This window comes from Prenolepis imparis, unplaced genomic scaffold (assembly GCF_030444845.1).
Source record: "Prenolepis imparis isolate NDT839.2.m4 unplaced genomic scaffold, iyPreImpa1.0 SCAF_13, whole genome shotgun sequence".
NCBI lineage: Eukaryota > Metazoa > Arthropoda > Insecta > Hymenoptera > Formicidae > Prenolepis > Prenolepis imparis.
In genome coordinates this window covers 284,541-348,235 of record NW_028141171.1, presented here as the reverse complement: position 1 = coordinate 348,235, position 63,695 = coordinate 284,541, and the positions used below count along the sequence as shown (strand labels likewise).

Below are 63,695 nucleotides of genomic sequence, written 5' to 3'. Positions count from 1 at the left end.
AAGCAGTGGTATCAACGCAGAGTACTTACCCATTATCACGTAACACCCCAATGACCAATTCGAGGTTCTTTTGGTGATATCTTGGGTGTGATAACTAGAAAGCCCTATCTATTAGGCCAAATATTGTGCCTCTCTTGTGGCAGAGAGGGTGACAGGAGTAATAATTCAGATATCTTCCCGAAAATGTTGGTTTATGTTACCAATCGAATTCAACATATCTCCGGTTTAGAATGAATGTAACATCCAAAAAATCGAGTCTATTGCCCCCCCTTTCCAAAGTAAACTGCAATCTATTATGACACGCGTTAAACTGTCTTAGTATCTCCTGGTTCGTCCCGGGAGGGACGGCCAACGCAATATCATCAACATAGCGTACGTAGATCGGGAGTATCCGCGTGCATAAAGACACACTGCAGAAAGACGTTGTATACAAAATAACGTTGTATACAAAATTGTAATGCCTCTTATGTCGGTCAGACCAGCAGACAGTTGAGAACACGCATTAGGGAGCACAGAAATCACATAAAAAGAAACACCGCGCAAAAATCCGTGATCACGGACCACAGGCTGAATAACCACGAATTTGATTGGGATAACGTTAAGATCTTGGATGAGGAACCGTTTCTAAGAAAGAGACTTGTATCAGAGATGCTGTTTATCAGGCGCCAGATAAATGGCCTAAACCGACAAGAAGACACAGAGTGTCTAAGTCAAGTATATATATGTGTTGTGACAAATATGCCTCAAATTTCCTGAAAGACGGTCTTCGTTTAGTTGTTATCGAATTCCTTTATAGAGCCATAAATTATTTGTAACATGAAATTCCATACATTGTATGTTTGAGAGAGGGAGATAGAGAAGGGGGTGAAACGAGAGGAAAGGGGGACATGGATAGAGGGAGAGAGATGGAGGGGGGAGGGAGAGAGAGAGAGCGGAGAGGGAGAGGGATAGGGAGAGGGAGTGAGAGAGAGGGAGATAAATAAATTCCACACATTGGGTTTGACATTGACTTCGATAACAGGCTATGAGCCATTGTATGGCGCCTTATAAATAGCATCAAACCGAATATCTTCTTCACTCGTGCGTCGGACGCGTCCGCGTACGGTCGTGTGAATGTGCGATGGATGAGTGGGTGAGTAAGAGTGAGCCCCCTTTCGGAAATTCCTCACTATACTCTTCATTAGAGTCCACTTTTGAGTACCTCATGACATATTATTTCACTTTGTCTATTTAGTGGGGTATCGATCGGGGGGCTCACGGCTTTTGCGCTGCGTGCGGCAGTATGTAGATTCCCCATTATAATTTATTGTATTAAATTTACTGAAGAAGGTCCAAAGAAAGGACCGAAACATTTAGATTTAATAAATTTGTTATTCCAACAAGTTTGTTTTTAGTATTTGCGTACCTACACCCTACGCATGGCTCCATATAGCCTCCTTCTGAATTTGTAATTTATCAATGCAGGGAGCCTACATTGTTGACTTAATATAATTAAAGTAGGGTGTATAGTTAATATAATTAAAATAGAGTTATTTTTTATAATTAACTAAGCACAATTGTAATATACACACATCATTATCATATAATATATCTTTGCAATATATTTTATTATAAAAAATTATATAAAATAATGTAAAATAAACAATCATATGTATATATTCCAATAATTATATATATTTTGAAATGTTTAATAAAAAAAAGATAATATAAAACAAAATTACAAATTAACACCAAAATTCAAAATTCAAAATTTATACAAAAAATTAATAATTAAAAACTTATGCGAAAATTAAAAATTAATACAAAATAAAAAAAAATAAAAAAATTTTAGTTAAAAAAACTTAGCGCTGCTAAATTGAACAATATGCTAATAATATAGCGCCAAGTTTTTTTACTAAAAATTTTTTATTTTGTATTAATTTTTAATTTTCGCATAAGTTTTTAATTTTTAATTGTGTGTGTGTGTGTGTGTGTGTGTGTGTGTGTGTGTGTGTGTGTGTGTGTGTGTGTGTGTGTGTGTGTGTGTGTGTGTGATATACTATATTTCTTTGTTAATACAACCACATTTCTTCAAAGTATGTAATTATTGATATAAAATAAGGAATAATAAAAGCTATATGTAATAAATAACGTAAAGAAAAATCATAAGAAATATGCATTTTTGATAACTCAGAGCACTCATAATAGTGTGTTATAGCCCGAACTATAACCAGTAGTTATTAGAAATTAGAATTTACTGAATATCTTTATAGGATACTGTAAAACATTTTTGCTTATAAAAGAGCGCTCTCGACAAACGCTCGTCGCGTGAAAACGCTAACGCAGCGGGACACGCGCGAAGCACCGGAAACCGCGAGAGGCAAGCGAAGACCTGCGACTTCAACCTCCTTCGCTTGCAGTTAGAACAAAAACGCGTGAATATTACTAACCAATCAGAGACCTGTTTCCAAGGGCCTCTCCCGAAAGAAATCCAAGAAACAAAGAATATAAAAGACCGAGAGTCAGCCCGCGAGGCAGTCGTAAATTAAGATCTAAATCAGAAGTAACGAAATCGCTAATAAAAGATCGAATCATTAAACAGAGTTAATACGAAACGGTTAATAACTAACAACCGACTACTGTAAGAATACCTCTAAATCGAGAGAAGGGCGAGAATAAAATGAAAATTCTATTTAATGGAAATAAAAAGTGTATATTTCTAATTATACACATCCCTGGCTCCTACGACATCCTGTGCGACCCGAGGATTCTCATCCTTTTCACTCGGCGCAACCCCAATGCCGTACGGCGGCACAACAAGTGCTATGATGAGTTATCAAATTTTTATGATTTTTTTCTTTATATTATTTATCATTATTAGCTTTTATTCACTTTCTTATTTTATCAACAATTATAAATATACTTATGAAAGAAATAATAGTAGGATGGTGGAGCAATAAGAAAGTAATTATTATGAAAGAAAAATATGGTAGCGTAGAAATAAAATGCAATAAGAAAGTAATTATTATGAAAGAAATATGGTAACGTAGAATAGTGCAATAAGAAAGTAATTATTATGAAAGATTTATGGTATCTAAAATGCAATAGCACATATGTATATGTGATATATAAACTTTCACGATTTTTTAATTTCACTACCATTCTACTATTTTTTCATATGTAATTGTTGGTATAAAATAAAGAATATAAGGGCATGTTTCGATATACACTGCCAGTACTGAAAAGCTATAGTTTACGTTACGTATATTATATATTTTCAGCACTGGCAGTAATATCGGAACATGGGGTATATATGTGTTTAAAAAAAGTAAATAAAAGCTAAAAATAATAAATAACGTAAAGAGAAAAATCATAAAATAAATGTACATTTTTAATAGCTTGTAGCATTCATAATAGTGCTATGAATTATCAAATTTTTATGACTTTTTCTTTACATTATTTACTATTATTGACTTTTAATCACTTCCTTATTTTATATGAACAATTTTCATACAATTAAAATGAATTTTTTATTTATTCTTTTATTATTAATAAATCATCATCATCCTATGCATGTGACTGACTTACGCGCATCTCATCAAAACTGACAGATAACCTATAATCAATTGTTTATAAACTTAAGTTTTTATAATTTTAAAATCAAATATAAATGAATATACGAAAATTAATATATTGTAAAAGATATCAAAAATATGTTTTGAGAATATACAAGAAATACTAGAAATGTTATAGGGATGTTATCAGTATATATTATGTACTATGAATATTATACGTTACGTATATTTACAGTATGAGTATAGAACAGGCATGTCAAACACGCGGCCCGCCGAAACTTCTTGAAAATCTTTTCAAAAAAATTGTTTTGTGAAAAACGATGTCAAATATCTTCTAAAAAATAATATTAAATTGTGATTTTGTTTATTTTTCATTATAGTTTCTATTTTTGTTTTTCATAAAAAAAAGTAAAATATTTTTTATTATAGTTTCTATTTTTGTTTTTTTATTTAAAAAATCGTAAAATATTTTTATTTTAAAAAGTAACATAAGATATAAATATAAAGCGACTATGTATAATATACATTGAATATACTAAATATAATAATTTAAAAAATTGTATTTTATTTATTCTAGGAACATTGAAAACATGCGGCCCTCAGCTTAATACAAAATAGATCATGTGGCCCGTAATGCAAAACGAGTTTGACATGCCTGGTATAGAACATTCAATATTATGTGTTGTTGGGAAAGGTTGCTCCCATACAGCACCGAAAGATTGCAGAAACATTGCATAAACATTACACTGAAACACTGTAATATTGCATGGAAGTTGCGAAATATCTCTGCAATGTTGTTGCAAGATTGCGGCAACGTTGAAATGTCCGCCCTGGGAAATATTTGCAAGAAACATTGCAGCAATATAGAAATGTGTGCTCTCAGAAACATTGCAATAAAACATTGCAGCAACATTAAAATGTGTGCCCTCAGAAAGATTACAATAAAATATTAACGTTGAAATATTAACAGTGAAAGATAATAATTTCACACTTTGCCATCGACGTGTCATAAGTAGATACTTTAAATTTCAATGTGTAAATAATATTGTGAATACAAATAGACATCATACAGATAGAAAGTTACTATAATAATGTAATTCATTTTATTAATAGTTACTTTGTTTATCTGTGATGCCTAGTATATATCTGTAATATTTACTCATTAAAATTTAAAATACCCGTACGCTATATATGACATGTGTGTTTGGCAACATGTAAAATTACTATCTTTCACTGTAAGTATATATATTTTTTAAATAAAAAAAATTTAATAAGAAATATAAATTATTTCTAACAAATATTTATTCTACATTAAATTGATAAACATATATATTTTAATATTTTTCTTATTTAATACGCAATGTTACATATATTTAATTGCACTTAATAAATTTTATTTTTGTTTTATTTTGTTATATTGTCCTATATACATATATCATCTATTGTACTATACAGGGTGTCCCAGAACTGGCGAAGAAGCTTTTAATGACAAATTCTTCATGAAATTCTAAGTCGAAAAGTTCTTTACAAAAATGTGATCCAATGAATAGAATTTGAATGGTGAGGCACAGTGATGCAAGATTTCACGCGCGACAGCCACTTCGCGACAGCTATCTTGCAGTGGAGGGGTAGGTCGGCAGCGCAGAGCGCACCGAAAAGATGAGAACCCTTGTCCTTCGAACATATGTAGAAGAGGACAGGTATATATCTTTTGTCCTTTATTTTCTTTTGATAGAATAGAGCTACGAATTTCGAGCGAATCCGGAATACTGGCGATAGCGAGTAGGCGATGCGACCCAATATGCAAAAAGAAAATATAAAATATAAAAAATATATTTAATATTATAAAATAATATTAATAAAATTAATATATTTTAAACATAAATTAAGTAACATATATTTAAAATTTTAATTAAAAATAATTATTAATTAATAATAATTATAATTAATAATTATAAGTATATTTTATATATAAAAATCCACTCTTGGCCAATATATACGCCTTTCTATTAAAAAAGATTTTTTATCTTTAAAGAAATAATTGTAATAAAATAATATTTTAATTTATAAATATTGTTTAAAATTTTATTCTTTTTATTCCCTATTTATTTTGTACTAATGTACGACGTACATATCATTGCTCAACGGAAACCGCGAGAAGGTGGTGGTTTCTTCCGTCAAAAAATTTAAAATGTATATTGGGAAATGTCATTATTAAAAAAATATTAAAATTATAAAATAATAAAAATAAATAAATAAGTATTTAAAATAAAAAAAAATTAATAAAAAAATTAATAAAATAAATAAAAAAGAAATAAAAAGTCAATTATATATAATTAATTAATAAAAAGTGAATTACATCCCAATATACTTCGCCATATAAATATATTATGTGTATGTGTGTGTGTGTATATATATTTATATACACAATTTTCTTACATGCTTTTAAGCATGACGTCTTTTAAATAAAATGTATTATTAATAAGACGAGGGACCAGGTATGTCGGCAACATCAGCGTCTGCAGCATGTAGCTTTAAAATATTTTTATTTTTTTTACAGCAGTAGCATATAATTTGTCTGCCGACATAAGAAACAAATGTTTTTCATTAACTTGCATGTTTATAGCTGTTTCTCCCATCGCCTTTAATGCAGATTTAAATACACAAATAGCATTAACAGAAGCCGACGAAAATTTATTACGTTTTTTTGTTTTTACATTATTTAAAAGAGAAAACATTCTCTCCGGATCGGCATTAGAATTTGGAAGCGATCTAATAGTATTTATAACATTTATTAAATTAGGATATTTAGCATTATTATTGGTGTCTCGACGTTGTAAAATTTCTTTCTAAGCATTATCAAAATTTAATTTAGTGAGGCTTTGTTTTTCTTCCATTGTAAAATCTGATGCTAATGCAATCCATTCTTTTTTTAAAGCATCTTCATCAAAACCGCTAATAGTTTTAATGACGAAAGAAACGTTATTGAATGATGTTTCTCTATTATAAAATAAGCTTACAAATGGTTGAAAAACTATTAATTGTGATAAAAATGTGTCATTTATTGGTAATCTTTTACGAATTTCTTCTGCAGCAGTCACATAAAATGTTAAACAATTTTCTCGAATAATTTTAACAATGTCTACGTGACCTTCCAGTAGTAATTCGTTAAGATATTCCTCACATTCTGAACCCAAAGTAACTTCATTAAGATCTTTTTGGTTCTCCTTTATAGAGAATGCAATATTTTCAGAAAATGGTTCTAAATGCTCTTCTTTCAAAAAATTTTTGCAGATTTGGAAAAGAAATTTTTTGGATTTTGGTTGTAATAAATGAATTCTGGTTTCTAATGCTTGAAAAAATGCATTAAATGCATTAAAGAAATTTAAAGTATATTTTAAAAAAAGAAAATAAGCTTTTAGTTCAACGTTGTTCATCATAGACAGTAGATATTCTCCAGAATTTTTTTTTTTCCTTACAACCATTTCGGTAAGAAAATATTTAATTGTATCTCAAGATTCAAGAAGTCGTTCGACACATAAATAATGAGACAGCCAGCGTGTATCACATAATTTTAATATTTTGCGATTTGTTTCTTGGAAACATTCACAAAATTCTTTGAAAATTGCTGTACGTTTTGGGCTGCTGTTCAAATAATTAGAAATTTTTTTAATAAATTCATTGCAATACGCAGGTATTTTATTACATGCAGTATGCGCTGCTAATGCAGCGGAGTGGCAAGGGCATGTTAAAGTTAGTAAACGTGGACATAGTTCTTCCAACTTTTTTTTGAACGATAAATATTTCCCTGTCATCACAGATGCGTTATCGCACGATAAGGCGACAATATTTGGAAATGGTATCTGCAGTTTCCACATTTCACATTTAAATGCCTGAAACAACTTTTCTGCGCTTGAATCTTTGGCATCAATATCGATTAATTTGACTAATTGCGAGCGAACATCTAATGTCTCCGAATCAACGTATCGGACAAAAAAGTCATCCATTTATTATTAGATATGTCTGATGTTTCGTCAATAAAAACCGAAAACTTTGTATTTTGAATTTTATTGACGACACGATCCGTCTCAATCGGACACAAAACGTTTGTAATAATGCCTTTACATTTCGTTCGACTCATGCTCATGCTTTTCAATACGTCAGGATCTTCTCCTATTTGTTGAAAAAATGTAAGAATCTCTGTTGCATTTTGATGAGAAATGTTTTTATCAGCAATTAATGCTGCATATCTGATTTCCGCGGATTTTTTACGCTCATTAAATGGCAAAAGAGATTTATTTTGCATATTTAAATCTTCTAAATTTGATTGATTTTTTTCTAGATATTTTTTATATATATTTATGTGTGTTTTGGATTCTGCATGACGATGATGGATTTGCGATAAACTACTAGCGATAGATTTATCGCAAATCAAACAAAAAAATAAACTTTCGTCATGTGGCACTTCACGCAACCAAAGTTTAAATTCTTCAATATCTAACCATTCTTTTTTAAATATTGATTTACGCGATTTTTTATTGGTATCTCAACATTATCATTACTATTATTATCAGATGATAATGTATTCTTTTTAATATTATTTTGATGATACGCGAAGTCAGCATGTCTTAATATGTATGTTGAATTGCACGAAAAAGTTTTATTGCATATACTGCAATAATAAAGACTACTATCAGATGATACTTTACATATCCAAGATTTGTATCGGTCGTCTGTAAGCCAAGATTTTCTGCAAAACTTCGCTTACGAGCTTTTCGGGGTTTCGTCAATTCAGCACACATTTTTCGTTACTTTATACTATTTGTTAAAGCGAAATATATATACTGATCAAGAGCTAATTGCTCGAAAACGAGAGATGTTTATAGTAAAACGGTCTACAGCTGACTCGACGAATTTCGAAGACATAAATGTCAAAAACCTGTCGCTAGATTGTTATTATGTCAAACAGCTGATTCGAGAGCTGCTTGACAAGACGAGACGCGCAGTAAAACGATCAACACGCGCAAAAAAGGTAAACACGGCTCGTCGGGAAGCTGAATATAATGATTGAAATACATTTTCCAATATACAATATTTTAAATTTTTTGATGGAAGAAACCACCACCTTCTCGCGATTTCCGTTGAGCAACAATATGTACGTCGTACATTAGTACAAAATAAATAGGGAATAAAAAGAATACAATTTTAAACAATATTTATAAATTAAAATATTATTTTATTACAATTATTTCTTTAAAGATAAAAAATCTTTTTTAATAGAAAGGCATATATATTGGCCAAGAGTGGATTTTTATATATAAAATATACTTATAATTATTAATTATAATTATTATTAATTAATAATTATTTTTAATTAAAATTTTAAATATAAGTTACCTAATTTATGTTTAAAATATATTAATTTTATTAATATTATTTTATAATATTAAATATATTTTTTATATTTTATATTTTCTTTTTGCATATTGGGTCGCATCGCCTACTCGCTATCGCCAGTATTCCGCATTCGCTCGAAATTCGTAGCTCTATTCTATCAAAAGAAAATAAAGGACAAAAGATATATACCTGTCCTCTTCTACATATGTTCGAAGGACAAGGGTTCTCATCTTTTCGGTGCGCTCTGCGCTGCCGATCTACCCCCTCCACTGCAAGATGGCTGTCGCGAAGTGGCTGTCGCGCGTGAAATCTTGCATCACTGGTGAGGCATTGAAGTTGACGTATGGGAGCGCATGAAATTCGCGCGGTCAGGAGCGTAGCGGCCAAGCTGGGCACGGGTACAACTTATAACTCGTGTATCGCGCCGATGCATGTTTATCGTTACTCTATAATATTCTCTTATTAATAATATGAATTAATTATTCTCATTAATAATAATATTTATCTTTATCAATTAATAATTTTGTGTACTTGACCTACTGGTTGAATATCCTTAAACTATTTGAAATTTTTTATATTCTTCTCTGAAACTTTATTTCAATATTATACTATTATTTAATTATTCATTAACTATTTATTTATTTTTTTCTATTTTTCAATATTTATTATTTACTCATTATTTATTAATTTCAGTTATTTGAGTAATTAATTAATTAATTGATAAAATTATGATTAATTTATTTATTAATTTATTTTTAATTTGTCATTTGTTAAGTTAGTCTAATCAATATCTCGCATATCCCATAGTTTAAGGATATTCAACCAGTAGGTCAAGTACACAAAATTATTAATTGATAAAGATAAATATTATTATTAATGAGAATAATTAATTCATATTATGAATAACAGAATATTGGGACTTCCGTTTCCGGTTGCGTGATAGAAGGTTGGAGTGCTGTCAGAGAGTGTGTTTTGAGTGGTTATTAGAGGTAGGAGGAGGAGAAGAGGTGAGAGAGAGTGAGTCAGTGAGAGTCTGGAGTGAGTGCATGCCGGGGGATTGCAGGCGAGTTGGTAGAGAAGGGAAAAGAGCGGTGAGAAGAGAGTAAAGTGGTGCAGGTGGAGTGAGTCAGCAATTAGGGAGATAGGTGAGAACAGGTGTAGAGAGATCGGAGCAGGTGTAGTAGGTATAGGGAAAGAGAAAAAGGTAGGTGGCGCGAGAAAAGTCACTAGACATAGAGTAAGAGAAGTATAGAAGGGAAATGGATGAGGTGCAAAGAATAAAGAATGTTGAGAAGAGGGAGAGAAGGGGTAGCACGGGGACGCCGGAAGAGGTTTTGAAAAGGAAAAGGGATGAATTAGAGGATATAGGATTGAGAAAAGAGATGGAGGAGAAAGGGGACATACAGTGGTTATTTAGGAAAAGTAAAAAGGTGATAAGATCGCCAGAGACAGAAAGGAGAGAGGAGGCAGGAGGGATGGGGGAGAGCATAAGAGAGATGGGGAGGGAATGGAAGGAGGAAATAATCAGAGAGATGAGAGAGATAAGAAGAGAAATTAAAGAGGAGATTAAGGAGGGAATAAGAGGACAGGAAGAAATAAGAGAGGAGATAAGGGAGCTGAAGAAAGAAATGGAGGAGAAGGAAAGAAGGTGGGGGAGGGAGAAGGAGGGGTTGGAGGGGAGGATTTTAGAATTAGGGATGAAAGTGGAAGAATTGGAGCTGAGGAAGAGGGGGGTGAGGAGGGGGGAGGGAAAGGGAGAGGAGATGGGTGAGATGAAAGGTAGGATTAATATGATGGAATGGAGGTGGGAGAGGAAGGAAAGGGAGGAAAGGAGAGGGAACATTATAGTAAAAGGTATAAATGGTGGGGAAGGAGGAGTAAAAGGGGAAGTGGTGAGAATATTAAAAGAGATAGGGGTAGAGGGGCCGGTGGGGGAGGTGAGGAAAATAGGGGAGGGAAGGAGAGATGGGACTAGTATGGCGTTGGTAAGGGTAGGAAATATGGAGGTTAAGAGGGAAATAATGGAGAAGAAAAGAAGATTGAGGGGGAGAGAGGAGAGGATTGAGGAAGATCTTACGTGGAAAGAAAGAAGGATGATGTGGAGATTAGGAGAGATCGCTAGGGGGGAAGAAAGAGAGGGAGGGAGGGCGTGGGTACGATATGGAAGAATATGGATGAGGGGTAAGTGGTGGAGGTGGGATGAGGTGAGAGAGGAGCTGAAGGAGGAAGGGGGAGAAGAAGGGAAGGGGGTAAAAAGGAGGGGAGGGGACGAGGGGGAAAGGGAGGTTGAAATAGTGCAGGAGGCAAAAAAGGAAGGGAAAGAATGAGTAGGAGAAGGAAGGTGGAAAAGGGAAAAGGTAGAGAGAGAGGGGTAGGGAGAGATGGAGAGGTGGGGAGAGTAGGGGAAGAAAGTAAGAGCGAAGAAGAGGAAAGGGAGGAAGGATGGAAAATGGCATTCTGGAATGTAGCGGGGCTAAAGAATAAAGAATTCTGGGAAGCGATAAGGGAATGGGACGTAATGTTCTTGTTAGAAACATGGGTAGATGAAAAAGGGTGGGAGAAGATAAGAGGGAGGTTACCTGTGGGATTTAAGTGGGAGGTGCAATATGCGAGGAAGAAAAATAGGAAAGGAAGGGAAATGGGGGGAATAGTAGTAGGGGTAAGAAAAGGGTTAGGAATAGAAGAAAAGGGTGGGGCGGATAAGGAAGGAATGATGGAGGTGATGATAAGGAAAAAGGGGGAGAGATGGAGATTGGTGGGTGTGTACGTAAATGGGGATTTAGAAGAGAAATTAGGAGAGATGAGGGAGTGGACGGAGGAGGAGGGAGGTGGGATTAGAACGATAATAGGGGGGGATTTTAATGCTAGAACAGGAGAATTGGGGGGAAGGGTAAGGATAGGGGAGGAGGGAGAAGAGGAGGGAAAGGAAAGAAGGTCGAAGGATGCAAAGGTGAATGGGGAAGGGAAATTGTTAGTAAGAAGATTAGAGGAGATAGGGTGGGCAATTGTGAATGGAGGGGTAGCAGGAGATGAGGAGGGGAGCTGGACGTACATGGGGCCGAATGGGAGATCAGTCATTGATTATGTGATTGTGAAGGAGGAGGTGAGGGAGGAAATTATGAGGGTAGAGATAGGAGATAGGATTGACTCGGACCACATGCCGTAGTGGTAAGGATCAGAGGGGAAAGAGGAGGATTGGAGAAGAAGGTAAAAAAGAGGGAAAAGAGGTGGAACTGGTCGGGAGAGGGGAAGAAGGAATTCAGGGAGAGGTTAGGAGTGATAGGGGAGAGGCAGGGAGATGAACAAGAAGAGAGAGGGGTAGAGGTGGAGTGGGGGAGGATGGAAAGAAAAATACAGGAAGTGCTAAGTAAGGGAAATGGGGGGGAAAGTAGGGAGGAGAGAAGAAAAAGGGGAGGGTGGTTTGATGAGGAGTGCAGAAAAGATAAGGGGGAGGTGGCAAAGGAGTTGAAAAGATGGAAGAGAAAAGGGGGGGAGGGAAAGGAATATAAGAGAAGAAAGAAGGAGTACAAGGGATTATGTAGGAAGAAGAAAGAGGAGGAGAATGAAGAATGGACTAGGAGGGCAGTGGAAGCGAGGACGGAGGGGCAGGTATGGGAGGTAATTAGGAAAGAGTGGAGAAGGGGGAAAGGAGGGGGGAGAAGGGATTGAGATGGAAGAATGGAACAGTTATTTTAGGGATTTATTAGGGGGGGTGGAGTCAAGAGTGGTGTTGGGAGGAAGCAGGAGGATAAGGGAGAAGGTGGAAGATCAGGAAGACCAGATAGAAAGGGGAGAAATTAGGAGGGCGATAGGAAGGATAAAAGATAGGAAGGCGGTGGGGGTGGATGGAATACCAGGAGAAGTGTGGAAATATGGCGGAGAGGGGCTAGAAGAGTGGGTGTGGGAATTATGTAATAGGATATGGAAGGGGGAAGGGTGGATTAGAGAATGGTGTGAGGGGTTGGAGATACCAATTTTGAAAAGAGGAGAGGGAAGGGAGGTCTCAGATTACAGGGGAGTAACGCTGGCGCCGTCGTTATACAAAGTGTATGCGACGGTATTAGCAGAGAGGCTGAGGGGCGAAGTGGAGGAAGGAGGGATGGTGCCACCGAATCAAACGGGGTTCAGGAGAGGGATGGGGACAGTAGATAATATTTACGTTTTAAACTATTTGATAAATAGACAGATAAGCAGGAAAGGAAGACAAATGGTACTATTTTTTGTGGACCTGAGGGCGGCGTTTGATTCGGTGGACAGGGTGAAATTAATAGCGGCGTTGAGAGGGAGGGGGGTGAAGGAAGGGATGGTAAGGAGATGTGAGGAGTTAGTAGGGGAGATAGGATTCAGGGTTAGAATAGGGGAAGAGAGGGGAGAAAAGTTCTGGACAGGGAGGGGAGTGAGGCAGGGGTGTCCTCTGAGTCCGCTGCTTTTTAATATGATGATGGCGGACTTGGAGGAGGAGATGAGGAAAGGGAGATGGGGAGGAGTGAGGTTGGGAGAGGATAGGATATACACGCTAGCGTACGCGGATGATGTGGTGATGATGGCAGAGGATGAGGGGGGAATGAGGTGTATGATGGAAAGATTAGGTAGATATTTGGAGGGGAAGGGATTGGAGTTGAATGAGAGCAAGTCGAAGGTGATGAGGTGCAGGAAGGGGGGAGGGAGGCTGAAGAAAGCTAGTTGGTATTGGAAGAGAAAGAAGTTGGAGGAGGTAAAGGAGTACAAGTTTTTAGGCTATGTAGTACAAAGGAATGGGGGGCAGGATGGACAGGTGAGGGAGAGGATGAGGAGGGGGGCAGCAGTATTGGGGCAAGTATGGGGGATAGGAAAGAGGAGATTTGGAGGTAATTGGGGGAGGAGATTATGGCTTTTCGATGCGTTAGTGTGGACGGTTTTAGGGTATGGGGTTGAGATATGGGGGTGGAAGGAGAGAGAGGGATTGGAAAGGGTGCAGGAAAGATATATGAGATGGTTGTTAGGAGCGGATTGGGGAACGCCGGGGTATATGATAAGGGAGGAGCTCCAAAGGGAAAAGTTAAGATCAAGGATGGGAAGAAGAGCGTGGGGATATGAGAAGAGGTTGGAGGAAGGTAAGGGGGGGTTGGCGAGAGTATGTTTAGAGGAAATTAAGGAGAGGGCTAAAAAGGGAGGGGAAATATCAGAGTGGGAGAAAGAAAGAAAAAAGTTTTTTGAGGGTAAAGGGATGAATTTAAGGGAGGTGGAGGAAAGAAGGGAAAGAGGGGAATTTAGGTGGGAGGAGGTTGAGGAATGGGAAAAGAAAGGACAGAGGGAGGAGAGAGGGGAAAAGATTGAGAATTCGGTATATAATAAATGGTACAAGCAGGTAAAGGGGGAGGGAGTACCGAAGTATCTGAGGAAAGGATGGACGGAAGGAAGGTGGCAGAAGATGGCGAAGTACAGATTGGGGAATGGGATGAGGGGAAACAGATATTGGGAGAAGGAGGAGGAAAGGAGGTGTAGGATGTGTGGGGGAGGGGTGGAGACATGGGAACATGTATGGGAGGAATGTATGGAATGGGGAAGGGGAGAAAGCTGGCAGGAAATGGTGAGGGAGGTACTGGGAGAGGAAGGGGAAGAGGAATTGTGGGTAAAACTGTTGGAGGAAGCGAGAGGGGGCGGGGAAGGCGGTGAGGGGAGAGGGGGAGAGGGAGAGAGTGAGAGAGAGAGAGAGAGAGAGAGAGGGAGAGAGAGAGAGAGAGAGAGAGAGAGAGAAAGTGGAGGAGGAAAGGCGGAAGTAGCCGGAAGCGGAGGTCCCACATTAGATTAAGCTAGTAATAAGATTGCGTAAGATAGGAGAGGGAGGGTGAGAGTGTGTGTGTAGGGGTAGTTAGAGCGTAAAGAGAGAGATGAAAGAGAGGTAAATGGTGCGAAGAGATAGGGCGAGAGTAAGGCGGAGTTGCGTGGCGTTTTGTTTTCTGTATTTTATAGGCTAAGTCATAGGTTAAGGATAGATTATAAGTGGAAGCAAAGAGTGTGTAAAGGTTTGGGACCGCTCCTTAAGGAAAAAAGCGCCTTGTAATCCTCAAGTGGGGCAGCAATAAACGTTTCTAATCTAATCTAATCTAATAACAGAATATTATAGAGTAACGATAAACACGCATCGGCGCGATACACGAGTTATAAGTTGTACCCGTGCCGAGCTTGGCCGTTACGCTCCTGACCGCGCGAATTTCATGCGCTCCCATACGTCAACTTCAATGCCTCACCATTCAAATTCTATTCATTGGATCACATTTTTGTAAAGAACTTTTCGACTTAGAATTTCATGAAGAATCTGTCATTAAAAGCTTCTTCGCCAGTTCTGGGACACCCTGTATATAATTTTTCAGAATGACGTTTTACGTGGTGCTGTACGATATGTACTGTATAACGATACCAAAGAAATGGATAAATTTTAAACTATTGTTATAGCCCGAACTATAACCAGCAGTTATTAGAAATTAGAATTTACTGAATATCTTTATAGAATACTGTAAAACATTTTTGCTTATAAAAGAGCGCTCTAGACAAATGTTCGTCGCGCGAAAACGCTAACGCAGCGAGACACGCGCGAAGCACCGGAAACCGCGAGATGCAAGCGAAGACCTGCGACTTCAATTTGCTTCGCTTGCAGTTAGAACAAAAACGCGTGAATATTACTAACCAAATCAGAGACCTGTTTCCAAGGGCCTTTCCCGAAAGAAATCCAAGAAACAAAGAATATAAAAGACCGAGAGTCGGCCCGCGAGAGGAGTCGTAAATTAAGGTTCAAATCAGAAGTAACGCAAATCGCTAATAAAAGACCGAATCATTAAACAGCGTTAATAAGAAACGGTTAATAACTAACAACCGACTACTGCAAGAATACCTCTAAATCGAGAGAAGGGCGAAAATAAAGTGAAAACTCAATTTAACTGAAATAAAAGGAGTATATTTCTAATTATCAATATCCTTGGCTCCTACGACATCCTGTGCGACCCGAGGATTCTCATCCTTTTCACTCGGCGCAACCCCAGTGCCGTACGGCGGCACAACACTATCCACATTTAAAATGCCAAAGAAAAGTAAACTGCTCGCAAACTTGCATCAAACAGTCGTCGCCATGTGATGATTGGGATGAATTTACTTTTCATAAGAGCTTTGGTCCTTATGGTTTGTTTTACATATGTATTATATATCTTATATTAATATGAAATAGAATTCATATATTTATTCGTATATATGTAAACATGTTATAGAAACGTACCAAAATGCACGAGCTGTTGAAAAAGCAGTAGGTGAAATGTCTGCAACGGACGATAACATTAATTTACAAGCGCAACAAACAGAAGATGCTTTATCGAAGAAGAGGTTTATTAAAAAACGGAAATTTTATGGTGATACATCAAGTGAAGGTATTTATATAAGATAAATTTCTATCAGAAATATTTAGGACACAAATTTCTATTAGAAAGTTTGTATATTTACAATAAAAAATAACAATTTTGGAAATTTTTAGATGAATCAAAAAAGAAGAAAACTACGAAGAAAGTTACAATGCCCTCGAATTATATTTTAAATGAATGTGTATCTGAAGCAAGCCAGACAAATAGTAATTTATTAACGATTACTAAGCCAGGTTTGTCATTTATGTATATACGGGCTGCTTTCACGTAAATACGACATATAAATAAGAGATAAATAACATATAATAAAAAATAAATAACAAAATAAATAACATAAATAACAGATATTCTGTTTTAATTTATGTGGGTACACATTTAGCGAACAAACGCCGAACAAACAACGAATGCAAACGTTCGGACATTCGCGTTTGTGTTTGTATCGATTGTTAGTTTTTTTCGATTGCACTGAACATGATAATGTTTCGTTATTAACATTATCATTTTCAGTGCAACCAAAGAAAGACAATATTAACAACCTAATATGAACACGAACGCGAATGTCCGAATGTTCGCATTCGCTGTTTGTTGGCTAAGTGTATATCTATCTATATGTATAAGAATATTATATGTATATACATATATATATATATATATATATATATATATGAAATACTATTTATACATATATCATAACATGTGCAGCCACAAAATCAAACGACCGGGCTTCAAAGAATTTCGACAAAACCTCCGAAGATGATTTCAATGCACTGGAAGATACAGATTCAGATTTTTCTGACAAAAATTCTGATGAAGATGAAGGAACGCAGAGCTCCAAAAACACAGGTATTACACTAATTGTTATTTTTTTATTAAAAAGCTATATAAAAATAAATGTAGACATATTTTTTACTTTTAGTAAGTAAAAATGCAAATATTTGAAATATAAAAACTTTAATAATTTTTTATATTGTTTTTCACAAAAATGAAAAAACTTCAAATGATACATTTTAAATCATTTTTATGTAATACAAATTTTATGATAAATGTGAATAATTTATATATTGATACATGAATTATTAAAAATGTAAATATATTCACATTTACCACAAAATTTGAATTAACATAATAATGATTTAAAATATACATTTTGAAGTATTTTTTATTTATTTTTGCTTCTTATGACCATAGTTTGTTATTGATTTTTGCATTTTTGTAAAAACAATATAAAAAATTAGTAAAGTTTTTATATTTCAAGTGTTTGCATTTTTACTACATTTTTATTACGTCAAATATGAGAAAAATGACAGTTTTAACCATATTATTATTACACATTTATGAATTCAAATAATAATACTTATATTGTTCATATCTCTTTGTAAAAATGTCGAAAGCAATTAAAAATGTGGAACTAAAAAAAGGAAAAATTAGCTTTAGTAACATCACACAGTATGCTTAAAACTGTTATTTTTGTTACATTTATTTAATACAATTCTAATTGTAAATATAAGTTAATAACAATGGAAACAATATATATTTTCTATATAGAAAGTTCAACAGCTCAGTCAGCAATATTATCAGATGTGAAATCTGTCACAAGCAATTCGACGCACGAAATGCATCGCGCACATGGATCAAACTTATTAGAAAATATAAATAATAGAAGAAATGAAAATTTGGAACAGTTTGAACATTTGGAGCACATATCTTGTTGTGGTAAATTTTGTTTTACTAATAAAAAATACATAATACATTTAATGCAGAACAAAAACGATTATTATATATATCGGGTGTTAAAAAAGTGGCGGATACGCTGTATAGGGGTGAATTCCTGAGGTTATTTGGAGACGATTTTTCCTCAACGAAAATGTCGAGAGAAGTCATCATTTTTTGCAAGCTCCCAATTTTTGCCATCATATATCTTGGTAACTAAGCCTTAAATTAAAATTCTATTAAATTAAAGTCGACTTGAAATTAATTGAAGAATGTAGTTTTGTTAATATTTTAATTCCACAATACTTAGTTTACGAAAAGCCCTTTATTTTCAATTACTTATAACTCGAAAATTATTGGTGCCTCGACATTTTCACTGAGGAAAAATCGTCTCCAAATAACCTCAGGAATTCACCCCTATACAGCGTATCCGCCACTTTTTTAACACCCTGTATATACATATATATATGAATAACATAATTGTAATAGTTTAATTGAGTTATTTTAATTGCTTATTTTAATGTTTCTTGTTTTTGTTTAGAAAAATTTCGGCGAGGAACTTTTACAAAATTTGCAACATTTGAACGTAAACTGAACCGAATGATTTATTTACTAGAAAATGATAAAGATGGACAAAATAATAAAGTACAGGAAGTCGATTTGTCTCTATTACCGAATTTTCCCCTCACCACCGTAGAGCAAATAGATGCTTTTAATAAAAAATTGGAGGATGCTAACTTTCGTCGACAATTTGTAAGTATCTTGTTATTTCCAAATTATTTACACGAATAATTGTTGTAAATGAAACATTAAGATTCGAAACTCGCTCTATCTATTATAAACAATTTTATATTTAATTTAATAATTGAGTGTAATTAAAATAAACTAATTTCATATAATATTATTTTCAAATAATGTTTTTATTAACTAATATTAATTTAGTCAATTTATAATATAATAATATAGTAATTTAATTAAAGCTATCAAATAATAATATATGTATTATAACATATAAAATATATTATTTGTTATAGATTCAAAAAATGTCACAATTAGGAGGAGAAACCGTAGCAAAAAATGTTAGAAATATAATGTCGCTAACTATTGGCTACGAAGTTGCGCAAGCATATACGTGGACAGGACAAAACAAAAAGTTATCCCTAAGAAAATCAAAATTATCTGAAGCAATTATTGGTATTGTTATAGCCCGAACTATAACCAGTAGTTATTAGAAATTAGAATTTACTGAATATCTTTATAGAATACTGTAAAACATTTTTGCTTATAAAAGAGCGCTCTCGACAAACGCTCGTCGCGTGAAAACGCTAACGCAGCGAGACACGCGCGAAGCACCGGAAACCGCGAGATGCAAGCGAAGACCAGGGATTTCGACCTGCTTCGCTTGCAATTAGACCAAAAACGCGTGAGTATTGTTAACCAATCAGGGACTTGTTTCCAAGGGCCTCGCCCGTTGAAAATCAAAGAACAAAAGAAGATATAAGACGGAGAGCCCGCCCGCGAAGGCAGTCTCGAATAAAACTCCTAAACATCAAGACGGAGTCTCGAATAAAACTCCTAAACATCAAGACGGAGTCTCGAATACAATTTCTAAACATCAAGACGTGGTCGCTAATAAGAATCCGGAACATCAGGACGAGACTCACTAATAAAAAATCTGAATCATTAAGAGAATTACTAATAAACGCTCGTTAGCCAAACATCGAATGTTACGCGAATATATATATATATATATATATATATATATTTAAAGAAAGGTCGAGAAATAAAGTGAAACCAAATTTAATCAGAAATAAGAGTCGATTTAATCAAAAGAAGAGAATAATCCTCCTATCTTCCTACGACGTCCCGGTCGACCCGAGGATCCTCATCCTTAATTCGGCGCAACCCCAGTGCCTTGTTCGAGGCACACAACAAAATTGGTGACAGCGGTGGGATTGCGCCGACGGACCGCCAGGACCAGCAGGAACCTGAAGACCTGAAAACAATACAAAAGTATTAGAAAAATCAGGCACGTCGAAATAATCGACGGACAACACAGAAAGCAGCATACTAAAAAATAAGACCCGCAATACACACATACACAACGTGTGAAAGCAGGCACGTCAGTTAGAAAAACAGCTGACGGAAATAAGCAGAAGTCACAGTGCAGTGAAAGTGAAGGACGGACAACGCAAGCAGTACGAAGAGCGATAAGCAAGCAGCTGAGAATCGAGTAGGATCGCCAACGTCCCAAGGACAACGCCGACCTGCGACAATCTCACGGACAACGCGTCATCACGGAGCGACGACCTGCCGTGTCAAGCACGAGCACCGAACCGCCAGCCGTTATCAGCCCACGAGCGATCGAGTTGCAGTAGCAGCAGCCAAGCTGTACCGAGCGATAAAGAGCGTAACGATGCGAACCGTAATACTGTAAGTCCGATCCTTATAATATTTCTGCGTGAATGTCGGAAGGGAACAAGACATCCCCGAAACCGATAGCGAACAAATCTTGGCTACATAGCGACTCAGCCAAACGAGCGATTCAAGCGTTACCCTTAACTGTAGAAAGACTCGAGCGAGTTCGTAGAAAATTAGAGAACGAATATTCAAGCGAAAGCGAAAACGAATTACCCGCGAACGTCATTGTTAAGCGCGAGTTCCCCTTCGATAGCTTTGACGAAAGTATACTAAAGACGCGAACAGACGGTAATAACGAAAATATAAAAGAAATTAAAATACGCGCAAGCAAAATCCCTAGCAACGCGTCACAGAAAAGCGGATGGTCAACTACGTACGATAGTAGCGATTTTGACTCTAACGAAGATAACATGTCGGTAATGCACACTCCACCAAATGGTGCAGCGGACGTATCCGTGGGTGCTGTGGACCGCGAAATTGGTCGCCTACGCGAAACTATAGAGCGCGGAAACGTACATCGCGTAGAAGTCGACGTACACAGGACACCCGCCGAACATAGGACACCCGTCGAAAACAACGCAAACGAGGAAAATCCTTTGATGCGCGACGTATTACAAGGCCTACGAGATTTACGAATCGAAATGCGGACAGAAATAAATAAAATGTACGATTGGAGGTCACGCGGAGAGAGATCAGACGACAGTCGTCAAAGCTCCCGCGAATGCGCACGCAAACGGGATGCAAATAGGCACCGCGATAATCGACATCTCCGTGATGTCCTCCGGGAAGAGAGATGCGACAGTCGGCAAGATCTACGCGAACTCACTCCCGAGCGAGACAGAAATAATCAACGTGATCACCGCGACTACCCTCGAAATCGAGACGCAGGAGATCGACGGAATCTACGCACGCGAACAGGGAGCGGATAGGCGCTTAGACAATAGGCAGATTAGATCCCGCGAACGCGCTTATGATCGAGATTCGGACGAAGAGCACGAGCCTCGTATGGCTTACGGACGAACCGAGCGTGACATCCGAAATCGGCGGAATGCCTCACAACGGTACATGTCACTAAAGGAGGCGCGAATAATGATACCGGAGTTCGACGGCACAACGCGAACCCGATTACAAGAATTTTTAAACTCCTGTACGTACGCAATAAAAATATTCACCCCGATGACGAGGAAGCGTTAATTCAAGGAATATTATTTACTAAATTACGGGGAAAAGCCATGCAAGATTTCGAGACACGAGACATTCAAACGTTCGAAGAATTGAAAGACCAACTAGAAAATTCTTATCAAAGTAAGCGGAGTACACCGCATTTACAAATCGAGTTCAATTCGCTCAAGCAAAACTTTAACGAACCGGCACAGAGTTTCGGACAACGCGTCGACAAACTTGCCAGGAAATTATATGGCTCAATGATTGAGGGAGAAAAGCGTTCGAGCACATATAAGCGTGCTATTTTAGAAACCATACAAAGCCAAGCATTACTCAATTTCCAATTCGGGTTACGTAACGAATTGAAAATACTCGTGCGATCACAACGATACACAACACTCCAAGAAGCGATAACGGGCGCAACCGCAGAAGAAAAGTTAATAGGATCTAACGCATCGCGAATGACAAATGCATCGCAAAGCAAAACTGGGCAACAACCGCGACAAGGTCAACATAAAACCACGCAATGTTATAAATGCGGAAAATCGGGACATTACGGACGCGATTGCCGCAGCAGTAAATACGCGCTCCCAAAACCGGACAAGCCCCCTCGCGCAAATACCGTAGAAAAATTCTGCAATTATTGCAAAAAACGCGGACATAATCGCGACGAGTGTTGGACTCTAAATGGAAGGCCGAAAACAAATACACCGGACCACGATAAGGGAACCGATAATAAAAAATCGCGAAGCATAAATAAAATTGAAAACCGTAAGAAACCACAATCGCGAAAAAGAGATACCGAATCCGAGTATAGCAGTGACGAAGAAAAACGGCAAGAAGAAAAGAATAAAAAGACACGCGCGATAGAATATCAGGTGACTCACGTGCGACAGACGCCTCGTGGAGCAGCGAGCCTGAATTTAATAACTCTACCTATACGCGAAGTAAAGAACGGCAAGATTAACATGCTCTACGATTCTGGAGCTACTGTCTCTTTAATAAAAGTTAAACACCTGAAAGGTGAAACCGAGATATACAACGACAAAATTACTTTGATCGGCATAACCGGGCATAAAGCGCGAACAATAGGAAAATTCTACGCGACTATCGATCTAGGCAGCCGAAAAATCAAACACGCGATTTATGTCGTAAAGGACGACTTCCCAATGGAATACGAAGGGATCATAGGAATCGATTTTCTACAAAAGCAACAAGTCACGTGCGATTACAAAAAACAGGAGATTCAAATAGGAAACGCCGTATTAAAATTACGACCGTACAATAAAATTCAATTAAAACCGCGTAGCAAAACGATAATACAAGCGGCAACGAATCGTAATAAGATAGGCGTGATAAAGGCCGAAGAAACAGCACCGGGAATATATATCGGACGATGCCTGGTAGAACCAAAAAATTTTGTGTGCCCCGTCAGTATAATTAATACGACCGACGAGACCGTAGAGATTAGTACGCCGCTCGTAACCGTAGAAGACATATGTGAAGATAACGCACACAAAGTATACACGATACACACGGGCGACACTCATAACTCGTCAACGCGCGACGAACGAATCTGACAATTATTACGCACGGATCATCTAAACGTCGAAGAAAAACGCTCAGTACAACGGATATGCGAAGAATATAGCGATATATTTCATTTAAATGAAGAACCACTGACATGCACCGCGACGATAAAGCACGAGATAAACACGCGCGCCGACACCTCGCCCGTCAACGTAAGACCATACCGCCTTCCCGAGAAGCATAAAGCAGAAGTAAATAAGCAAGTGCAAGGAATGCTAAAAGACCAAATTATTAGAACAAGCATGAGTCAATGGAATGCTCCATTATTAGTAGTGCCGAAAAAAGCCGATGCGTCAGGAAAACAAAGACTCAGGGTAGTAGTAGACTTCCGAAAAGTTAACGATTTAACTATAGGCGACTCATTTCCCCTGCCTAATATTACCGATATATTGGACCAGTTAGGGAACGCCAAATATTTTACGACGCTTGATCTAGCATCAGGATATCACCAGATACCGATGGCTGAGCGCGATAAAAACAAAACCGCCTTTTCAACCCCCTATGGACACTACGAGTTCAACCGAATGCCGTTTGGATTAAAAAACGCGCCTGCGACCTTCCAACGATTAATGAATTCGGTACTAACAGGGATACAAGGGCTCAGATGTCTCGTTTATTTCGACGACATCGTAATATACGGATCCAGTTTAGAGGATCATAACAAAAGACTCGTGGAAGTACTACAGAGATTACGAAAACATAATTTAAAATTGCAACCGGAAAAGTGCGAATTTTTACGTAAAGAAGTAATATACTTAGGGCATATTATTTCCGAGAACGGCATATTACCCGATCCGTCGAAACTAGACGCGGTAAAAAATTTTCCGACGCCACAAAAAATAAAAGACATACAATCGTTTATCGGACTAGCGGGCTACTATCGCAAATTCATTGAAGATTTCTCGCGAATCGCGAAACCGTTAACAAAACTAACAAAAAAGACGGAAGTTTTTGTATGGGGAAACGAACAACAAATCGCGTTCGACACCCTAAAAGAAAAATTAATGACCGCGCCAGTGTTAAAATATCCGGACTTCATCGAAGAATTCAACGTGACCACCGATGCCTCCGACTACGCAATCGGAGCCGTGCTGTCACAGGGACCGGTAGGCAATGACCGACCTATCGCTTACGCCAGCCGAGTATTATCTCGGGCAGGGCAAAATTATAATACGACCGAAAAAGAATTGTTAGCAATCGTATGGGCAGTTAAACATTTTCGACCATATGTCTATGGAACAAAATTTAAAATAATAACCGACCATAAACCTCTAATTTGGCTATTTAACGTCACGGACCCCGGATCAAGACTCATCCGCTGGAGATTAAAATTAGAAGAATACGATTACGAGATAATTCACAAGGCCGGACGAGCAAACGCGAATGCCGACGCGCTAAGTCGACACGTAACTCGAGATGCAAGCGAGAAAAGAAAGAGAGAAATCTTCAAAGTAGAAGAAGAGGAAGAAGAGAGAGAAGAAAAACTCGCCGATAACGCTAGAGTATATACCGAAGAGGAGAAACAACAAATACTCTACGAATATCATGATGCACCCACAGGAGGACATCAAGGAATCGAACGCACAATAAAAAGAATTCGATTAAAACATAACTGGCCAGGATTAACAAGAGACGTCGAAAAATATATCTCGAAATGCGAATCCTGCCAGAAAAATAAATTATCGCGACGAGTAAAAGCACCCCTCATTATTACGGACACACCGAGTAAACCATTCGAAAAATGCGCGTTAGATATAGTCGGACCGTTAACAATTACTAATAACGGAAATAAATATTTACTAACTTTCCAAGATAATTTAACAAAATTTAGCAAAGCGATACCGATCGCAAACCAAGAAGCTAACACGATCGCGAAAGAATTCGCCACGAAAATAATCTTCGAATACAGAATTCCCGAAAAAATTCTAACCGACCAAGGAACAAATTTTGTAAGTGAAATATTTAAGAATACGTGCAAATTACTTAAAATCGATAAAATTCAGACAACAGCTTATCACCCCGAAAGCAACGGAGCATTAGAGCGTTCACACCGTACGTTAGCCGAATATTTAAGACACTATATAAATGCCGACCAAACAGACTGGGACGAGTGGATTCCCTACGCAATGTTTACGTATAACACGACCCCACACACGGCTACGGGGCATACACCTTTCGAATTAGTATACGGGCATCAAGCGGACCTACCGACAGCTCTAGCGAGACCGCCCAAACTAACGTATAGTTACGACGACTACTCGCAAGAATTAAAAGAAAGAATACGGGCGTCAAATCAACTCGCGAAAGAGAATATTAAAGAAGACAAAATAAAAGCCAAAGGATACTACGATAAATCCGCGAAAGAAACAAAATTTAAGATAGGCGACAAAGTACTAGTATACGACGAGACGCTTCGACGGGGACGATCGAAAAAATTAGATGCACTATGGGCAGGACCTTACGTAATAACCGAAAAGAATTCCGACGTAAACTACACAATTAAAAAAGGAAGAAAAGCAGTGCGCATGCATACGAATAGACTAAAGCTATTTATAGAAAACTAATACTTACTGTTATATACTTACTGTGATCCGACAACAATATATACTATTTTGCGTTTCCCTTTAATTGCGCAACCGACCTATGATATTGTAAAAGTAATAAAATTCCCCACACCATCCTATAATAATGTATACAATTATATCAAAATAGATAATCAAATAATTGTTATAGATAAAGAAAAATTAACATATGCGACAATGACGGAAAGCGAATTGCGAAATTGTAATAAAATTAATACACAATATGTATGTAAACGCAATTCACCTATACACCGCATAGATTTAGACGCACCATGCGAAATTCAAATGTATACGCAGCGACAACATTATCAGAGCAAATGTAATGTAAGACACTATGTCTCAACCCACATGTTATGGATAGCATTACACTAAGAGCACACCTGGTTATACTCGACGGACGCCGAACAAACGATAACCATACAATGTGACGGTCAGCTCGAAAATAAAATAATAAGAAATACCGGCGAAATTACGCTAAACGGAAATTGTAAACTGATAACACCAGACACAATAATAGAAACAGAAGAAAAAACATACGAAACCGTTCTAGAAACCTTTCTACCTAGTATCAATATAACAATTCCAGGAGACGGAAATATAACAAGACATAACGAAGACACGCTAGAAAATATCTCACAACATCGTTTAGAATTAACAAACCTCAAAGCCAAATTAACAGATATAGATAACGACTTACAAAACAACGAACAAAACTTCTACGCAACGAAACAATTTATCTATCCGATGACATCTAGCGGAATAATAATAATATTAATTATAATAACCATTATAGTATTTTGGATAATAATACGACAAAGAAATAAAAACAAAAGACGACCATCAGTTAGGATAGTCGATGACTTTGGCATACCAAGATCAATATTAAGAAGAAGCCAAAGTACTAAATTTTAGAAATAAGAAACGATTATAAAACTACATTGTAAACGGGAATTATAACTGTACGTAGCATTAGAAATAATCTTAACAAAAATAAGATAAGAAAGCGAAAAACTTCGTACCTCCGTTTTTCTTTTTTTTACGGGGGAGGAATGTTATAGCCCGAACTATAACCAGTAGTTATTAGAAATTAGAATTTACTGAATATCTTTATAGAATACTGTAAAACATTTTTGCTTATAAAAGAGCGCTCTCGACAAACGCTCGTCGCGTGAAAACGCTAACGCAGCGAGACACGCGCGAAGCACCGGAAACCGCGAGATGCAAGCGAAGACCAGGGACTTCGACCTGCTTCGCTTGCAATTAGACCAAAAACGCGTGAGTTTTGTTAACCAATCAGGGACTTGTTTCCAAGGGCCTCGCCCGTTGAAAATCAAAGAACAAAAGAAGATATAAGACGGAGAGCCCGCCCGCGAAGGCAGTCTCGAATAAAACTCCTAAACATCAAGACGGAGTCTCGAATAAAACTCCTAAACATCAAGACGGAGTCTCGAATACAATTTCTAAACATCAAGACGTGGTCGCTAATAAGAATCCGGAACATCAGGACGAGACTCACTAATAAAAAATCTGAATCATTAAGAGAATTACTAATAAACGCTCGTTAGCCAAATATCGAATGTTACGCGAATATATATATATATATATATATTTAAAGAAAGGTCGAGAAATAAAGTGAAACCAAATTTAATCAGAAATAAGAGTCGATTTAATCAAAAGAAGAGAATAATCCTCCTATCTTCCTACGACGTCCCGGTCGACCCGAGGATCCTCATCCTTAATTCGGCGCAACCCCAGTGCCTTGTTCGAGGCACACAACAGTATTAATAATGTCAATGTAATAATGTTAACATTTTTCAATAACGAGTAATATACATTAAGAATATATAAAATCATGTATTTCTGATATATATATATATATATATTTCTGATATTTATTTTAATCCAAATAGACTATTAAATGTCATAAAATACTTTGTGTGTGTGTGTGTGTGTGTGTGCGTGCGCGCGTGTATTTTATGACATTAAATAACCCGCATTTAAATTAAAGTAAATATCCGAGATATATCAGAAATGCATGATCTCATATATCTTTAATATATGTATATTATTCATTATTCAGAAAGATATTATAGATGATATTACACACACACACACACACACACACACACACACACACACACACACACACACACACACACACACACACAGTGTTTCAGGAGAAATAGTTAGCATTCTAGGAAATAATTGTGTACACATCATTTTAAATAAAAATATTTATATAAACATGTGGCCTTTCTAGACCGTTATAAAGATACAGAGTGTTTAATTTTAAGAATACATTTATTATTAGACCGTATTCTATGATTAAACATGCTGTATCTTTATAACTATCCAGAATTGGACACATGTTTATATAAACTTTTTTGTTTAAAATGATGTATACAATATCATATGTCCTAGAATGCTGACCATTTCTCTTGAAACATCCTATATATACACACAGACTTTATTTTTATTACATTTATATACATATATATATATATATATATATATATATGTCATTGGTTGAATGAGAACGGATGCGTTTCTATGAAGCATATTTTTGTTATCGAATCCTCATCACATGATTTTAAAAAGAAAAGAAGTATTTAAGAAGAAAAGAAGTAATACAGAGTATATTTACAAATTACTGTGCAATTTAATGTGACAGCTAGTACAAGAAAATATTTGTTTTCTATGGTAAGTTTATGGAAGTATAATTCATTTCGTTTAATTGCGTACAATTAAAAAAAAAAAAAAAAAGATTTAGCTATATCTAATTTGAATTAATAAAATATATTGTTTGAACTGTTTCGTGAATTATGTTAAGTTAATCACTAGAATTATAAACCGCGAGACTGATGGTCGCTGATGACATCGATATTTTCGAGAGAAAAGATTGATTGATTATATGGCTTTTCACAGAGTCTTTATTGTTACGAAAGAGTGTACAGAGCGAATGATCAACTGTGACTGACTGAATTCGAAGAAGAAGGATAATAATAGCTTCGATCGACAGACAATCATATATTTGGTAGAACACCAGCACAAGGTGAGAGAGGCGAGTCGCTGTGTTAATAACTTGTGCGTGTGTGTATGTGTATCTGGGTCATCGAATCTTATGTAAATAGTATGAAAAACAACACAAACACGTATGTCGGTCGGAAGCACGTTAAAGCGAAATAATATTCAGAATAAAGTAGATATAGTATTAGAGACTGTATGATAATTCACTATTTTGGTTTCACGCTGTAAGGACTCGTTATACTTTCTCTGGTTTTGTCCAGGATATTATGTCAAGGAAACTATTGAAAATAACTGCTGAAAATAAAGTGGAATATAAACATAGATTTATTAGTAAGTCTCTTATTTGACGTGACAACATATTCACATATATATTGAGACGACAAGTTGATAAGTAAACAAAAATCTTTTTGTATCAAGCAATGATAAAGGATTAGCATGTTGCTCTCATTTCAACAAAATAAAAATGAAAAATATAATATTAACTTGTTATCGACACAATAATGCAGCTGAACATACTTATATATACTGTTTAGCGAGAGAGTGAAATAAAACTTTAGGAAGTAATAAGAGAATAAATTGAAGCTTCACATGACGTAGTTGAGTAGTTAACAATACATTATCATAATCTTATGCGAGACAAATATTAAAAGGCTATAATTTCACAATTAATTTGGTATGTCTCTCTTCTTTTAACTATTAATAAGACTCTTGTAAAATAAAATGTAAACAGTATTCGCATTCAACTTAAATAGATATAATGTTATGACAGAGTCATAATAGCTGAAAATAAACAGTATTAGTTATCATTAAAGCATGAATCACAGAGAAATAAGAATAATTCTTTCTCTAATCTCTCCCTTCAGAGAGGGGAGAGGGTTCACTGCACAAAATCTAATAAGAAAAGAGAGTCGAATTGAGACTCTTTACCTCGAAGTCACATGTAAGGAGTCTACTGACTCGTACACCTCGCCCTAATTTTAGGGGTCTTCGGCAGGTTGTAGGAAAGAGTCGAACAAAGGACTCTGCCACCTTTCGGCTAAGAGAGAGTGAAGCTGCGATACTCTCAGAGATTTAGTCGAATCTCTACCACCTTTCGGCTGGCCTTGTCGGGAAGGCCGAGTTGAAGATAAAGATCTCCTCACTTTTGTCACCAATTAGACAAGGTCGCTTTAGAAAGCTACTAACAATGGAATGGAAAACTACCGTGCTACGGAAAAAGAAGAACGCGAGGCCTCTCGTCCAAGAAGGAAGTGAGGAAGCGCGAAGGCCCCCGTCGGCGTTACGCGTGCGCCCTCGAACCCTCTCGCGCTGCCTCGTACTCACGAGCGCTCCCTACCCTCACTCTAGTCGGTATTGCAGAACGTTTCCTCAACATTTCCGCCCGCCTTCGACATCTGTTCTGTCGAAGAAACAGCGTCCGGATCTGTAGGCAGTACGCACAATTTTGCTATGGACCGCTTGTATTCGGAAGTCGCTGTCTTTACGGTGACCACTCTCATCAGTCCATCTGGCCCTGGGTGTAGATGTGTCACACGTGCGAGAGGCCATTTCCCTGGCGGATAACGCTCATCGGTAATTAGTACCAATGATCCCTCCTTGATCTCATTGGAGGGGTGATGCCACTTGGAGATTGAATGATAACGTTGTAGGCACTCTTGTGACCACCTGGACCAGAAATGGTCTACCTTTTGTCTGAGCACCTGCCATCTTGATAGTCTCGAGGTATTCTCCGTTGTTAGGTCAGGTTCGGGTAATGTAGTAGGCGCTTCACCTATTAAAAAGTGCCCTGGAGTTAAGGCGCTGTAATCAGATGCGTCATCTGACAGTGGGCACAGCGGTCTGGAGTTTAAAACCGCTTCTATTTACGCCATGACAGTTGTCATCTCTTCGTATGTCAACACGGTATCCTTCAGCACCCGACGCATGTGGTGCTTGGTGGACTTTACAGCTGCTTCCCACTTTCCTCCGAAGTGGGGGGCAGAAGGAGGGTTAAAGTTCCATATCGTGTTGTCATTGGCAAGTAAGGATGCAAGATGATGTAGTTCCTTGGAGGAAGAATCAAACAAACGCCGTAGCTCCGCATCGGCTCCAACAAAATTCGCTCCACAATCACTTTGTAAAGAGGCACATATTCCTCTTCTGCTCGTAAATCGTTTGTAAGCAGCAATGAAGGTCTCAGTGGTGTATTCCGTGACTACCTCGATGTGGATGACCGAAGTCGCCATGCATATGAATATTGCTAGATAGCCTTTATAGGTTCGTGCCGCCCGCCCTCTCCAAGTCTTCAAAGTTACGGGCCCGGCATAATCAAGACCAGTGTTGTAGAAGGGGCGGGTTGGAACCACTCGCGTTTTTGGCAGCTGACCCATAAGTTGTTGAGCTCGGGCTGCTCGAAACCGAGCGCATCGTGCACATCTCAGAATGTAAGACCTTATGGGCGCCCTTCCACCGATGATCCAGTAATTTCTTCTGATAAAGGTTAAAGTAACCTGGGTACCGCCATGAAGCATTTTCTTGTGCGCGTCAGCAATAATCAGTCTGCTAAGTGGCGATTTTCTTGGCAAAATATACGGATGCTTGGATTCCGAATCGATTTGTGCATTATGAAGTCGCCCTCCAACTCGAAGTAGACCCTCTTGATCCAGGAATGGAATTAGCCGTATCAAGGGATTAGATTTCGGCAAATGTTCATTCTTCGATATGATTCCAATCTCATGAGCAAACCATGCCTGTTGCACCACTCGAATCCAATACTTGCGACTCTGCTCAAGTTCCATGGGCGTCAGCGGGTGTTTTGTAGGCGACGATTGCGGGGTCCTGCGAAGGCAGGAAATGAACCTGCCGCAAAGAAAGGTAATTCGCAATAATTTGGTGAATGAAGAGTATCTGTCTAGTAATTCCCAGTAGGGAGTTGGTCGAGTGACTGCAACCATGACTTTTCCCGGTCGTTCTTCCAAGTCGACGTCCCGTGTAGGTCTAAGTGCAAGTGAAGGCCAGGACGCTTGTGAGTCTGATAACCAGCTGGGACCTTTCCACCACAATTCATGTCGAGTCAGTTGTTCTGGTGTTAAGCCTCGGGATGCACAATCTGCTGGGTTCTCCTCACCGGGTACAAATCGCCACGTCGTACTCGGCAGAAAATCATGTATAGCGGATACCCTGTTGTGGACAAAGTCTTTCCAGCGAGCTGGATGAGAGGTGATCCAAGTGAGTGTGACGGAAGAATCAGTCCAACAAGTCACAGTTGCGTCCGCTAGTTCAAGTGCTTGTATAGTTTTTGTTATTAGACGTGATAAAAACAGAGCAGCAGTGAGTTCGAGACGGGGAATAGATAGTCTCTTAATCGGTGCAATCTTGGTTTTGGAACAAACCAACCGCGTCAAGCACTTTCCGTCTTCGAGTGGAACTCTCACATATATCACCGCAGCCATTGCTAACTGCGAGGCGTCGGAGAAACCGTGGAATTGAACTTGAGAAGTAGCGCGGACGTTGCCGAGCCACCTCGGAATGGATATCTGTTCGAGCTGTTGCAGCTGTTGTCTAAAGGTCGACCATCGTTGTTTCAGATCTGGTGGAAGGGGTTCGTCCCATCCTACTTTTGCCAGCCAGAGTTCTTGTAGTATTATCTTGGCCTTCATGAGGATAGGTGCAATTAATCCCAGTGAGTCATATAATCTTGCTATCTCAGATGATATTGTTCTTTTGGTCAGCGTGAGAGTTTGGAAAGTTGTTGCTGAAAAGTGAAAAGTATCGGAGTCCGGTTTCCAAACAAGGCCAAGGATCTTACAATGAGTAGGCTCGATTTCAACAGATGTTAATGATTTTTCAGCGGTCTCAGGCAAAACTTCCGGGCAATTGCTGCTCCATTTCTGCAGTGGAAAATGGCCGGCCTCGCAGAGTAGTATAAGTTCTCGTACAATTTTCTGTGCTTCCGTGACCGTATCCGCACCTCCGAAGATGTCGTCTACATATCTTCCTTTGGTTAAGGGAACAATTGCTTTGGGAAATCGATGACCTTCATCGTTCACCAACTGCTGGACGGTATGTAGTGCGAGAAAAGGAGCGCAATTGAGTCCATAGGTCACGGTTTTGAGTCGGTAGGCAACAAGTCGTTCGTCTTGCTCGCGCCACAATATCCTCTGCAAGTCCCAGTCGTTTTGATGTACCGCAATCTGTCTGAACATCTTTACCATGTCTGTAGAAAAGAGGATTCTGTGTGTTCTATTCCACAGAAGAATTTCAGATATGTCTGCTTGTAGTTTTTTGCCTGCGTGTAGAATATCATTGAGAGAGAGTCCACTGCTAGTGCGGCTGGAACCATTGAACACAACTCTTAGCTTGGTCATACGGCTGCTTTCTCGAAGTACTCCCAAATGAGGCAGATAGTATGTAGGAGAAGATTGATTGTCAGAATTGTCAGCCAACTCCAAGTGACCCTGATTCTTATATTCATCAATGAAATCACGGTACAGTTGCTGAAACATTTGATTAGATGAAAATTTGTGTGTTAGCCTGTTCAAATAATTAAGTGCTCTTGGTTTTGAATCTCCTAAGAGTGAGGGTTCTTTCTTCAATGGGAGGCGTACTATGTATCTCCCCGTTGCATCTCTGGAGTGTGTGGATAGAAAGTGGTTTTCGCACTCTTCTTCATCTTTGTTTAAGTCAGAAGTAATAGGAGAAGTGATTTCCTCCTGTGTCCAAAATTTGGCGATAAGCTCTTGTAAATCGTGGTCCGGGGTACTATGGTAAGCTTGTGCTGGTGAGATCTTCTTATCCGTTAAAATCGTTCCGGAGAGAACCCATCCGAAAATGGTTTGCTGCACGATAGGAGTCGACGGTTCACCTCAGATTATACCCGGCAAAATAACTGAACCGTAATTATCCGAACCGATGATGACCTGGATCTGTCCGGGGGAAGCGAAATCGGGATCGGCCAATGGAAGACTGGTAATGTGTGGCCAATTGTGAGAGGTAGCTTCGTAAGCCGGTAACATGGTGGTGAGTCGTGGCAATATGTAAGCTTCAATAGTGCAAGAGAGAGCTGGATCATGAATGGAGTGAAGTTGAAACGAGACAATTCCTTTAGTGCGTCCTGCGTATGTGCCCCCAATTCCGAGTAGTGGTATCGATGCTGCTGATCGTTTCAGCTGTGCGCTTTGTACTAAATCCTCAGAGATAAAGGTCATCTCTGCACCTTGATCGATCCGTAGTCGTATGATTTGGAGATCTTCGTTCTTCTTTCTTAATAAAACTCTGCATGTCGGAAGCAAGGTGAGTTTCCGAGCTGAAGTTGTTTTCCCGGTTTGGTGTGCACATACCGTTTGTTGTCATTGTATAGGAGGTTGAGGTTGTTCTGCGGATTGTACTGCGGCATTCTTTATTTGCGCATCGACGGAAGGTTTCGTAATCGTGCTGCTCGCTTCGTGTATCGATGAGTGATGTTTTTTACCACATTTAATACAACGTTTGTTGGAACTGCATTTACTTGCCACGAGGTCCGAGGCAGTTGAAGCACCGTCGTTGCTTTGATATGTAGTCTCTCCTTTGTTGAATTGTTTTCGATTGATAACGCTCACATCTTGCGAGATAATGAGCAGCTCCGCACAACGGGGATGGAGTAGTACCGGAACCCTGTATGGGATTAGCGACGTGAGCCGCTACCTTCGAGCGTGATTTACCTGTAAAGCCAACGGAATGGTCTTTGTGCGAGCCAGAACCGGAGGCATGTAGGTTAAGGTTCTCCATAGCCCTTGTTCGACCAACTAGGAAATCCTCAACCTGGGCATACGTAGGATAGGCTGACGTAGATCCGAGCTTCATCTCCCATGCCTCTCGAGTTTCAGTGTCTAGTAACCGTACTAAAAGATGTAAAAGCAGTGGGTCCCAATGATGTACGGCACATCCTAATGCACGTATTGCGCCTATAACTTCTGATGTGGTCGTCAGGAGCGTTCTCAAGCCTTGTGCTGACTTAGTTTTTAGTGGTTTTAAATTGGTTATTCTGTCCTATTGCGCAGCTATTAGATAACGCTTATTCTCATACCTTGACACCAATATAGTTCATGCAACTGCAAAGTTGTCATTTGAGACAGGAAGATTGCATACTAATCGAGCAGCCTCACCAGAAATACATGTCTTTTAGTAGTGCATTTTCTCCACTCCAGACAAATCCACATTGTCTTTTATCATCGATGTAAATAGGTCGTGAAACGACCTCCACGAGTGGTAATCTCCCGAGAAAATTGGAATTTTTATCCGTGGCAAGGCGCTTCGAGGCATCATCGACGTTGAAGCTCCGTGATCCAAGGAAGTTGATCTAGAATGGCGATCTACTGCATCGAAATCATCTCGTTGAGTTAGTAGCCTGACACGAGAGAACACGTAAAATACTTGGCATCGTTCATAGATTCGTTCTCTGACGTACTGCAGGTTGCTCAATGCCTCATTCTCCGAGAGGCACATATTTTCGTGTTCTTCCTGGAAACGGGTCCAATTTTGTTCGAGCATTTCCAATCTCGTAACAACCAAATGACGAGTCACCTGGGAGACATCTGTTTCATCAAAAGCAGCAGCTCCTTCGATAAGGTCGAAACGGCTCATTTGCAGAGCGATTCTTGCGTTCAAACTTGACATGTTGTATGGCGTACTCATCCGGCTCGAAGGACCATTAAAATGTATGATAATTCACTATTTTGGTTTCACGCTGTAAGGACTCGTTATACTTTTTCTGGTTTTGTCCAGGATATTATGTCAAGGAAACTACTGAAAATAACTGCTGAAAATAAAGTGGAATATAAACATAGATTTTTTAGTAAGTCTCTTATTTGACATGACAACATATTTACATATATATTGAGACGACAAGTTGATAAGTAAACAAAAATCTTTTTGTATCAAGCAATGATAAAGAATTAGCATGTTGCTCTCATTTCAACAAAATAAAAATGAAAAATATAATATTAACTTGTTATCGACACAACAATGCAGCTGAACATACTTATATATACTGTTTAGCGAGAGAGTGAAATAAAACTTTAGGAAGTAATAAGAGAATAAATTGAAGCTTCACATGACGTAGTTGAGTAGTTAACAATACATTATCATAATCTTATGCGAGACAAATATTAAAAGGCTATAATTTCATAATTAATTTGGTATGTCTCTCTTCTTTTAACTATTAATAAGACTCTTGTAAAATAAAATGTAAACAGTATTCGCATTCAACTTAAATAGATATAATGTTATGACAGAGTCATAATATATGATGAAAATAAACAGTATTAGTTATCATTAAAGCATGAATCACAGAGAAATAAGAATAATTCTTTCTCTAATCTCTCCCTTCAGAGAGGGGAGAGAGTTCACTGCACAAAATCTAATAAGAAAAGAGAGTCGAATTGAGACTCTTTACCTCGAAGTCACATGTAAGGAGTCTACTGACTCGTACACCTCGCCCTAATTTTAGGGGTCTTCGGCAGGTTGTAGGAAAGAGTCGAACAAAGGACTCTGCCACCTTTCGGCTAAGAGAGAGTGAAGCTGCGATACTCTCAGAGATTTAGTCGAATCTCTACCACCTGGCCTTGTCGGGAAGGCCGAGTTGAAGATAAAGATCTCCTCACTTTTGTCACCAATTAGACAAGGTCGCTTTAGAAAGCTACTAACAATGGAATGAAAAACTACCGTGCTACGGAAAAAGAAGAACGCGAGGCCTCTCGTCCAAGAAGGAAGTGAGGAAGCGCGAAGACCCCCGTCGGCGTTACGCGTGCGCCCTCGAACCCTCTCGCGCTGCCTCGTACTCACGAGCGCTCCCTACCCTCACTCTAGTCGGAATTGCAGAACGTTTCCTCAACAGAGACATAGAATATTGGAGTTTTACATCAGAATTATAAAGTAGGTACTGAAATAAAATGAATCAGGTTACAGTTTAATTTTGATTAAACAGAACTAATACGATTTTTCATTACTAAATTACAGTGAGAGCAAATGTTGGAAGCGAAAGAAATGTTTAGAACTGTGTATCAAGTAACATCCAGAATATTTAAGAGGTAAGTTAACATTTTGATTTTTATTGAAAAATATGTTTGAAAAGTGTAATTAGTTTATTAATTAAGTATAAACTTAAATAATATAAACAATTTCAATATCGCATAGGTAAATGGTGGTTGTAACATTTTAAGAACAGAACTAAATCGCTGTGCAAAATGTTATACTGGCTTAAACAGTCACACAAATATGTACATTTACAAATTACTGCGCAACATAATGTAGCAGTTAATACAAGAAAACTCTGTCCTTTATGGTAAGTTCATGCAAATATAATTCATTTTGTTTAATTGCGTACAATTTTTTATAAAGAAAGATTTAGCTATATATGGTTTTAATTAACGAAATATATTGTTTGAACTAATAAAATTTTTCATTACTAAATTACAGTGAAAGCAAATGTTGGAAGCGAAAGAAATGTTGTGTTTAGAATCAACTAATGTGTCCAGAAAAAGCTCTTATCATAGCTTTTATGGTTAAGTTTAGCAGTATGTCTATTTTTTCTTTTCCATATATCTTTTTTTATGATTGTGTTAATAATGCTATTAATTTTGTTTGCAGGTAATCCTTGTTCAAAATTAGGCAATAATAGTTAAACTTTCGACAAATGTACTATTTTTGCTATTATTAAAGAGATAAGAGAACATCTTGATTTTTATTGAAAAATCTTCTAAATGCCTAATTAGGTTATTAATCAATTATTAAAACTTAAATAATATAAACATTTTTAATATTGCAAGTAAATGATGGTCGTGATCTTTTAAATAAAATTAAATTGCTGTACATTGGCTCAAACAGTCACACAGATGTGTTGTATATAGACTATTGCGCAACCTAATGTAGCAGCTAATAACAAGAAAAAATCTGTCTCACGTAAGTAGTTCTATTTTTCTGACATAATTCTTTCCTTTGAAGCTAATTAAAATAAAAATTGTTTTAATAAAAAATATATATATTTTTTGACGAATATGCTTTATGCATCTATTGTATTTGCTGAATCATTTTGTTTAGATTTATAATCTTGGAAATACACCGCATTTGGAGCCGTGGTGATTGTAAATTGTACAGATGATCCATATGATGTTGCAAAGTCTTCGAAGAAACAAATCATCAGATAATTTTTACTGTAAGTAGATATGGTATCACGATAAGACTTGATTATTTCTTAAGTATACGTTATATTCTTATGTTTATTTCTTTGTTTTTTTGTAGGTTTAAAGTTTGTTACCACCAAAATGAAGCACCGATCTCGAAGATGAAACAGAGACGCAAAGTGAAAAAAATCATGAAACTATTATATATCTTGGTCCAGAAGTGCTACCCTAGAAGAACAATATTTTATAAGCATATTCGAAGTACAATTCTTGATTTTTAACTAATCAAATTATTTTGTAAAGCTGTATATATTAGACAAATTATCTTGCATACGTAAGAGCATAAATTGTTTATTATCTTCTTCTCGATGTATTGTTTCTTATCTTCTTATTACATATTACACATTTTAATATTATATTTAATATTATATTTACAATATGTTAGTATTACATGAGTTATCTTGCATATGTGAGAGCATAAATTACTTTTATTAAAATGTGTAATATGGATAAAATATATAATAGGATAAAATATGTGATAGAGGAAAATAACAAATAATGCAGCGAGGTAAAGACAATAAAAGTAACTTATGCTCCTACGTATGCAAAATAACTTGTGTAATTTTGAATATCTACGTATGTTTACAAAACAAACAATATATTTCATAAATATTTTACGATAATAGATAAGATAACTTATGTAATATCATAATATTATAAACGTAGTATTGAAAATACGTAATATGTAATAGGAACATAAGAAATAATACAGCAAGAAGAAGACTACGTATGCAAAATAACTTGTGTAATATATACAGCTTTACAAAATAAATTGTTTCGTTGAAAAATAAGAATTGTACGTAAAATATTTATGGAATTATTATATTGTTTGTTTACGAGTATATGTAGATAGGATGCAAAGTTATTTAATAAGTACATTTAATATATTTATTTGATTATGGAATAAATTTATTTTTTAGAAGCAGCAGAATTATTTATAGAATAAATAGTTATTTTGATAACAGTAAGGAATTCTAAGAAAAGTACTGTTACGTCCTGTGGACTCCACGATTCTTTTCTTTCGGAGAACGCAAAGCGTTCGAAATATCGCAGACGCATAAATAAACTACGATTTGATAGGCGAGTTAAACATATGCCGAGATAGTTTAATAATAATAGTAAAGAATTGTTACGTCCTGTGGACTCCACGATTCTTTTCTTTCGGAGAATGCAAAGCGATATTTGAAATATCACAGACGCATAAATAAACTACGATCTGATAGGCGAGGAAAACATATGCCGAGATAGTTTAATAATAATAGTAAAGAATCGTTACGTTCTGTGAACTCCACGATTCTTTTCTTTCGGAGAACGCAAGGCGATATTTTAAATATCACAGTCGCGCAGATAAACCGACGATCTGACAGGCGATGCAAACATATTCCGAGACAGCTTTATCGTAAAAATAAAAGAATACATACAAATCAACTCACAAAATTCAAACTGTAACTTATCATATTCTAAAAAGTTAAACTAGTCGACAGTTCTCTAAACGAAACCAACACTTGGGAAGACTAATAAAATTGTAGAAGAAAGATTAACAACAATAAGCGATTCTAAACAATTCTCGGCTGACAAATCGTCGTTACGCGATGTCTGCCTAAGATAAGATCGAGAGGGTAATAAAAATATCAACCACACTTGATAGCAACAAATTCTCCGTTGATCAAAACGTAAGGGCCTAAACAAAAGCCCTAACCAATCATAGTAATTGTAAAATTAAAAGAGACGCCTCCGGGACCCAAAGGGCGTTATTGAAAAATTTCCTATTTGTCGGGAAATGTTAACATTAACAGATCAATGGAGAGGAGGAGTAAGGAGGTTGATATACCCGCGACATCCCTTGAGAGAGCACATGTTTTCTTCGAATTTTCGGGCAAGCTCAGTATTTTTTACACTCGATCCTTTTTGAAACTCGGCCTCGCACGAACTTAGACTTCATCTTCGAACATTGACGCTCGTTTGGTGTGTGTGAGAACTTAGTGCGACACTGAGAGACAGTGACTAATAGTGAGTGCGAATTGGATATACAAGCCAGATTTCCACCTTGAGGCGCTTGACTCGACGCAACTCTGTTTGAACATTTTATCAGCGCACCCCATAAGTAGTAAGTTCAATCAAGAATACTACATCTCCACTCTTATACTTGAAAATTATTCTGGGACTTTAATTAAATTACCCTTGTTTTTCCCTTTTTTTTAATTTACTTATTTATTAATTTACTATTCTTGCTTACTTCTAACCCTCAGAAAAACCTGTCTTTCCTTTCTTCCTCCTTACCCCTCTCTCTCTCTGAGTGAGTATCTACAGACGTGCTTTTTTGTGCTCCGTGGTCTAAGGACATTTTAGCCGCTTTTGCCCTCCGGGACGATTCTCTCTTCTGCAGAAACACTTGTCGGGGGCCATTTTTGCCTAACCCTCTTCACCCATTTCGCCTGCTTGCATGTGAGCTGCACTTTTGTTAATTTATCCGGTTTTAATCAACGGATTTCCTGGCTGCCAAAACTTGCTTGTCACGCTCGTCGGGCCCTGCGCGGGCGCACGCGCAGTCTCGGCTTTTGACAGCCGTGACAGTCGCGGAGAGATGGAAACGCGGGCGGGAGCCGCGGGGAGTGCAAGGGTTAGGCGTGTTGCTGGTGATGGCGGAGGGGGAGATGACAGTAGCGTGGAGTCGAGAGGATCCAAAGACAGCGGCGTAGTGAAGCGTGGACTAGTCAAACGACTCTCTAGCTCCAATTTAATGGGTGCACCTATCAGACCGATAAGCGCCACAAACGTGGCCAGGATTAACGCGCTCAACGACACAGTTAATAAACATTGCGACTACATCTTCAAAACTCTGTCTGCAAGCAAATAATCAGTCGAGAGGAAATCTACCATCGAATCTGCCTTTCGAGTGTGCAGAGATGCTTTCATCGAGGTTTCCGTTACCTTGATCAATCTCCTTGGCGATCGAACATCTGAATCAAACGCCGTCACGGGACATTTGAAAAATGTGGTGGAGGATATATTGGCAGATCTCACGGACCGCAATATTATTTTAAACCCCGATAATGCGAGCTCAACCTCTGAAAAGATGCGATCCGGTTCTTATGCCGCGGCTGCCGGTTCCGCGGAGTCGACAGTCCGCGTTCCTCGAGGTCCTACGGTCGAACTGACTAAGTCTGCGAGTTTTCTTGTGGTGCCGGATGAGAAGAATGGAAAGAAGATTACCACATCTTTACAAACCAAGGATGTCCTCTGCAAGGTATTAAAATCTGCCGAATGCGGTCTTCGTGTTGAGAAAATCACGCTTGCCCGAAATAACAGCGTTAAAGTAACTGCCTGCTTTCCGGATATTGCCAAAATTAAAGCATATTCTGGTCTAAAGGAAGCGGGATTTAAGTGTGAGGATATCAAATCGCTACCAAGGCTAATTATTCATGGAATACCCGCGGACATGTGCCCTGAGGACATCAAGAGAGATCTAATGGCACAAAATTTAAATGGCTTCCGTGATGATGAAGTCAATGTTGTTTATATCTATCCCCTGAAGCAAAATAGACGCATAACCAGTTGCGTGATTGAAATCTCGCCTGCGGTTCGTAAAACTCTCTTTAACCGTGGTCGCATCTTCCTACATTTCTCGGCATGTAACTTCGCTGACCATGTTCGAGTATTGCAATGTTTTAAGTGCCTCGCGTTTGGACACTTCGCGAAGGACTGCAAGGCTGCGCCCTTGTGCGGTCACTGTGCTGAGTCTCATGAGTCTAAAGACTGTGCGAAAAAAGACATACTGCCTAAATGTTGTAACTGTCAGGACCGGAGCGGTGCTGCTGCACCAGACGTCGCACATTCAGCACTGGATGCAACAATGTGTCCTATTCTTGGCAAGAAAATCAAGGACAAGATCGCCAACACTAACTATGGCTAATCCTGAAATGACTTCAGAAGACTTGAGAATATGTCATGTCAACTGTCAATCTTTACTGCACACTTTGATGAATTTCGCTACTTTTTCAGTAACTCTGGCTATCACATAATTTGTATGTCGGAAACGTGGTTGAGATCAAGCGTACCTGATTCAATGGCTCATTTGCCGGGCTACACATTGTTTAGATGTGACAGACGTGGGAGAGCCGGTGGAGCAGTAGGTTTATATATAATAGACACTGTCGACGCCACAATTCTGGAGCTTTCTGATAGTTCTGGCGAAAGTGAACCTGAATTCATTATCGTTGATGTGTGCCTGCATGGCTCCGCTCGACTACTCTTGGCTACTGTGTACCGACCACCGAACATTGGTCGTCTTCAGGACTTCTTCGATCTCTTCTTGGAGCTGCAGGTTAACTACAAGTATGCTGTAATAATGGGCGATTTCAACGCTGACATGAACGTGATCACGTATGACAGTAAACAAATTAACACCTTTGTTTCTTCATCTAGCCTCTTTTTGGTACCATATCAGCCCACTCATAATTTGCAACACTCAAGTACATTCATTGACCTCTGTATAATGGACGACCTGGCAAAGGTGGAGAGTTATAGTCAGAGGGATGTCTCATTTTTGTCGGCTCACGATCTCATTTGCATCACCTATAATATTAAATTGCTGAGACGCATAAGCAGATTTGTGACCTGTAGGGACTTTAGGAATTTCGAAGAGGAACTTTTTCGTCAGGACATCTTGAACGTGGATTGGTCTGATCTTTTTGCATCAATCAACATTGATGAAAAAATCGACATCCTCAATTCTCAGCTGCTGCACTGCTATGAGAGGCACGCTCCACAGAAGAGAGTTCACTATCGACATCTACCTGCGCCATGGCTTAGCGAAGAGATAAGGAATGCAATGAGGGCTAGAGATCTTGCCAGAAGAGTATGGAGAAGATGCAGAAGTGACACGTACTACAACATATACAAGGCAAAGCGTAACTCAGCTCAGAATCTGGTACGCTTGGCTAAACGTGCTTACTATCTGGAGGCTTTTAGCCAGGCAAAGAGTGCTGCATCAGTTTGAAGCAGACTCAGACACCTTGGTCTTGTCAAAACCAGAGCAAGTACTCAGAAGCTTATTTGCTCTGCAGATGAACTGAACAAGTTCTTCACTACTTTGCCGGATGGATTTGAGGTCGGCGATACTCCTGGCGGGAACGCGCCTGGGTTGTGCTGCCTACCGGAGGGTGACTTCGATGACTTCGATGATGGCAGACTTTACTGGGGTCATGTTTCTACGCCTACTATTTGGAGGGCCCTACATAAAGCCGGGTCTAATGCCACAGGATGTGATGGTATCTCTCCAGTTTTGATCAAAACAGCACTACCATGCATAATGGACATATTAGAGCATCTATTCAACTTCTCGCGCATGCATGGAATTTTCCCGGAGTCATGGAAGACGGCTATTGTTTGTCCGATTCCCAAGATCAGAAATCCAACGGAGGTGCGGCATTACAGGCCGATTTCGATTCTGCCAGCCCTGTCGAAAGCATTGGAAAGAGTCGTCTATGAGCAAATCTGTCGCTATCTTTCAGATCGCGATCTTTTCGATCCGTGTCAGTTCACCTACCGTAGACATCATTCAACGCAGACGTGCCTCATTAGAATGCTTGACGAGGTTAGGCGAGCTGCTGATAATAGAATGGTCACTGTCTCGGTCTTTTTCGATCTCTCAAAGGCCTCGAGCGTATGCAACTTCTCACACTTATTAACAAACTGAGGAGCTTTGACTTCTCACAGGGAGTGCTGAGCTGGATCTATACATATTTAACTCGAAGATCCCAGGTAGTACGCGACAGCGCTAGTGGCTGTGAGTCCTCTCGAATGTCTACGCTGATGGGTGTATCTCAGGGCTCAGTGCTGGGTCCATTGCTTTTCTCGCTGTATCTGGCTGACTTTGGGAAAGCTTTGAGGCACTGTCAATACAACATCTATGCAGACGATGTGCAAATCTATTATCACTGCAAGCCTGTTGACCTGGAGATGGGAATTCGCAGAGTCAATGAAGACTTAGATGCCATCCTAGAATGGACAGTCTCTAACAAGCTGCTCTTGAATGCGGGAAAAACGCAATCAATTATCATGGGAACTTCAAATACATTAACGCGATTGATCTGTCTACTACTTCGCGTGTTACGGTTGCTGGCGTATCCATCGAATACTCAACTCACATCAGGTATCTAGGAGTGTGGATTTCGAACAACCTATCCTGGGACCGACATGTCTCCTACACCATGGGCAAGGCCCGCTCGACGTTGCACAGGCTCAAGTTGTGTGCGCATCTACTACCCGATGCGCTAAAAATTAGACTTATAGTCTCACTCGTCTTTCCGCACATTGATTATTGCTGCGCTGCTTTCACCAACATCACAACGGAACTCGATCTTAAACTATATCATGCAGTGAACGCCTGCATCAGATTTATCTTCCGCATCAGAGTTGACGTTAGCATTACACCCTATTATGCCAGATTTCACTGGCTCAAGATTGACAACAGAAGAGTTTATCACGTGCTGTGCCTACTGTTCAATATCCTGAGACATTAGCAGCCAGAACTTCTTTTTGAGCAATTCAAATACAGACCTGCGACAGTCAGTAGAGCCATCAGGACCGCCAACAATTTGCTGTTGGTCCCTCATAGTCGGACCGAATTTTCAACAAACGTTCCTTCAGGTTAAGCGCGGCAAGGCTATGGAATAATCTTCCTAATCGGCTACGGATTTTCGCTACTAGCATATATAAACATGAACTCTATAAATATCTTATCGGAATCTCTGCCGACACGAATCCGTCGTAGTCTGTAGTTCAGCTTCTCAAGTGCTAGTCAATCACCGGATACCAATATCTTGTTATATATCTTATTATCATTTGCAATGTAGGTCATTATTATTTATAATGTATATTTGTATATGTGTGTTATGTTGATTATGCAATTTCTGTTATGTAGTATAAGTCGAACTTGTACGCACTGTTTCATCTTTACTCTTGTGCTATTTTATGTTGTTGTTACTTACTTGTGTAAGCCTATATTATGCGCTTGAGGGGACTTGTCCCAGAGCGCTCAATAAATGATGCTTTCTCTCTCTCTCTCTCTTAAAATCACTTTGGATTCCCCGCGATAGCGGAGCAATCCGTGATTTCTTCCCCCCTTCCATTTCTCTTCCACTCTAAGATCACTCAAGATCTCCCGTGATAACGTCGAGATCCGTGATTTCGTCCATCCAGAAGATTATTCAGGACCGCCCATGATAACGGCGAGATCCATGATTTCGTCCATTCCTAAGATCACTCAGGATCTCCCGTGATAACGGGGAGATCCGTGATTTCGTCTATCCCGAAGATCACTCAGGATCTCCCGTGATAACAGCGAGATTCGTGATTTCGTCCATCCCGAAGATCACTCAGGATCTCTCGTAAGAACGACGAGATTCGTGATTTCACCCGTTCCAGGATCATTCAGGATCTCCAGTAATAACAGAGAAATTCGTGACACCGTTTCCCATACCTTTCCCCTACTCAACATTATCCAGCCTCTCTCTCTCTCTCTCTCTCTCTCTCTCTCTCTCTCTCTCTCTCTCTCTCTCTCTCTCCCTCTCTCTCTGAGAGAAGACGTGTCAAACATCGCTCTGCAAAAGTGATAACTTTTAAGTGGTTATATAGTGAGGGAGAGTGGCGAAAAAGTATTGAAGTAATAGTTGCATAGACCGGGAATAGACATGAGTGTTATCTAGCAGGAATATGCTGATTTGTAAGCGTGAGAGTTATCGAGATCTCACGCGACAGGTAAACATTAAAGGCGGACACAAAGCGCTGACGTGTGAATTTGGACAAAAGTAATTGACCGCCTATGCTGGTATTAACAGCTTCGGCCGGTAATTATCGATATAAACGATGAATATGACGAGTATCGATACTCGGCATGTAAGAAGGCAATAAAAAATCAGGTTGTTGCATGCAAGTCTTGTGTTAAGCTGTTTTACCATCCAGGATGTGCAAGTAAACATAAAATTTATGATAGAAATCGCGAACTGGTGTCGTGTCCTGGCCCATTTGAGAAATTTACAATTGAAAGTGAAGCAGATATGAAGAAAGCACCGACAGCAGCGGGGAGCAGCAGGGAAAGACTAGGATCTACAGGATCTACGGGTTCGTTTACGACATCAAGCAGTGGAAATAGAATATCAGGAGCGAGTGGATCATCGAGTATTGACGTAAAAATAGATTGGCTTGTAAAAACTGTAAAAGAAATAAAAGACGAAACAGCATGTAAGAAGGAAATTAAAATGATGGTTAAGGAAATAGTTCGAGAAGAATTTGGAAGTATTAAACAAGAACTGGAAGACTTGAGAAGAATTATACAAGGAGGAGCGGGTGGACCGGCAGGAGGAGCTCAAAGATGTTATAGTGACGCAGTTAAAGAGAAGAAAAAAGAAAATATTATAATTGTCAAACCCAAGGTGCAACAGGAGAGTGAAGCAACTAAAAAACTGATAAAAGAAAAGGTAGATATCAAGAATATGGCTATGGGAATAACGAAGTTAAAAAAAGGAAGTAAGGGAACAATGATTCTCGGCTGTGAGACTGGAGAAGAAATGGAGAAGTTAAAGGCGACAGTACAAGCCAAGCTGGGCGAGAATTTTAATGTTACTGAGTCACCGCGGATGAAACCTAAGATAAAAATTGTCAATATTGGCGAGGAAGAAATGGAGTTGAATGATGATGATTTAATAGGTACAATTAAGAAGCAGAACAAAATTGACGCGAAAAATGAAGGAATTCATATCCGAATAGTGAAGAAAATAGTTAAAGAGAAAAGAAATGATAAAGATCAGTCCGGAAGAAGAGGAAAAGATGGTATCGTAATAATTGAAGCAGATGAAGAGACTCATGAAATAATGTTGAGCAAAGGGAAACTGAATGTAGGATGAAGAAAGTGTCCTGCATTCAATCACATTAACATTAAAAGATGTTTTAAATGCTGGGGTTATTATCATATTGCAAAGAATTGTATGCGTAATGAAACATGTCACAAATGTGCAGGAAATCACAAGGTGAGTGAATGTACAGCGACAAAGAAAAGATGTATAAATTGTATGTTTAAGATTCAAATATACAATTTGAAAATAAATGATGAGCATGGCGCACTTGATCAGGAATGTCCGACTTTCAAGAGGGCGATACAGGAGGAGAAGAGGAGGGTCGGCTGGGAGGAAGATAAATAGCAACTACAGAAGGAAACGGAATTAATACTATATACAAATGCGCAAAGTTTGATGGCGCATAAAGACGAGATACAGCATTAGATTATGAAGAAAATGAATCCTGCGTTCATAGTGTTATCAGAAACCAGAGTGACTGCTGAAATTGAAGACTGTGAAGTGAACGTAACGGGGTATAGTATGATTAGATGTGATGCTGAAAACAGAAATACAGGAGGGGTTCTTTTATATGTAAGGGACGATGTTAAATATGAGATAGTATTAGTAAAAAAGTTAGAAGCGAATTGTTGGTGTGCTGCGATTGAGGTGAAAGATAAATTGTATAAAGGAGTAATAACAGTAATATATCATTCACCGAGTTCATCGCATCGTGATTTTGTGAGATTTCTGAAGGATATAATAGAAAAATTAATAATACGGGGAGAATGTATAGTAATAGGAGACTTTAATATAGATATTATGTTGGACTCGTTTTATACAAAGAAGTTACAAACGACAATGTTGAGCTTAGGCATGAAACAATATGTAAATAAACCGACGAGAATTACGAAAGATAGTAAGACAATTATAGATTTAATTTACGCTAATAAAATAGAAGTACAAGTAATTCATGAACCTAAAATAACGGACCATGCGTGGTTAAAAGTTGATCTTAATGCGAATAAAATTGATAATAAATACAGAGAATTTAGTGCTAGGAATTTTAAAGAGTTTAATGTAGATGAATATATTAAATTAGTGGAAAATAAATTAAGAAAAAGCCAAGATATGAATGTCAGTGTGAGAGCGAAGAAACTTGTCGATAATATAGTAGATGCGTTGGATGCTACAGCACTTAGAAAAAAATTTAGAATTCCGAAAATATGGGAAGGGAAAAAGTGGTTTTCGGATGAAATAAGGGAAGCAGCGGCTAAAAGGGATGAGGCGTACAGTAAAGCGTTGTATGATGACACGGATTAAAATTGGTTACAGTTTAAAATCGAAAGAAATGCAGTGGTTAAACTAATCAGGACAAAGAAAAAAAATACTATGAAAATATGATAGATCATAACAAGGGAAATCCGACATCTATGTGGAAAACCTTAAAAGAAATAATAAGGGGCGAACCAACGGGTACAAAAAAAATAGAGAATATAGATTTTGAAATATTAGATAATACTGAAGGGTGCAATATAACTGATAAATTTAATTTATATTATATACAGAGTATTGATAACATAGTAAAATCTATAAGTAGAGATAAGTTAGGAAGTCCAGGTAAAAGAATTATTTTTATTATTGAAAGCGAAGGAATAATGGAAAATTTTGAGATGATTAGAATAGAGCATTTACAAAAAATTGTTATGGAACTACCAAAAAAGAAAGGTACGGAAGTGAGATTAACTAGTGATATACTTAAAGCAGTATTTTATGTAATAAAAGAGGAATTTATTGATATAATAAATAACTCTTTGAGGGAAGATTGCTGTCCAGAAGATTGGAAAACGTCTACGATAATACCGATTCCAAAAATAGAAAAAGCCAGAAAAGCAAGTGAATTTAGGCCTATTAATATGTTACCAATATTTGAGAAAGTATTAGAATTAGTAGTTAAAAAGCAAATTGAGGCGTATTTAGAAGATAACTGTATTATAACAGAACATCAGTCAGGTTTTAGAAAACAGTATTCGTGTGAAACAGCGATTCAAACAGTCATTGACGAATGGAAATTGATAGTTAGTGAGGCAAAAATGGTGGGGGTAATTTTTATGGATCTCAAGCGAGCATTTGAAACGATAGATGGAGAAAGACTGTTAGAGAAATTATATCAATACGGAATTAGAGGAACAGCTTTAGAATGGTTAAGATCATATTTAAAGAATAGAACACAGCAGGTACGATTTAACAATGAATGGTCTACATCAGTGCTGGGATTTACTTGCCATTTACGGTGAGATTTCGAGACGCACGCTTCTTGCCCCCCACTCCTCGCTCGCGCTATAGCAACGCAGCGCCGGCCGCTCGTAACTAAGGAGCGCGGCATATAGTCTCAGGAACGTGCGTATCAAACGTAATAGCACAATTAGCATTCTAATAGCAAAAGTTATTATTAAAATTTTCTATTTAATCTTTTATTTTGTATTAATAATACAAATAGTTATTATTCTATTATTAATCACGTATATGTATTCTTTTGCTATTAGAATGCTAATTGTGCTATTGCGTTTGATACGCAATAGCACAGTTCCTGAGACTATGTGCCGCGCTCCTTAGTTACGAGCGGCCGGTGCTGCGTTGTTATGGCGCGAGCGAGGAGTGGGGGGCAAGAAGCGTGCGTCTCGAAATCTCGCCGTAAATGGCAAGTAAATCCCAGCACTGGTCTACATTATTGGCCACAGAATATGGAGTACCATAAGGATCTGTATTAGGACCTTTGTTATTTATAATATATATAAACGATATAATTAAAGTCTGTCCGGAGGGATGTAGTATAAAAATGTTTGCAGACGATACGCTGGTGTATGTGACTGGAGGGAGTAGTGCGGAATTAGAAAGAAAAATGAATATGGCATTTATAAATTACAAATTCAAAAGGAGGCTATATGGAGCCACGCGTAGGGTGTAGGTACGCAAATATTAAAAACAAACTTGTTGGAAAAACAAATTTATTGAATCTAAACGTTTCGGTCCTTTATTTGGACCTTCTTCAGTAAATTTAATACAATAAATAATAATGGGGAATCTACATACTACCGCACGTAGCGCAAAAGCCGTGAGCCCCCCCTATCGATATCCCATTAGATAGACAAAGTGACATAATATGTCATGAGGTATTCAAAAGTGGACTATAATGACGAGTATAGTGAGGAATTTCCGAAAGGGGACTCACTCTTACTCACACACTCATCCATCGCACGTTCACACGACCGTACGCGGACGCGCCCGACGCACGAGTGAAGAAGATATTCGTTCTGATGCTATTTATAATCTCTCTGCCACAAGAGAGGCACAATATTTGGCCTAATAGATAGGGCTTTCTGGTTATCACATCCAAGATATCACCAAAAGAACCTTGAATTGGTCATTGGAGTGTTACGTGATAATGGGTATCCATTACAACTGATTTTTGAAACATTTCACGAAAGGCTTAGGACTTTGTTTGCGAGAAATAAAAATAATAATTCAGGTGACGCTAACAGAACACCTGATACTAATTCGGCTCGCGTTGCATATTTTAATGTCCCATACATACCCAAATGGTCCGAGCGGTTTAGCCATGTGGTCCGTGATCTAGATGTAAAAATGTCCTACACAGGTTTGAATAAGTTACGCTCGTCTATCCGCGTGCATAAAGACACACTGCAGAAAGATTGGCATAATAACGTTGTATACAAAATTTCATGTCAAAATTGTAATGCCTCTTATGTCGGTCAGACCAGCAGGCAGTTGAGAACACGCATTAGGGAGCACAGAAATTACATAAAAAGAAACACCGCGCAAAAATCCGTGATCACGGATCATAGGCTGAATAACCACGAATTTGATTGGGATAACGTTGAGATCTTGGATGAGGAACCGTTTCTAAGGAAGAGACTTGTTTCAGAGATGATGTTTATCAGGCGCCAGATAAATGGCCTAAACCGACAAGAAGACACAGAGTGTCTAAGTCAAGCATATATATCTGTTGTGACAAATATGCCTCAAATTTCTTGAAAGACGGTCTTCGTTTAGTTGTTATCGAATTCCTTTATAGAGCCATAAATCATTTGTAACATGAAATTCCATACATTGTATGTTTGAGAGAGGGAGATAGAGAAGGGGGGGGAAGCGAGAGGAAGGGGGGACAGTGATAGAGGGTGAGAGACGGAGGGGGGAAAGGAAGAGAGAGGGGGGAGAGAGAGGGAGAGGGAGAGAGAGAGAGAAGGAGAAATAAATTCCACACATTGTTTGACATTGACTTCGATAACAGGCTATGAGCCGTGATAGGGCGCCTTATAAATAGCATCAGAATGAATATCTTCTTCACTCGTGCGTCGGGCGCGTCCGCGTACGGTCGTGTAAACGTGCGATGGATGAGTGTGTGAGTAAGAGTGAGTCCCCTGTCGGAAATTCCTCACTATACTCGTCATTATAGTCCACTTTTGAATACCTCATGACATATTATGTCACTTTGTCTATCTAATGGGATATCGATAGGGGGGGCTCACGGCTTTTGCGCTACGTGCGGTAGTATGTAGATTCCCCATTATTATTTATTATATTAAATTTACTGAAGAAGGTCCAAAGAAAGGACCGAAACGTTTAGATTCAATAAATTTGTTTTTCCAACAAGTTTGTTTTTAATATTTGCGTACCTACACCCTACGCGTGGCTCCATATAGCCTCCTTTTGAATTTGTAATTTATCAATGCAGGGAGCCTACATTGTTACTTAATATGGCGTTTGTCACAGTGGAAAGATGGATGAATAAAAATAAGTTAAAAATGAACGCAGGGAAAACGAAATATATGATAGTTCGAAGTATAAGAAAAGAACTGACAAGTAACACTACTCAAGTGCCATTCGCCGATATTCTTGAAACTTTGCACACACGTAGTACATCGAAAAACATTAAACACCTGTTTTTTTATTTTGGTTAACAAGGCGTTTTAAGGTTAGAAAACGCATTCGAAAGTTTAACACCATTTAGCACAATGCTAACTAACGCTACTCATGAGTGTCATTCTCTTACAGCTTTTACGACATTTCTCTATCATAATTTCATTGTCTGCGTGTTTTTGTGATCGCTAATGACGATTTTGACATCAGTTATATCAATGTAGAGGTGGCTGATGAAAAATGGCAAATTTAATAGTAGTCTTACGAATTTATTAGGTCTTTTTAATGTTTCCAATTATACAATCTGACATATAGTAATCAGAACGGCCGATGGTAACTTATATGTTCAAGTTTCGTCTAACATGCTTACGATACCACAATTTGCACATATATTGTCAAAATGAATTATATTTTTACCGCATTTCATTATCATTATTGCAACTTTTGCTAATACCATTCATAACGAATAAGGTTTCATCAATTGTTTTTAAAGGTTGAAATCAGGGAGCAATACGACAGGCTTCTGATTACAATAAGTTATATTCACGAAGTATTATCTTTTTTCATTGCGTATTTTCGAACTACAATTGATAACAATTAGTTTTTCATCGGCCATTTTCACAGCACGGCTTTAATATTTTCTACATTGTGTATCTCTTTGAATACAATTTACAACAAATAGGTTTTCATCAGCTGTTTCCACGTCTACTATTTGTTATTAATTGTAATAACGTTAAGTACTATTCTTTCTCTGCGTTTTTCTCGAAAAAATTCATCAAAACATGTCTATGAATCCAAAAAATATTCTTCGTTTACTAACACATAGTTTCAGTGATTCGCAGTATGATGTTGAATCGATTGTGACAGAAGATGAAAGATCATTTGCAGCTTATTTGGAAGATCTCATTAAATCTTCTGTTGGTTCCAACATGTTCACTGAAACTTACGAAACATTGTGTTATAATGATGACAGCGTAATACCTGATGCTGTTGAAGTCGATGACGATTTTGAAGATGACTTTGAATGTGTTGTTCAAGATGATAAAAAACTGAAAGTTGAGATAGACGTTGATTATAAAAACAGAGCGGTCAAGTTTTGGCGATCTGCTAAAAATGGTAACATGAGCTTTAGTACGGTAAAAAGTAGATTTAAGAGGGTTCCAGATAAAAAAAAACGTTGTACAGGTGGGAAGCACAAGTAGCGGAGGGAGGCACAAGGAATGAGAAATTGTTTCGTATCAGTACATATGTTTTAGATCAATTCAAAAATGCTATGGAAAATTCACTACCTGTTCATGATTTAGAGTTGAAAAGATGGGCTTTGAAAGCAAGCGATGATGTTAAACTATCAAATAAACTCTTCTCTGCTTCTTCCAAATGGATTCACACTTTCAAAGTGAGACATGGAATAGTATCTAGAAAGATTAACAAGTTTGTTACGAAAACCCAGATAACGAGTAAAGAAATTCTCGTACAGAAGAGTAATGAATTCATTGCAACAGTGAGATCAAAAATATTATCTATAGGAGAAGATAATGTATTCAATTCTGATCAATCAGGCTTTAATTTAGAATTACATGCAGGGCGTACATTGTCATTTAAAGGTACTTTGAAAGTTGAATGCTTGGCTCAATCTATAAATTCACTGACTCACAGCTACACTATACAGCCTTTTATATCTGCAAGTGGGGTCTTAAAATCACCTTTGCTAATAGTGTTACAAGAGACACAAGGTAAATTTGGTCCGATCGTCAGAAACAATATTTATAAAGCTGAAAATATTCTTGTGCTTGCTTCGAAATCTGGCAAGCTTTCATCAGATCTTGCTGTAAAATGGTTTGTCGATGCTTTTTTGCCTAATGTTAATGAAGCATCGGCTCTATGTTTAGACTCTTGGACTGGACAAACGGAAGAAAAGTTCGATGTTATAGATAAGCGTGGTAAAAGAGTCAAAATTTTAACTATTCCCGCAGGGACAACTGGTATGATCCAGCCATTAGATGTTTATAGATTCAGACCATGGAAGAACTTTCTTAAACATTTCTCGGACTTAATCATACTATATAACTACGACATCAATTTACATTTGAGGAATAACATCTTAAAGATTCAGTCATTGATTCATAACCAGTTCTCATCACCAAGATTTGTAAATTTATTCAAATACGCTTGGTGGAAAAGCAGGTATACTTCAGAAAAACCAGAAAAATGTGCAACACCTGTGGAATACTGCTTCGAGAATTGTGGTACAGACTGTAGGTTTTGCACAAACATTTCCATCATAAAATGCGCTTGGTGCAACGAATCTTTATGTATACAACACTTTTTTGCTCCAGACTATAATGCTTCTCCTCACTACTGCAAAAGATACGTGAAATGAAGGCAATATTTTTAATTCCATTCTTTTCTTTTCACCAAGATATGGGGAATTAAAATTCAAGTATATGGAGAAGGCCGCACCTTGTCTTCAGTGGCCGGGTCAAATCTCTATCTTGCCTTCACTGGTCGGGTAGTACCACTATCTTGCCTTCACTGGTCGGGTATAGTACCACTATCTTGCCTTCACTGGTCGGGTATAGTACCACTATCTTGCCTTCACTGGTCGGGTATAGTACCACTATCTTGCCTTCACTGGTCGGGTATAGTACCACTATCTTGCCTTCACTGTTCGGGTATAGTACCACTATCTTGCCTTCACTGGTCGGGTATAGTACCACTATCTTGCCTTCACTGGCTGGGTAGACCTTCCCATTGCCTTCAGTTTCCGCCATTTGGATGCGTCATATTGAATTTTTCATCTGCCACCTCTAGATTGATATAACTGTTGCCAAAATCGTAATCATGTATCTAATAAACTTCGCAAGTGGCGTTAAATAAAGTTTTTGAAACTTCTGCGATTTTGTCCACCATTTTGTATTTGCCATTCTGAATCTCGTTAAACTAATGTCAAAATCGTCATTAGCGATCTCAAAAACACGCAGACAATGAAATTATGATAGAGAAATGTCGTAAAAGCTGTAAGAGAATGACATTCATGAGTAGCGTTAGTTAGCATTGTGCTAAATGGTGTTAAACTTTCGAATGCGTTTTCTAACGCCTTAAAACGCCTTGTTAGCCAAAATAAAAAAACACGTGTTTAATGTTTTTCGATGTACTACGTGTGTGCAAAGTTTCAAGAATATCGGCGAATGGCACTTGAGTAGTGTTACTTGTGAGAGGTAACATTACACTGAAATGTTTGGATGGAACAGAGATAGAGCGTGTGGAAAGAATGAGATATCTAGGCATAATTATTGACGATAGGTTAAGGTTTAAGGACCACTGTGATTATATGCTAAAGAAAATAGGGAAAAAAGTGAGTTTTTTTTAATAAAATAGATAACTACATATCGGCATACACTAGATGTATTATATATAAGTCAATCATAGCGCCTCACTTTGAGTATTGTGCGACGCTGTTAATTGATAAGGGAGAAACACAACTGAATGAATTGCAAAAAGCGCAAAACCGGGCCATGAGGGTCATATTGCAATGTGATAGATATACCAAAGTGGAGAGTATGCTGCAAGCGCTGCAGTTTATGTCCATAAGACAGAGGCTGAATTATAATGTGTGTATATTTATCTTTTAAATTTTAAAGAATATGTTTTCGGATCAATTAAGAAATAAGTTAACAATACTGGGAAATAAGAATGAAAAACAGACACGGCAAGCCGGGGACATTGTAGTGCAGTTTCGTAGAACAACGAGTGCACAGAAGAGTATGTTTTATGAGGGAGTGAAAATGTACAATGCCTTACCAGCTGAAATAAGACGAATGGAAGAACTGGAAGCGTTTAAGCGAGAGTTAAAGGAGTATATTGTGATTAATGTAAATTAGACTTGTATTTTACAAATAGCTGAGAAAGCTAATAAATCTCTCTCTCTCCCCCTTTCCCTCCTCCCCGTCCCTCCCCCTCCCCCTCCCCACTCTCCCCTTACACGCTCTCTCTCCCTCTCTCTCCCTCTCTCTTCTACAATCATACAAGCGCGCAAAGAATAAAAAATAGAACTAATAATGACAGAATAGAAAAAGATAAGTATTCCCAGAATTATTTTGAAATTGCACTCTATCGCCTCGATCGATTTTTCTTATCGTCCGTCGTTTCTTAGTGGACGATTTAAGAAAGCGGACTTCGAGAGCGGGAGCAAAGCGTGCTCGAAATCGTCGGAATCGACGCCTGAAGCGAGAAGTGGGTCGGGCTACGGTCGACTCATTCCCAGACGATAGCCCAACGCATGACATAATTAATAAGCACAACAGAAATAGAAACCCTGACACTCCCCATTACTCTCTGATTTCCTCGCCGGAGCCATCGCGCATTCCGTCTCCTGCTTCTGCAGAACCGTTCAACTCCCCGCGAACTCCTTCTCCTCTTCCTCCCGAACCCGCTATACCTCAGCGGGCCTCTTCCCCTCACCCCTTTGTTTTCTCTGGGAACGCCGATTTTTCGCGGAGCTCTTCTCCCCTTCCTTCCCCTGCTTTTCCCCGAACGCCCCGATCCACCTAGAGCTCCGTCTCCAGCTCCCTCAACAATCGACCTTGAATTTCCTCCCTCCTCCCCAACCCTCCGAAAATCGGGAACATCCAGAGGAATTTGAGACTATAGATATCAGCGACGACGATTCTGAAGAATCGGAATCGCCCACCAAGTTCACATACGAGCAATTTAGAGCTTGGCTAATAAATCAGCTCCCTGGGATACGAGAAGTCCCTGAGGGAGCCTTTACCATTGGTCCAGGCCCCGTAGACCATGAGGCCTTGCGACAATTTCTAGAAACCACAAATAGAAATAACATCGTTCCCTGGTATGTTCCCGGGCGCAGATATCCTTTAGCCGTCCCTGCACACCTTCTTTTAAGATCATATCCCCTCTCCACCGCCGAAATTATCGAACTAATATGATCCGCACTCGCATTTACTCACACACACACGCATACATATTTATATATAGATTAAGTATATACTAAAATTATTATACTAACCAACCGGGACACTAGTTTTTTTTAAAAACAATAACTTCTCCCCCTCTCTGTCGGATAGTCTGCCGTCGTTCAAGGTAAGTTTAGTTACGCTGACTCTTCCTTCCACGAGTCTGGACGTAACAGTACTGCATGGATGATTTATTTATTATAAATAAATACTATTTAGGTATATTGTATAAAAAATAATGTGATATGATGCGATTACTTTATTTTAGTTCAGAATTATATATTGAAATGTGATAAATAACTTTACTACTTTATAAATAAACTTCATACAATATGTGAATTATTTTATTAATTTTCTTGATAATATATTTATATATATACATATATTACTTATAGAAATCATAAACGATTCCTTCATTCTTTTGTCATCATGTATAATACAAACAAATGTGTGAATGAAAATTAAACATTTTCTGTATGTGATTGCATATTTATTAAACTTTATTAAAAATGGAATTACATAACACTTTTTCCGATTTATTTATAAATTTAATAATGAATTAGATTAGTAGTAATTCGTCGATGGATTTAGAAGTATAGATTGTGAATAATAAATATATTTTTAATGATATATTAATCTGCAAAAATAATAATATGAAAAAAATTGCCAATTAAAAATAAGAACCTAAAAAAATATTTTAATTAAAAATAGTTGTAAAAAATATTTATCTAAATATGTTTATCATATATACAAAAATGAATGACATAATCTCTATAAAAACTAACCTTTAAAAAAAATGGCGCCAAGTATGGGCACGCCAGTAACAAAAAAATTACCCATTGCAAACCCATGTAGAATTGTACTACAAAAATAATATCAAAAAATTGCGCCATGTGAAAATAGAAACTTGTACCAGTGAAAAATTAAAGTTGCAAACATATATAGAATCAAATATATAAGTGATAAGCCTTTTTTAAGAGCCGAACGCGGATGTTGATGCGTATTCCAACGAAATTTAATTTTTCGCTGGAATTAAATTAATCGTTCGGCTCTTAAAAAAGGCCTATCACTTATATATTTGTATTTAATACGGAAGAGCCTTAATAGTAAATCTTATATATAGAATCATATAATTATAGACTTTTCTTCACGCTGAAAGTTGCAAACCCATGTAGAATCGTGATAATAAAAAAAAGATAATACAAAAAAACAAAATTAAAAATTAATAAAAAAATTAAAAATTTTTTGCAAAAATTAAATATTAATACAAATAAAAAAGTTTTAATTAAAAAAATTGGCGCTGCTAAATTAAACAATTTGCTAAAGTTAATTTTGAAATTTAGCAGCACTAAGTTTTTTTAATTAAAACTTTTTTATTACATTTGAAAATGATTATCTCGAAACTTATGGAACGTACGACAATCATTTTGATCTCATTTAAAAGATAATTTAATTCTCTACAACTTTTGTTTCGGTACTTTTTGTTAAAAATTACATATTTTCCATGATATTTATAAAAATGTGTAAAATAACCACAATTTCAGAGGCTTTGGGCGCTAACTTTTTAAGGAAGCATTTATCGATCCATGTTTATAGGAAATTTTTTGTTCAGAATTTTTCCTATAAGATCTCAATGTCTGGCCGGAACATTTGGGGGCACCCTGTATATAATGGCTAGATTCAGAGAGCGCGCTTTTAATGCTATAAGCATGCTCTGTCCTTGTTCAACTTTCAATAAGCAACAGAGATAGAATGACGCTGTCAGCGCTAATTGCATCTCCTCGAATGCGCCCAATATATAATACATTATTAAAAAGGAGATGTAAAGTCGATACTCGCATATATCGAAGATCGTGTCATCGCTTTTCCGCGATGTTGATTAGTTGTCCCGATGTCGAATAATCGCGCGAGGAAACCTCTTGATAAACACTAATTTTTATTATTTTCGAGTTATTCCGCGTTATAAAAAACGGAGCTGTCTCAAACACGACCGCATTGTTTGACAGCTGTCACAAATCTAAGACGTCCGCCGTGAGACGTGAACTTTAGTAGATACACTAGGCCAATTCTAACTCAGGTCCTCCGAGGGGAGCGCGGGACGCGGGGGTATCTCGGTGGCGCGGGGGCTGACGTCACGCGGGGAGGGGGGGATCTACCAGGCGAGGGGGCTGACGTCACGCGGGGAGGAGGGGATGTTTCGGCAAAGGAGGGGGAGTTTTCTGAGTGCAATATTTGTAGATGGTATCTTTACGATTTTTTTATGAGGGATCTTAGACATTTACCCAAAAAGGTATAGAACAAGCGCCGATGTCCGGCTGCTCAAACTTGTCAACGGAGCGTTCTAGAGTCCATAAAACTAACTTTTTTTTCATTTTATGGACAAAATGTCCATTAAATGTCCATAAAATCATGAGGATATTATGGAAAGGAATGATGATTTTAGGACCGACGCTGCGACGAACATGTCAAACGTTATTTATAGGTGCAAATGTAAAAGCGTTGACGTTCGGCAGCTTTGTACCCTCGCGGAAAATCTCCCATAAACGAGAGCGAAACATCTTTCTTAATATTTTTTAAGGAAGAATTGTAACGTATCGGCGTCAACGTTCGGCTGCTTGTAACCGGAGCGCTCTAGAAGCCATAAAACTATGTTTCTCATTTTATGGACATTTTATCATTAAGATATTCTTTTGTGGAAATTTAGGAAATTTTGAGGGGGATGAGGCTGCGACGAACATGTCGAAACGTTATTTATAGGTGAAAATGTAAAAGCGTTGACGTTCGGCAGCTTTGTACCCTCGCAGAAAATCTCCCATAAACGAGAGCGAAACATCTTCCTTAATATTTTTTAAGGAAGAATTGCGACGTATCGGCGCCAACGTTCAACTGCTCGAATTTTTATAAACAGATAGCGCTCGATTTTATTACTATGATATTCTTTTGCGATAATTTTGAGAGGGATAGGGCTGAAGCTTATGAAGAGTGGGTCTCCGCGTCAAAAAGTCTTTAGCATTCGATGAGTTAAAGTGTCCTATGCGAAGTGTCAGTGGCACAGTGTAGTGAGTTAAAAAGAAATGGAAAATAATAATTTCGAGAGAATATTAGACGAGTCATCTGATGAAGATCACGAGTTGTCGGATAACAGTGTAGCCGAATCTGACGAAGATCACGCGTTGTCGAGTGACAGTAATTATATTAGTGATCGCAGTGAGGACCTTAAGGATATTCACGACAAGGTAGTGTCTAATTCACAAATCCTTGCGCTAAACGGACGTACAAAAGTTTGCGCCATATACTTTTATTATTCTACGAGTGGTGCTCTTGCTTTATGTACTTCATGTATGATCTCTATTCAAGATTTCGGACACATGTATGCTGTACGAAAGCATGTGATTCAATTACACAATGCAGTGGATTGTCGATGGTGTTGCAATTGTAGAGAATCATTGTGTCAGATATTTCCATGTGATATGTGTCCTATTTGCACAAAATAAACTTTTGGAGATTGTGCTGGGACACTTAAAGTGAGAATTCTACAAGTGTTGTGAACATGGCGACTCAAAAAAATCGAAGGACATGTCTTCGGTGGTACAGTTTCTACGAAATCGTGAACTCGGTGTACAGAAATCCCAAACAAAAGATTTGGCTCATTTTATAGAAATTCATGAAGATATTTTAAGAACAATTGGCGGTTTATCTAAATGCTTCAGAGCACACAACAATATCAAATGCTTTCGACGTCGCTATAAAAGCTGTGTGGTTTATTTTAAAGGATCTGAGGACCCATATATTGGTCGAATGTATATGCCATCAATTTTCTGTTATGCAAAAGGGGTCCCTTGCTGTCCCATTATGGTCCTCTACCGCCTCGCAGCCACCGCCCCACCACCATGCAGCCGCTGCTCCTCCGCTTGCCGCCGACGCATTAAAAATTTTTATATTTTGTATTTTAAATTTATATTGTTTATCTATTTATCTTATTATTTGTATTTTTCTTATATGTTCATATTATATTATTATATTTTTTATATTTTTATATTATATTCATATTATATTATTATATTCTTATATATTCTTATATTTTAAATTTTAAATTCACCATCGGCATCATGCGAATCATCGGATTATGATTTTTCGGACCAAGATATTGAGGAACCATTATGATTTTTCAGACCGAGATATTGAGGAACCGTATTCTCCCTAATCTGTCATGGAGGCAGAATGTAATACTTGTAAGTATTTATTTAAATAAATTAAAATATTTATAAATATGGTAAATAAAAAAAAATTTTCTGTTATGCAAAAGGGGTCCCTTGCTGTCCCATTATGGTCCTCTACCGCCTCGCAGCCACCGCCCCACCACCATGCAGCCGCTGCTCCTCCGCTTGCCGCCGACGCATTAAAAATTTTTATATTTTGTATTTTAAATTTATATTGTTTATCTATTTATCTTATTATTTGTATTTTTCTTATATGTTCATATTATATTATTATATTTTTTATATTTTTATATTATATTCATATTATATTATTATATTCTTATATATTCTTATATTTTAAATTTTAAATTCACATACACACATTCATACGCGCGCGCACACACACACACACACACACACAAAATTATAAATATTACACATACTTATTTTATGAATAAAAAATTATTTTAAATATAAAAATACATATTTTACTTTAGAATAATTCCTCTCTTTCCTCCCATTTATATTAAGAATATTATTATAAAAGAATTATTATTATTAATATTGGAAAAAAATATTATTTAAAAAAAAATCTCCTTCGCATGCACCTCGCGCTAACTCTTTCTTCTCTCTCGCGCTCCGTCACCCAGGGTGACGTTCGATATCGTCGCAATCAGCATCCAAAGTCTCAATAATGAAACCGTTTTCCGCATCATCCAATATATCGGCTAACCATTCTCGCTTTTCAAGTCCATTTACATATACGAGAATGGATTCTTCTTCTTCTTCTTCATGTGGTCCACCAACGATAGCTGTTGTAATCAAACGCTGAGCCATGCTATATGGAACGTTTCCATCTTTCCATTGTAATCCGTGATGATTTTGAGTCAACCATGAGGCTTGGTGTCTCTCCGATTTTATGAGCACACCCCATGGTACAGGACATGCGAAAAAATAATGTGATAAAATAAATCCTCTTCTCAGGATTGCCGCTTCTTTTACAATGAATCGTTTATTGAGGATAAACCCCTGTAGATCCACAAACGTTGGTACGGACATGACGAATTCTCTCTCTCTTCGATGCATCAGTTAAAAAAGAACAATGACAACCATCTCATAACACTTTGATTTATATTCTGCTATGCTTCCCCCTCTTTAAATTGTTGATGCATTTAGGTGATTTTGCGCACAACGTTGGTCAACGAGTTGTACTGGATCACGCGATCATGTATGATGAGACAGTATGCAGAGGTATTCATCGGCACGTTTTCCTTACACTCAAATTCCAATCTCACATCTACGGTTGCGCTCTTGATCGATTCGTTTTGTCGAGAACAATCGATGATTACGAATGGGCCGTTACGTAGAAACATTGAGACGGTGAGACTCGGCTCGAGATACTCGTATCCGTAATAGTTTTTGCAGAAACGCGCATACGTGTCGTACAGAATCGACCATCTGTTTTTATCGAAGTCCAGATTCATGTCGTCATACGGATAACATTCCGAGTTCAGGTAGAGTTTCACGTTGGTCAATTTGCAATCGTCGAATCGACTCATATCCTCAGACATGACATTCTTCCGGCCTGTCTGCAGAGCAAAGATAACGTATCGTGGTTTCTCCAGCTGAGTCGCGGTTTTAATGGCCCACGAATGCTTGATTGTACACTGCAATAGCGGAAACTCGTACAGATCCCACGAGCGAAAATCCATGCTGAGGTAATGTCTGCTTTCCAGAGCGCACAGCATAGACAGCTTCTTAATCTCGCTCAACAATACATGTGGCATTCGCCATTGTATCTTGAATATGTTGATCACAGGCTCCAGCGTCGAATCTCCAACCAGACAATTGTTGTCGTTGCGCGATCGTATTAAGACCAACTCATGACGAGCGTTAATCACCACTCGTCTGTAATCTTCGCAAAATCCCAATAACGTGTAGAGCGGCACGCAAAAATTGAAGTTTCCATTCACAGTAGTCGGATCACTCCAGCTGGCGTTTCTCATAATCACGCTTCTATCGGATGATATCGTTACATAGTTTTTGAGCATACTTGTTATTCCCACGTTTCTGTTGCGATCAATCTCCACGCCATCGAGTTCATATCGAATCTCATCAAACATGAATGCAACGCAATTATTTCCCAGTATCACATCAGATCCTTCGGCTGGTCTATTTATCTTTAATTCTCCTTCGATGTATAGAAAACTGTCAAACGGCAACGTATACAGATCCTGTTGTTGTATTGGTATTCTTATCTCATCACTGTGTCCGAACGTGGTGTTGGCGAACGGGTTGTACGTGTAAGTCTCGATTTTGACGATGCGATCGTGGAAGATTGGCTCTTCCCCGATGTTGAGGATGTCGGACATTGTTCAGATATTTCGCACCGCGAATCCCAAAGATTGTAAAACGCAACGTTTGATGCGTTCAGTTACTTTTTCTTGGCGCAATCGGATGATTGGATATTAGCGAATGTCGACGTTGTTGTTGTTGTCGCTGGCTCCGTTAAGATTGTGTTATCTCTCGTATCTTTCGATCCGTTCAACATGAGCATCTCATACGCCGCACACGTAAGTTATCGCTGTCGTCGTCGTACGTGCAATCTAATGGTGATCTCTTCTCCTCGAAAATCGAGCAATCGTAGCCGCATGACAAAGCTACTAGAAATTTCAACAAGTGGAATGCGTGCAGTACTCTGCGTTGATACCACTGCTT

The 63,695-nt window shown here is 38.0% G+C and overlaps 2 protein-coding genes and 1 pseudogene across 2 annotated transcripts; 2 read left to right on the top strand and 1 right to left on the bottom strand.

Moving 5' to 3' along the window:
* Positions 1–15,305: 15,305 nt before the first annotated feature.
* On the top strand, positions 15,306–19,281 carry LOC145944737 (uncharacterized; annotated as a pseudogene).
* A 10,895-nt stretch (positions 19,282–30,176) lies between these two features.
* LOC145944736 (uncharacterized) lies at positions 30,177–34,207 on the bottom strand. Its single transcript, XM_083053292.1, has 4 exons — positions 34,152–34,207; positions 33,702–34,086; positions 30,700–33,650; positions 30,177–30,633 (listed from the first exon to the last, which is right to left on the bottom strand). The coding sequence occupies exons 1-4, from the start codon at positions 34,205–34,207 to the stop codon at positions 30,177–30,179; spliced, it is 3,849 nt and encodes a 1,282-aa protein (XP_082909418.1).
* Positions 34,208–42,096: 7,889 nt separating this feature from the next.
* Positions 42,097–44,192, top strand: LOC145944735 (uncharacterized). Its single transcript, XM_083053291.1, has 3 exons — positions 42,097–43,012; positions 43,097–43,695; positions 43,749–44,192. The coding sequence occupies exons 1-3, from the start codon at positions 42,097–42,099 to the stop codon at positions 44,190–44,192; spliced, it is 1,959 nt and encodes a 652-aa protein (XP_082909417.1).
* The last annotated feature ends 19,503 nt before the right edge of the window (positions 44,193–63,695 follow it).

Coding starts and splice junctions, on each gene's coding strand:
- LOC145944735 (XM_083053291.1), top strand. CDS start 42,097: ATGGCTCATTTGCCGGGCTACACATTGTTTAGATGTGACAGACGTGGG. Junction 43,013..43,096: donor GGCTTTTAGCCAGGCAAAGA/GTGCTGCATCAG, acceptor TTTGCTCTGCAG/ATGAACTGAACAAGTTCTTC. Junction 43,696..43,748: donor ATCTCTCAAAGGCCTCGAGC/GTATGCAACTTC, acceptor GACTTCTCACAG/GGAGTGCTGAGCTGGATCTA.
- LOC145944736 (XM_083053292.1), bottom strand. CDS start 34,207: ATGCCGCAGTACAATCCGCAGAACAACCTCAACCTCCTATACAATGAC. Junction 34,087..34,151: donor CTATACAATGACAACAAACG/GTATGTGCACAC, acceptor TCCGACATGCAG/AGTTTTATTAAGAAAGAAGA. Junction 33,651..33,701: donor GTTCGGATAATTACGGTTCA/GTTATTTTGCCG, acceptor CCTATCGTGCAG/CAAACCATTTTCGGATGGGT.